General features: G+C 34.8%; 1 protein-coding gene and 1 long non-coding RNA gene across 2 annotated transcripts; one reads left to right on the top strand and one right to left on the bottom strand.

Moving 5' to 3' along the window:
* Positions 1-44,406: 44,406 nt before the first annotated feature.
* On the top strand, positions 44,407-47,635 carry LOC139886278 (uncharacterized). Its single transcript, XR_011772375.1, has 3 exons — positions 44,407-44,951; positions 45,293-45,471; positions 46,210-47,635. It is a non-coding gene; the product is annotated as an uncharacterized lncRNA (long non-coding RNA).
* Positions 47,636-49,205: 1,570 nt separating this feature from the next.
* LOC139886277 (BURP domain-containing protein BNM2A-like) lies at positions 49,206-50,386 on the bottom strand. Its single transcript, XM_071870046.1, has 2 exons — positions 50,312-50,386; positions 49,206-50,138 (listed from the first exon to the last, which is right to left on the bottom strand). The coding sequence occupies exons 1-2, from the start codon at positions 50,363-50,365 to the stop codon at positions 49,302-49,304; spliced, it is 891 nt and encodes a 296-aa protein (XP_071726147.1). The 5' UTR covers positions 50,366-50,386; the 3' UTR covers positions 49,206-49,301.
* Between the last annotated feature and the right edge of the window lie 21,703 nt (positions 50,387-72,089).

Genomic DNA, 72,089 nt, shown 5'->3' with positions numbered 1-72,089 from the left:
ACAAAATTTCTCATAGTTAATTTGTTTGTTTCTAACAAATTTTATTTTGTCCAATGTTTTCTTCATTATGCCACTTGATGGATTCTGAAAAGTCAAAATCCAAATATGAAATTGAATGAAAATGGTTATTTTGAGGTGAACAGATTCGTATATCGGTGAATGTATGTAGGATAGTAAATGATTGTTAAACCAGACTCGCAGAATGTACCGTGTAACTGATTAATGTGCAATCTAAATATTCCTCGGGTATTACCTACCCATTAAAATATTTTTACCTTTAACAGTTTGTACAAAAGAATTTTTAATTACAATCTTTATGAAAACATATATACATATATATTTTCTTCAGATGTAATCACAGATTTAATGAGTTAATATTATATTAAACTCATATGATTTTCGGTTTGAGCTTGAATAAGTAATCTCTAAGACTATTAGGAACTACATATTCTTCGCAGAATATTAATGAAGTTATGGATCAATACTTCATCAGTTATTGTTGTTGGTACTCCTTGGTATCTATGGTGCGTATGATGTTGATGTTTGTGGGACAGATTGTGAATTTAAGGTGTGAGATGCGGATGTTGCTGTTGCTGGATGGTGGTGGTACTGTTGATGTTGCTGATGGTGGTACTGTTTATGCTCCTGGTGCTGCTGATGCTGTCGGTACTACTGATGGTGACGGGGCTGATGTTGATAGTGCTTGTAGTGCTTGTGATGCTTGTAAATCACGCACCATTCTTGTCAGGGTTTCTATCCTACCCTCTATCATTTATATCCACCCACTCATCTGATTCGATAGATCTTGATTATCAATTCGAAGTTCCCTAACTTCTTCTAATATTCCCCTTCGATTGGTATTCGGAAGTAGAGGTTGAATATTTTCTGAGATTGCAGTAATGCGACCTTCGAGGCGGAATATTTTGGCAAGAAGGGTGAAAACAGTGTTGCGCATGGGTTCACCGGTGAGTACATTAGTTTCTCCGATGTTAGGTGGTAAGTTTGGTTCACGGTAGGGTTCGCCTTCTTCATTTCTCCATCGAGTGAGTAAGTCTCGGACCCACCCCCATCTCATTCAGAAGGAAAAATAGCTAAATGGTGAAGACACTTCGGGTTCATTGACTTAAGAGTCTACTTCAATACGCATCTCGAAATTGCTTCCGGAACTAATGGAATCCAAGCTAGGTGTAGGATCCATCTCTTATGATCAGTTAGAGGATTTTCGATATGAAATGATTTTCAGTTATTGGATAATATTCTAATTATATAGAATATCTAATATAGTACAGAAGATCCCGTAGATTACAGAAGAAATTAAGAAAATGTGTCAGATAAAGTCTACAGTAACAGATACGCTAAGATATGAATTTTGTCAATACACTATTCATGCAGTCAATGCAGTAAAACGTGTCTAGACTAAGAATAATGAGCAGGTAATTTCCTAAGGATGATAAGCAGATGATTTCTGACAAAAACGATAAGCAAAACTTTTGACATGCAGACACGGTCGAAGTCCAGACTCACTAATGCATCCTAACGACTATCAGTTAGACTCACTAATGCAAGACCTGGTTCGCTAAGACCACCGCTCTCATACCAACTGTGAATACAGTGGGGACAACCATACGTCTCACCCAGTGCCTACCTAGCTAACCGCCTGGTGACCATTGAGTGTACCTCAGATACTGATTTTAGGGCCTGCCACTCGGCTACTGCCAACCCTCGTAAGGGATCGCAAGGAGTAAGAGCCAATGCTTCATCACAGGTCACACTGTGAGAACCTCCTTTACGACTAACCCGCCACACATGGACGCGGTTATACCAGCTCTGATACCAACTGTGAAGACCCGTCCTAATCCATCCGGATGAAGTCCATATCGATTATAAACGATTCACAACAGTTGATTACATCGCGAGGTACATGACCTCTATATGATACATTTTACAAACATTGCATTCAATTTTAAAAGGCAATCTTACTTTACAATGAAAGTTGACGGCATACAAACCATTTCATAATATATCCAACCATAATTGACTTAATAATAATCTTGATGAACTCAACGACTCGAATGCAACGTCTTTTGAAATATGCCATGAATGACTCCAAGTAATATTTCTAAAATGAGCAAATGCACAGCGGAAGATTTCTTTCGTACCTGAGAATAAACATGCTTTCAAGTGTCAACCAAAAGGTTGGTGAGTTCATTAGTTTAACACAAATAATCATTTTATAATTTTTAATAGACCACAAAATTTCATATTTTCATTTCTCATAAACATACGTCCCATGCATAGAGACAAAAATATCATTCATATGGATTGAACACCTGGTAACCAACATTCACAATATGCATATAAGAATATCCCCATCATTCCGGGATCCTCCTTCGGACATGATATAAATTTCGAAGTACTAAAGCATCCGGTACTTTGGATGGGGCTTGTTGGGCCCGATAGATCTATCTTTAGGATTCACGTCAATTAGGGTGTCTGTTCCCTAATTCTTAGATTACTAGACTAAAAAGGGGCATATTCGGTTTAATAATTCAACCATAGAATGTAGTTTCGATTACTTATGTCTATTTCGTAAAACAGTTATAAAAGTTGCGCATGTATTCTCAGCCCAAAAATATAAAGGGTAAAAAGGCAAATGGAACTCACCTAATGTATTTTGTAGTAAAAATACATAGAACGACATTGAACAAGTATAGGGTTGGCCTCGGATTCACGAACCTATATCATTTTTATATATATCAACACACATAATTGAAATCGAATAAATTTATATATATATAAGTTTATTAGTTATGTCATCTCTATATCAATAACTTATATGTTTCGTATATTCATTTTATATATTTTAAATAATAAAATATGAATTTTGTTATGTTTATATGAAGTAATTATATTTTATTTAATTAATAATTTTTGTAATGATAATAATAATAATGCTAGTAGTAATATTAGTAATACAAATAATGAGAGTAATAATAATAATGTTAAAAATAATAATTTTAATGTTAAAATAATAATAATTATAATAATAATAATAATAATAATAATAATAATAATAATAATAATAATAAAAATAATAATAAAAATAATAAGTTGATAAATGGCTACCTTCAAAGGCTCAAAAAAAGAATAATGAGTTTGTACATGAGTTTTAATGGTGATAAGTTATGTGAGACCTAAATATGAAGTTTAGACGTGCATAGGAAGTGTGAACAAGGTATACAAGTGGAATAAGTCGTTAAGTTGTGTAAGTTGTCGAATGGGCCAGTTGAAGGCCATTGCCGCGCCGCGAATGTGACGACCCGGAAATTTTTGACCAAATTTAAACTTAACCTTTATATGATTTCGATATGATAAGCAAAGTCTGTAATATTGAAATCTCAAAAACTTTGAACTGTGTTCATGTATTCATTTATCCTTCGACTGCTCTCGACGATTCACGAACAATTGTTTGTAAATAAATATGTGTATATATAGATTAGTAAATACTATATAAAATATAATATTAATATATCAAACTTAATTACAAGTTATAATATAAGTTGTTATTATTATTGTTACTTTCATTAATATTATTAACATTAATATTAATATTAATAATAATATTAACATAGGTGTTATTAATATTATTGTTTTAATATGAAATTTGATACATGTAACTTGTTGTATCTTAATTATTACTTGTATTATTATTAGGTATTATTATTACCTTTACCATTAAAAATTATTATTTTTATTATTATGAACATTAATATCATTTTTATATAAAATAATTATTATCATTACTTTACCATGATTCTTATTCATATTAGTATCATTTTGATATTATTAATACAAAAATTATTATTATTATTGTTAATATTAACATTATCATAATATTATTATCACTATTGTTATTATTATTATTATTATTAGTCTCATTATTATTAATAAAATTAATGCTAAATACTAATGTGTATATATTTAATATTATTTTGTTTCTTTACATAATTAATATACAAAATATATATATATAATGATATATGATATATGATAATGCAGATACAAATATATACCTATATATATATGAAGAGCAAGTTTACATATATAAAAGTATTTACAGAAAATATATATACGTAAATGCCGATTATAAATAAAAATAGATACAAATACTAATTATAAACATATATTTCATCTCAACATCACCCTTTTTCTAAATTGTTTCTTATCTCCAATTCTGTGATAGGATTCGAATCCAAACAAATCGTACAAATAGTTAGACTTCACAATCACTTTATTTTTTTATTCTTCTGATTGATCTTCCTGTCTAAACTCGTACAAATCATGACATCAAGAACCTTTCTTTTTCTCTGTTTACAATTAAGCCAAATCAACTTTAACAGATTGTATTTTTCTTAATATTTCTTCTAACAGAAACAAATAAATTGTCGAGCTAATTAAACTAGTGAACAAGTAATAATTGAGATACATTAGTTATGATTATAATTAATAACCTCTATAAACACTTTGCAATGTGTAAACGATATAAAACACCATTAACCACTATGAAAACTCACTTACAATTTACTTCTCGTCCGAGAACATATCATCACTCTCTTCAACCATCAACCCATGACCATAAGAACATTCACCAAAACAGCTACCTTCACTACTTCGGTTAATCTATATCACTCAAGAAAACCAAACACCCTCATTAACTTGTTACTACTTCTATTTGTCAACAATTTGCAACACCATCTTTCGGTTATTAATCGATTCTTTTTGTTGTTGATGCTAACCGATGAAGATACCACAAAACCAAGCCAAACTCAAACATGAGTCTTTTGCTACTTGTTTTCGTTTTCTGCCTTCTTTGATCATAAGAACATCATCATCTTCATTAATCTCGCGAACACCAACTCATATATTACTTGGTGTTCTATCTATACATCAAAATCACCACGGAGAACCACCACTATCATTATCACGAGTCACCTCTTTCGAATCACCATCACCGTTTATCTCTCTTTACTAAACCTTCACCTTCTATATATAAATATTTTTTTACGGCTACCCTACTGCAACTTTCTGTTTTGGTTCACCAATTCACCAACTCGAAATAGTTTTTCTGCTGCTGCTGCTATCGTTGGTATTCAAAGAAAATTCGAACTAGATGAATAAATGGTTGATTATCCAAAGTGACGTGGGGGAATTGCTTATTTAAAAGGAGAAATGGCAATTAAATAAAATGAGCGAGTTAAGGATATTGATGATATAGGTGATTGTTATTGCTTTAAATTACTAGTGCATATTTTTATGACCGACACCTTCTAAACCTTTAGGCCACTTGATTTAATAAAGTGAATTCATGATGGCACGTTTTGCTTTCTATCTCCTTTGGTCGACAATTACAACCCATTTAAGCCCCACTTAAATTTAATAAAGGAATAGATATAAGGAACAATAATTTAAAATGAAGATCATGGTTGTGTATCATGATGTCGTTATTGATACAGTGAATGGTACATTACTGACTGAACGAAACCTTTAAAGATTCACGATTATATTTTATGTTTTGTGGGTCGAGATGTTGGGCCACTTCAAAACCACTTGGGTCCTAATTGCTTTCACTACTACTTCGATTGTTTCATTTTTTTTTTTCTGTTTCAAACGTGTTTTCAAACCACCCTTATACCATAATCTCAATCTCTCTTGATATCTTCCTCCTGTTTCTTAGTAAACCCACTTGAATCATAATCATCAACCACCATTAAAACATCACTCATCTTGTCCTTGCTCAATTACAATAACCAAAACCGGCACACCCAAAAGATTAATTATCGTTTGTCTATTCGAATTATACCATCCAGTGAAATTTATTTAAAGCAAGTAGTGGGATCACTTTAGCAAGTAGTGGGATCACTTTAGCATGTCCCTTTGTTATTTTTGTGGCCAACACACAGTAGCATACAACCACTTTTGTTATAAAATAAAATAAAATGATGATGGTAATATTAAGAGATTATGAACGATGATTATGATTATGATGCAAAGATAATCGGAATCATGAAGAGGGGATGTTATAGTCGTATTTTAAATGGAAACGATTAGGATTTGATGATGATGATTAGACGTATAGGATTGGATGATAATGACAATCAATTAATTATGATCATAGTTATATGAACGCGAGATAAGTTTAAGATGATGATCATAAATCTCGATGATGATGATGAATTTTGCAGTTTATTAATTGGGTTTTTCTTAAGAAGAAGAAGAACTAATAGACATACGGGTTATATAAATAATAAACCTGCTTGAATTGAGAAAAAATGGAAACGGACGAATGGTATAGAGAGTGTTTGAGTTATCGAGGGGTCGCGAGTTCGAATCTCTACTATGGAAAATTTTTTGAGCTTTTCCTTTTAAAGGTAGCTTTATCTTATTATTATTATTATTATTATTATTATTATTATTATTATTATTATTATTATTATTATTATTATTATTATTATTATTATTATTATTACTATTATTATTAGTTTTATCATTATTAGATTACTTACTATTATTAATAAAATTGATATCATAATTATTAGTAATATAATTAAACATTATTAGTATTATCATTACCAACATTATTATTATTAGTACTATTTTTATCATTAATATTAAAATTATCATTATTATTATTATTATTAGAATTAGAATTATCATAATTATTGTCATATTTAGTATTATTTTTATCATTATTATTATTAGTATTATTAATTATTAATATTAATATATCAAACGAAGATTTTCTATATATATATATATATATATGACATAAAAACTAATCATATTAATACTTTGGTAATAAAGGTTAATTATCTATATAAAGATAAAAATATCTAATTAAGTTATTAATAAAACACATAATATAAAATAACAAGTAAAATCACTAAAAATATATATATTTGTTCGATTATCATTACAAGTATTAATATACATGGTTGAATATAGGTTCGTGAATCCGAGGCCAACCCCACACTTGTTCAATGACGTCATATGTATTTTTACTATGAAATACAGTATTGTGAGTTCATTTTATTCCCTTTTACTCTTTACATTTTTGGGACTGAGAATACATGCGCTACTTTTACAACTGCTTTATTAAATGCTTTTAAAATACATTTTGAACTGCGAATACATGAAATGCTTTTATAAATGTTTGATGAGATAGACACAAGCAAAACATTCCTCGAATGAATTATGTGGACATGATAATTGCCACCATTGAATTATGTGGACGTGATAATTGCCACAATTGATATGAATATTTTTTCCCTGATTATTATTGCTTGGTAACCTTAGAATTAGGGAACATCACTAATTTTGAGAATTAGTGCACGCCTAATTGACGCGAATCCTAAAGGTAGCTACCGGGTTTAACACCCCCATCCAGAATGTTCACTAGACGGAAGGGCTAGTGGGCGTGGTGTTTAGTACTTCGAAGTTTATATGATTATTATACAGACGAGATGTTCTGTTTTGGGGATATTATTATGCGCATTATATGTTAAGGTCAGTTACCAAGCCAAGCTATGAAAGCAATGAAAAGTGAATGATATGTATCGATAGAATGATTTTATACACAGGTTATGTGTATGTTATTTTTGTGCATAAGATATGTGTACGGTTACTAAGATTTATGAAAGATGATTTCGTACACGAGAAAGGTGTACTGTATTTAAAAGATATCGCATGTACATTACAGTTGGGTATAGGATTCGGGCCCATTTGTACAATGCACATTTAAATCTTGTGGTCAATCAAAATTACAGAATTTTATTATTTTATGATAAACTGATGAACTCACCAACCTTTTGGTTGACACTTTAAAGCATGTTTATTCTCAAGTATGAAAGAAATCTTCCGCTGTGCATTTGCTCATATTACATGGAGTCGTTCATGGCATATAGAGGTCAGAACCTCGCAATGGGACCAACTGTTGAAGACTTCGTCCAGATGGATTAGGACGGGTCACTACAGCGGAAGCCTTTGTCGCGCCACGACATTGAACTCAAATCAGAGTCAGGAGGCATGATAAGAAGGGTCGAGTTTTCCTTTAAATGTCGCGCCGCGGAGTAGAAGGCCGCGCCGCGATAAATAACTAGAATCTAAGTCAGGAATGATTTAAGACAGCTCGTAAAATACATTAACTGTCGCGCCGTGACAATTGGTGTCGCGCCGCGACCCACTGGGTGAACTGGTTTCGGATTTTTGTTTTAAAATAAGTGGTTCAAGGGCAAATTCGTCTTTTTACATGTAGATCTGATTGGAACATTAAATCTCCACCACTTATCCACTTTCCTCATTTCCTTTTCTCTTTTCTTTCTCCAATTTCTCTCAAAACATAAAAACCCATTTGATTTCAAGAGAGATTGGTAAGTGAAGGATTGAGAGTTGATCTTTAGAGTAAGAATTAAAGATGTTCTCTTTGTTCTTAGCTACAAGTGGATATTGTTGGTAAGTTTTAACTCTATGTTTGAGTTTTAATTGGTTTATGCTAGGGTTTGGTTCATTTGGAACTTGTAAGACCCATTTGGGGGTAATATGGGTGAATTTGGGCTATGTTGATGAAAGGGAACCCTAAATAGCTATAATCTAGGGTTTAGTCTTATGATTTGAGGTTGTAAGTGTGAAATAGTATTTTTAGTCACTAATGCACTTGTAATTAAAGGAAAAATTGTAAATGGGTCATGTTTGACTAAAATTGTAAGTTTAAGTATTAAAGTGGGTCAAAAGAGTAATGTTGACCTAGTTTGGGCGAAATGGGTATGAATTACCCTAAGTTTGCTTTAGTTAAAGTTAGTAGACTTTAAATCACTAGCTTTAGTGATTTAATATATGTCTTGGCCATTTATGGGCGGTTTTTGTGTAGTTGGGTTATTTAATGCGAATTGGGTCATTAAATGCTCAAGTGTAAGTAATGTGATTAGTTCCACTAGTTGTGTATTGAAAGTGTACTTAATGTATTAGGTACATTGCTTTGAAGTTCGGAAGTGCATAATCATCACCCTTATATTAAGGTGAGTGGAATAATTATGCGTGTACATATATAATATATTTATTTGTGTAGTATGAATGTGGCATTGTCACGGTGTTTAAGACACCACATTCTAAGTAACGAGTAGTATTGTCGCGGTGTTCAAGACACTACTCATTGGTTTGATTGACATGTGGTATTGTCGCGGTGTTTAAGACACCACATTGTCATGGGAGTAGATGTCGTGGTGTTCAAGGCACCACTCATTGTTTGGATTGACGTGTGGAATCGTCGCGGTGTTCAAGATGCCACATTTGTCATGTGGGTGAGTTAGTCGCGGTGTTCAAGACATCACCCGGGGGATTAGTGATTACGCGGTGTTTAAGTAACACTAATGGATGTTATGAACTCCGACGGTCTTTTACGAGTACCGTTCCCTTGTACGATTGGTTAACCATGGTTGTGTGATTTCGTATCTAGCATATTAAATTGTGAACTATATGCCATTGTTGTTGCTAGCTTCTCGTGAATTGTGGATAGTAGTTTATGCATGATGTTTGCATGGTTATCGAATTGCTAGCTTGTATGCGGTATTGTGTAAGTGATTGCAAGTAAGTAGGTTATATATGAACATGTATAATTATTGCATTCACTAAGCAATTAGCTTACCCCTCTCGTTGTTTATCTTTTTAGATGCAGGTGCGGATAGGGGAAAAGGGGTTGTTGGGCACTAGGTGTCCTTTGATGATGTTTCGTTGGAGCTTTTGAAAGTTGGCCTAACGTTTTGGGTAGTTTAGTCCCAAACCATGCTCGAAGTGTCGTTTGGATTATAAACTATCATTTGTAGTGGGTCGAACTTGTATTAAACTTAATTAATGGCCTTCGTGCCTTGTAAACATTTAAATTGTGGTACGTTTAAAATGGAACTTGTGGAATGGTTTACATATTTAATTGGCGCGTAAATGTGTATTATTTAAAAAAAAATTATCATATGGAATACTGGTTGGGTTGTTTCACTTTTGTATTCAGAACTCGTTTAATCTACTAGTACTTCTATCCTTTATCTTTATATAATGTCTTCTATCATTATGTTCTGTGATATTGTTGCCATGATTAGCGAGTAGTTATCTTTAGTGTATCCTATGATGTAAGCAGTTATAATGCCGAAATATGTTATGGTTTGTGTATGTTGTTTAAATGCTTTCCGATTATGCTTTAACCTCAATGGCTTTTCCAACTAATAGAACATTTTTATTGGCTCTGTCATTGGGAAGTCGCGACCCCCGATTCAGAGTACACTATCTGTGTCACCTCTTGGTAAGAGAAGTATATCGGATACAACGTAAGATCGACTGAGGCACACCGGTTGTAGTAAGTCTATCAAGCTTTGGATTCTGACTGAGGATTCTTTCGTAGTGAAACATCTGACTAGACCCTTAGTACATTGTCGGTCCCAGACCATGCTAGTGTAGTCACCAAGCATATAAACTTCGTACGTGCATGCTGAAGCACATCGGTTGTTGTAAGCTATACCTCTGCTAATTAAGGCTATGGAACCCGGTCAGTATTGATTAGTACACTGCACCATAATGCGGTCTCAAGCATTGCACCCTGCTTGAGGGATTCTTAGTTAATTAAGGAACTGTTTGTTTAGACACATAAAGGATTGGACCGTTAGGATAACCAAACGTGTTCATGGAAGTCAACATGACTTGGCCATGGTGTTCTTTATGGTTGAACTCTTTATAAAGGGCCTAACTATCTTTTAAAACCAATCATTAACGAAAGCATTGAAACACATCACGTCTCTCGGATATGGTAAACCATGTATTCTATTATGCTTAAGAAAGTTTAGACCTTAGTGGAATGTTAATACGTCACCCAACCGAGTCGCTCAATTGAATGAGCCGTCTGAACGTGTATGCCTGTAGTCAGACTGCACGGGCGTCGGGGGTAAGGGACGTTGCTGTCTATTCAGAATCTTCAAGCCTATCGCATTACCCAGTGACATGTCCTACGATAGGGGCGTTTAGGACCAGTGTAGTGAATACAAGGCCTCTGCCTATTCATGAGCCAACATTCCATAATCTCGACAAAATAACTGATGAAATCATAGTATGCACTTACTTTAATCTTATCTGAATTACGAATTTTATCGCATTTACTTTATCTGTCTTATAAATTAGAAAATCCCAAAATTAGGTAACCACTACTTCTTCATAACTATCTTAAGTTTTAATATAGGTTCGATTCTACTGATATCTCAAAAATACGACTATAGCTCATACATCCCTTACTCATACTAAGGAGTAGTACGATTTAGGCCTCGCTAAATATAAATTTAAAACAGTACCCCCCCTCTTGGTGGTTGGTTCTGACGTGTTGCGACCTAACGACACCGCACAAATAAAACCGTCCATTTCGGCCATATCAAGAGGGAAGCTAGTTTTTGACGTCGCTGCCGGGGAACTGGTATCAGACAATACTGCTCTCTATCAAACTTATTCATAAGCATTTAGTGGTGTCTAAGAAAGACTATTATACATGGACTTGGTTGTTGGATTTTCCGAACAATCTCCAATTATATTAGGACCAAATGGATCCTCCCTCTCCGTAGTCGGCCTGGCCACTTGGTTTGTTGAATAGTTTTTACGGAGCTCTGTTATCGAAATACCAGGGAATCAGTAGCCAGAACCAAAAACATATTCAATCTTAGGATAGTTAGTTAAATTAGAATTACTTTAAATTAGACTACCTTAGATTAATATTGCCTTAGATTACGTTAGAATTACCTTAGATTACCTTAGATTACTTTAGAAATTTAGTTTATTTGCTTAAAATTAAAAACAAAAAGGCATACCCGGTGTATGACCCAAACCCGATCTAGACCAGGGCCGTTGTTATTCGTACCTGATCCAGACGCAATAATCTCTAAAGCACGCAAGGAAGCACGAATCAGAAATCAAATGGCGTTACGCGTTACTTTAGCAGAAAATACCAAACCCTTGATTGAAGGTCGAGGAGGACCAATTAGATTTCCAGAGATTCAAGGACACTCGTTCGAGTTAAAGCATCACATCATCCAGCTAATCCAAAATAGCTGTCAGTTTCATGGATTACCGAATGATGATCCTAATTCTCACCTTGATAAATTCATATCTCTTTCAAACTCCTAAAAACAGCCAGGGATAGGACAAATTATAGTCCGGCTATACTTGTTTCCCTATTCTCTCACTCATCATACTCAAACATGGTTCGAAGGACTGGAAAAAGATTCCATCACGTCATGGACGGATATGGCTACTAAATTCCTAACCAAATATTTCCCTCCTTCTAAACAAACCAAACTAAAGAATGACAACATTAACTTCAAACAAAGTTATGATGAATCTCTTTACACTACATGGGAGCGATTCAAAACCCTGCTGAAGAAGTGCCTTAATCACCAGCTAGAACGGTCAGCTCAAATCTGTACCTTCTACAATGGTCTTATGGTAAATCATAGGACGACGATCGATGCAGCAACTCAAGGAAATCTGATGAACCAAACCGCAGACGAAGCTTGGGAATTGCTCGAGAACATGAGAATGCATCATCATGACTGGAACAGTGGTGAAACAACTTCATCATCTGCCCCAATCTCTGCACTTAACAATCAAACGGAGGCCATCAAATCCCTCACAGATAAGATGGAATCTCTCGCTAAACAACTCAGAGAATTGAAGATGCAGCCGCAGCAGGTCAACCAAGCTCAGGCTTGTGTTAATTGTACCAACCCGCAACTTACTGAAGAATACCAAGTTGAGTACGAAAACCCTGTTCAGTCTGTTACGTTCAATACCCAGCTCGTCCACCAAATCCCGGATTCAATCAACAACCTAGGGTTAATCAATTTCAATGAAGCAACTAGCCTTTTCGCTATCGTTACCCACCTTATCCAGCCCAACAATCTCAATTGTCCTACGATCAACCACTTCCACTGAATGGTCTACCAGTCGAGGAAAATTCCCCTATCACCCAGATTACAAAAGCAACTAACCCCACTCTCGGAGCTGATGATCAGTTGACTCAGTTCATTCAAGGACAACAACAGCTAAATCAGAGAATTCCAGCCAGACAAGATCGGAAGGAGATACTAATGAGAAATCAATTGGCTCTGCTCAAAAGTCTGGAAACGCAGCTCGGACAGTTATCACAATGCCTTGAAACCCGACCAGAGGGAAGGTTACCGAGTAATACTATCCAAAATCCCTACATAGAGGAAGCTAAGCAAATGGATTCTGTAATCCCAGAGGAAGAACCACAGAGAAGGTCAACTAGGCTCAAGAACAAATCGACATATACTTAGAAGCTGACCCCTGCAACTCCAGTTCGTGTACCCTATCTTGGAAGACTACAGGAGGAACCATCCAAGCTTGATTCCATCAAACTGGATGGAAGATTTCTGGACACTTTGTCCAAAGTCCCCAACCAGAAGAGATACATCTGAAGGCTTCTGTCTACAAAGGAGAGGATACCAGACTCTAACAAAATTCCCCTGAGTGAAGAATGCTCTGCATTACTCAGAAACTCTCTACCACCAAATCTAGGAGATACGGGCCGATTCGTTTTCTCGTGTTCAATCTACCAATCTGGAACCATTCATGCACTAGCAGATTTAGGAGCAAGTATCAACCTAATCCCCTACTCTCTCTACAAGAGATTAGAGTTAGGAGACTTGTCACCAACTAAAATGACAATCCAACTTGCCGATCACACAATTCGATATCCTAAGGGCATAGTTGAGAACGTCTTGGTGAAAGTCGACAAATTCTTGTATCCTATGGATTTCGTTGTAATGGATATTAAGGAAGACCTACACATACCAGTGGTGTTAGGAAGACCTTTCATGAATACGGCTAGGACTGTCATTGATGTGTACAATCAAACCTTGATTTTACGATCACATGAGGAGAGCGTTACCTTCAAAATTGATCGACCAACCGACCTTACTGGACAGGCAGAGATGTTTGCTATTTCCACCAGATGGATCACTTCCGATGATGAGTCTTAACCACCAACCGATGATGTCGAGATGGGTGTCGAATCACAGTCTGTAGACGACCCAGAAATGGAAGAAGAGGATCCCAATGAAGAAATAGAGGAAAAGGAGGAATTTGAAGAGGAAGAGGAAATAGAAGACGTAAAAGGAACTGCGACAATACCCGCTCCAAGCACTGAGCGTCATGAAGAAATAATGAGGCTTGAGATGGCAGATCACAGTTTAATCATTCGCTTCAAGAAGAAGACCGATAAGGCTGAGGTTATGGATATAGAAATTGATCCTACAAGTATCAAAGTGGAGAATCAGAATACTGAAAAAACCCGTTCATCAGACGCATCCTCCGAGGAACAAGATACCGATGATGACGAGGAAGAGCAACATGAAGACATTCTGAATAACTCGCACTCTCCAACCGAAACAGGTCAAGGGGAGCCGGACTCTTCCTCAGATCGAATTCCGGTTATATCCACACATGCAGACATGATCACCTTCATCAATGATACCGATGAATTTGAAGACATTCTCGAAGCCATCCGAAAATCAACCATTGATTTTTCGCTACGCTTAACCGAACGAATTATGGCTATCAGAGAAGAACACCACCTCTATCTCCGAAGAGAAGACAATGATGTTGAAATCCTAGAAGAGCGCATTCAAGACGTTATCAATTCTCTTCACGATCATATCTATCACGAAGAAAGGCAACGAGAGCACAATTCAGTGGTTCACACTATCCTTGAGAAAAGATTCTATCAAGATCAGAAGATCATTTACTCTAGGGTTTATAACGCCTTAGCCGGATCTGCACTTCCGTTCTCACGAAACCAACGAGCACTACTGACTCTCATCCGGAAGCATATGGATCTTTTCACCGGACGCCCGACTTACCACTCTGATTTGCAAATGATCGAGGATATTCACAGCTTTGTCGCTCTTTTGGATAGAGATGATTTTGAAAGCACACCAGACAGACTAGTGATTTACGTAACAATTGATCACTACGCAGATCTGATTATCAAAGAGTTACGAGACAATGTTATGAAGGAAGCAAGGCGAAATAATCCGTTCTCTCATCTTGAACCAGATTGAGTCAACATTGTGTCATAACCCGTCCTTAACCATAAGAACGCGTTAGATAACGTATGATTTCATTGCGAGGTATTGACCTCTATATGAGACATTTTTGAAAGAAAACTGCATATATTATACATTACAAACCATAACCATTATTTTTGTTACAAACTTAAGACAATAAAAAGAAGATTAACGTTTAGCGATAATCTTCGACTTACAAACTTTACAAATGATGACAACAACACGGTTTCTAGCATATTTTACAGTACAACATCTTGGATATGCAGTTTTATTTTTGACACAAACATGCGTACGCAAGATCCTGGTTAGATCCAACATGATGCAGCGGAAGCTTTAGAAATCACCTGAGAATAGACATGTTTAAAAAGGTCAACATAAAGTTGGTGAGATATAGGTTTAATGCCGGCTGCAATATATATATAGACCACAAGATTTCGTATATAATCAGTTTAATAAAAGTATTCTAAGTGGTTGAGCACTCGGTAACCATACTTAACATTTTCACGTCGCATATTCCCTTTAATATGAAATCTTACTACACCGTACCAAGTGTAGTCACAAAAACGAAGTACTGTGCAACCGTTGAATACTGGTCGTCCAGTCCGGTTGGGGTTGTCAGGCCCGATAGATCTATCAACAGGATTCGCGTTTACAATACCGCTGTAAATATTAGTTACCAAGCTACAGGGAAGTATGCCAGTGGTACAACTCAACGTAGAATATATTTTTCAGTTACTTGTGTCCATATCGTAAAACATAAAATACATGTATTCTCATCCCGAAATATTTAGAGTTTAAAAGTGGGACTATATACTCACACTTGTCTTGATGATATATATAATTTGACTCGGTCTTCCGGTTGATATCACGGACCTATCCATATATAATATATCAATATGTTTTCATTTTAAACAAACGTTACATATATATATATACTTGTTATACTTTTAATACTTTGAATATTTCCTTAGTCCGAAGTTAGCATTCCGATGTTAGTAATTCAATTTTTAATGGTTCATTTTTAGATGTTTAATATACCCGCAATAAATAAAACCCCCAACGAAATAAATAAAACCCCAACGTATATGTATTGGTCGAGATTAATCTTGACCCATGGTACCGGTGTTGTCAAATGACGTGTTGCGTACAATCATGGGATCTTATGATTAATCTTCTCGTGTTGTTTACGGGTGATCCTGAACCATATAAAATTGAATTATAAGTACATATATATAAAATATCATGTTATCTTAGAAGTATGTGATTTTATGTAAATTTTTCCAATGAATCCCGAAGTCATTTAAGCCTTGGATAACCAATTTTGTTTCGGTCATAGTTTCTTCGTTACAAGTCCGTTTTCGTTGATTCAACTTGCCATCTCCTTGGATCGAGTCCCTCTTTAAGACTATGAACTGTAAATACCTTAGTTTGTATTCAAAATCACACGGCATAGGTCAAACTTTAGTGAAACTTATGAAGTTAATCATTTTCGTTACAACAAAATCATTTAATGACCATTTTTCTAAAAATACTTATACTTTGAAAAACCAAGTTTTACCTTGTTAAATTAGCATATACATAAGTTATATTACAGGTCTTGAAGTATTTTAAAAGTTAAGTTAGAAGGATCTATTTAGTTTGCAAACAAGTTTGAAAACATTCAAACTATGTTCTTGTTGTTAAACTTGTATACCACAAAATATGATAGCTATATATATATGAATCGAATAAGGTTATGAACATATATTCTACCTCAAGTTTCTTGGATGAAGTTGCTGTAAAAGAGAAGTAAGAAGCTAGAATCAAAAGGGTGAAAGATTGGAAGTAAGTTGGTGTTCTTGGAGGGTTTTCTTGAAGTGTTTTTGTATGGTTTTCTTATGGTGTTTTAGTATGGTTTTTGAAGCTAGATCTTTATGGAATTTTGCTGGGTTGTTATGGAGTTTAGAGAGTAAGAAAGAGTGTGTGTTTTAGCTAGGAAATTGAAGTAGTAAATGAAGCAAAATGATCATGTATATATACACCATAAAAACGTGAATGATGATGATGATGGACAAGTTCACATGTTGTATTTTTGTGTAATAATTCATGCATGCATCCAAAATCCAATTACCTTGCTCTAAGGGCAGTAACAAGGGTGGGTTAGGTGGTGATTTGATGTGTATTTACTATTAGTAAATACGTATAGAAGCTTGGTATGATACGAGTACAAATACTCTAGGTATACGTATAGAAATTTTGTGAAAAATGGAATGAGGATTCAAATATAGCTATCTTTTGTGAATACACTTATATGATTTTACGTATTTAAGTCTTTAAAAGTGATTAAATACATTACTTATACAATATATGTATAAACATTATAAGTCTTAAGTATTTATGTCAATTAACGTTACGTATTGTTATCATTTTGAAAACTTAAGTTAGTAGTTTCAAAATATACTTATAACTTGTTGTTATTAATACAAAATGAGATATTAAAATATTTATTAATCATGTTAAATATGTATATATACATATATATACACAAACGTATAATTATTATATATTGTATAGTTCGTGATATCATTGGTCAAACTAGACGGTCAAACGTTGCGTAAAACTCTTTTCGGAAATATAAATCTCGACAATTTGGATTGCTTATCATGTTGGCAAGGTTTAATTTATGTAAATATTAATCTTATAAGTATAGTATGATCGAAAAAATGCGGGTCGTTACATTACCTCCCCGTTAAATAAATTTCGTCCCGAAATTTTAAAATTGTACCTATTTTGCGTCATCAAGAAACAAGTGTGGATACTTTTGCTTCATCTGATCCTCTCGTTCCCAAGTAAACTCGGGACCTCTTCTAGCATTCCAACGAACCTTAACAATCGGTATATTGCTCTGTTTGAGCTGTTTAACTTCACAGTCCATGATTTCGATTGGTTCTTCGACGAATTGTAGTTTCTCGTCGACATGGATTTCTTCGAGAGGAATGGTAAGGTCTTCCTTTGCAAGACACTTCTTAAGGTTTGAGACGTGAAAGGTATTATGTACTCCAGCGAGTTGTTGCGGTAACTCGAGTCGATAAGCTACCGGTCCAATGCGTTCGATGATCTTAAACGGGCCTACGTACCTTGGGTTCAGTTTACCCCTTTTGCCGAAACGTATTACACCTTTCCAAGGTGACACCTTTAGCATAACCATGTCCCCGACCTGAAACTCTAATGGTTTCCTTCGGACATCGGCGTAGCTCTTTTGGCGACTACGGGCTGTTTTCAATCTCTCCTTGATTTGTACTATCTTCTCGGTCGTTTCGTGTATGATCTCGGGACCAGTTAAATGCCGATCTCCTACTTCAGTCCAACAGATAGGAGATCTACACTTCCTTCCATACAATGCTTCGAATGGTGCAGCTCCAATGCTCGCATGATAACTATTATTATACGAGAATTCTGCTAACGGTAGATACTTATCCCATCCGTTTCCAAAATCGATCACACATGCCCTGAGCATATCTTCAAGAGTCTGAATTGTTCTTTCACTCTGCCCGTCGGTCTGCGGATGATATGCGGTACTCATATCCAAACGAGTTCCTAGTGCCTCCTGTAGTGATTGCCAAAACTTTGAGGTAAATCTACTATCACGATCGGATATAATGGAAATAGGTATTCCATGCCTTGAAACAACTTCCTTTATATACAATCGTAATAGTTTCTCCATTCTATCCGTTTCCTTTATAGGCAATAAATGTGCAGACTTGGTGAGACGATCAACAATCACCCAAATGGTGTCGTATCCCCAGGCAGTCTTTGGTAACTTCGTGATGAAATCCATGGTAATACCATCCCATTTCCATTCTGGGATTTCTGGTTGTTGAAGTAACCCTGACGGCTTTTGGTGTTCTGCTTTAACCTTGGAACAAGTTAAACACTCCCCAACATATGTTGCAACGTCTGTTTTTAAATTAGGCCACCAATAACGTGTCTTAAGATCTTGATACATTTTTCCAACTCCAGGATGTATCGAGTATCTTGTCTTATGTGCCTCGTTCAATATCAACTTCCTTAATCCACCCAACTTCGGTACCCAAATACGATTTGCAAAATATCGAATTCCATCTTCCCGCATAATGAGTTGCTTCTCATACTTCTTCATTATTTCATTTCCTACATTTTCTTTAGTAAGTGCTTCTCGTTGAACTTCTTTGATTTGTGAGTTGAGATTCATACGAATTTTTATGTTCATTGCTCGAACTCGAATTGGTTCTCGTTCTTTTCTGCTTAAAGCATCAGCCACCACGTTTGCCTTCCCGGGATGATAACGAATTTCACAATCATAGTCGTTTATTAACTCGACCCACCTACGTTGCCTCATGTTCAATTGTTTCTGATCAAAAATATGTTGAAGGCTTTTATGATCAGTAAACACAGTGAATTTAACCCCATACAAGTAGTGTCTCCACATCTTCAATGCAAACACGACTGCTCCCAATTCTAGATCATGCGTCGTATAATTTCGCTCGTGAATCTTCAATTGTCGGGATGCAAATGCAATAACTTTCTTCCGTTGCATAAGAACACAACCAAAACCTTGTCGCGAAGCGTCACAATATATTTCAAAATCATTGTTCCCTTCTGGTAACGATAAAATAGGCGCCGTAGTTAACTTCTTCTTCAGTAATTGAAATGCGTTCTCCTGCTCCGAGGTCCATTCGTATTTCTTCCCTTTTTGTGTTAATGCTGTCAACGGCTTAGCTATTCGGGAAAAATCTTGAATAAACCTTCTATAATAACCGGCTAAACCCAAAAATTGGCGTATCTGTGTTGGTGTCTTAGGAGTCTCCCATTTTTCAATAGCTTCAGTTTTTGCTGGATCGACCTGAATTCCTTTGCTATTAACAACGTGACCAAGAAATTGCACTTCTTTCAACCAGAAAGCACACTTAGAAAATTTAGCGTATAGCTGTTCTTTTCTCAACAACTCTAATATCAACCTTAAATGCTGCTCATGCTCTTGCTCACTCTTGGAATAGATAAGAATATCATCAATGAAAACGATAACAAACTTATCTAAATACGGACTACAAACTCGATTCATGAGGTCCATGAATACAGCTGGCGCATTTGTCAACCCAAACGGCATGACCAAAAATTCGTAATGACCATAACGTGTTCGAAAAGCAGTTTTCGGAATGTCCTCTTCTTTGACACGTAGTTGATGATAGCCCGATCTTAGGTCGATTTTCGAATAAACACATGATCCCTGGAGTTGATCAAATAAGTCGTCAATTCTCGGTAGTGGATACCGATTTTTGATAGTTAACTTATTTAATTCACGATAATCTATGCACATCCTAAAAGATCCATCTTTCTTCTTAACAAACAAAATTGGAGCTCCCCACGGTGATGTACTTGGTCGTATGAATCCACGGTCCAATAATTCTTTTAACTGACTTTGAAGTTCTTTTAATTCGGACGGTGCAAGTCTATATGGCGCACGAGCCACTGGTGCAGCTCCTGGTACTAAATCTATTTGAAATTCTACCGATCTAAATGGAGGTAATCCCGGCAATTCTTCCGGAAAAACTTCAGGAAAATCTCTTGCCACAGGCACGTCGTTGATGCACTTTTCTTTCTTTTCGACTTTATTAACATGTGCTAAAATAGCGTAACATCCCTTTTCTAAACACTTCTTGGCTTTTAAACAGCTAATGAGTTTTAGCTTTGAATTACCCTTCTCTCCATAAATCATCACCGGTATTTTATCCTTACCAGGAATACGAATTGCCTTCTTGGCACAAACAACTTCCGCTCCTATTTTGGACATCCAGTCCATGCCGACTATTACATCAAAACCTCCTAATTCTACGGGTATTAAGTCGATTTTAAACGTTTCTCCGGCTAGATTTATTTCACAATCACGACAAATTTTATCGGCTTTAATTAGCTTACCATTAGCTAACTCAATCAAGTACTTAGCATCTAGAGGTAATGATGAACAATTCAATTTAGTGTAAAAATTTATACACACGTAACTTCTATCGGCGCCAGTATCAAATAAAATAGATGCTGATAAGTTATTAATGGTAAACGTACCCGTAACAAGTTCCGGGTCTTCTCGTGCCTCTCTAGCATTAATAACAAACGCTCTTCCACGTGCAGGTCCGCCATTCTTTTCTGGATTCGGGCACTGACTCTTATAGTGACCTTGTTTTACACACCCAAAACAAGTAATGTTAGCCAAAGCAGTTCTATTTGCGTTGGTGGCAGGAGTCTTGTTACCATTTGCATTTGTAACGAGAGCCTTACAATCTTCAGCAAGATGTCCCTGTCTATTGCATTTGGTGCACAACACACTGCAGTAACCAAAATGATGTTTGTGACAACGGTTGCATAAAGGACTTTGTCCTTTGTAACCAAAGCCTGAACCGCTACCCGCACCTTTCGTGGTTTCTTGTTTCTTATAAGGTTGTTGTTGGTTACCTCGATCATAACCTCCATTCCACTTTTTCTTGTTCCCCAATACCTTCACCTCAGTATTGAATGCTTTCTTGTCCAAAATGACCTGATCCATTAGCTCGTTCGCCATGGTTATAGCTTCATGAATTGTCTTAGGTTTCGACGCCGTAACGTTTGCCTTGACCTTTTTGGGCAAACCACCTTTGTACATTTCAATCTTCCGTGCTTCGGTTGGGACCAATTCAGGACATAGTAAAACTAATTCCATGAATCGCTGGTTGTAGTTGGTGATTTCAGTACCAACCACCTTCAAACTTCGTAACTCATCTTCTAACTTAATAACCTCATTCCTTGGACAATACTCGGTGATTATCATTGCTTTGAATTCTTCCCATGGAGTATCATAAGCTACATCTCCTCCTACCGCCTTCACATAATTCTTCCACCATGTGAGTGCACTATCTTGTAAAGTGCACGATGCATACTTGGTCATGTCTTTTTCATCACAACCGCTGATTTTGAACACCGTCTCCATCTTTTCTATCCATCGGGTTAAACCGATAGGTCCTTCCGTTCCACTGAATGATGAAGGTTTGCAAGCTTGAAACGTCTTGTAGGAGCATCCTACACGAGGATTTGGATTAACTGCAGTAGCTCTTGCAGCTTCGACCCATAGCATTCTATCGTTGACTCGCTGGTTGATGAAGTTCTCGACTTCTTGTTCCGTCATTCGGTTCAATCGCGCCATTTCCTAATGAAAGAAAATAATTATTCACATGGATTATTATAGATGTAGTATGTATTTATAGTACATTTATAGCTTGTTAATAATATGAACCAGGTATTATTATAAAAGCCTTTTCTTCTTATTAGCGTTTTATAATTATATCTTGGGTAGTACCTACCCGTTAATGTTCATACTTAATAGCTTAGTACAGAATCAATTACTACAATCTAAATAATACTTAACCATGGAAAATTATTGCATTTCATACTTCGCTATTTTACATATGCTTATCTTACATCAAACTTTAAGCAAACCACACTAATAATATTATACAAAACATTATATGATTCCATGGCTTAATACGGCAGTGCATCGTTCGGTCTATTTTCTAGGGCGTTTAGTTCCAATGAATGGCCTAACGCTTATCCTAGCTGTCTGCCTACGTTTTGGCTGAGGAGCCGAAGAACTAGATGCGGGGATAGCACTAATAGGAATAGCGGGAATAGGGGTGGTAGTGTTGAGTGGAATTGGTGCTACGTCATTCTCACTAAGTTCGGGATTTGAATTTTCTAATTCATTCGCTTTTCGTTTCTTTCCTTGATCGAATTTTTCTTTCGTAATTTCTAGTATTTCTTCCTCGGGTTCACTTTCTTCTTCGGGTTCACTTTCCTCTTCGGGTTCACTTTCCTCCTCGGGTTCACTTTCCAATATTTCTATAGTTGGTTCATCTGGAAATTGTGAGTCTTCCCCAAAAATACCATTTTCGTCATCGGATATGTTAATGACTGAAACACAATCTGAAGATTCTGATTCGGAGTCGCTGAATGTGATAATAAGTTTCGAGCCCGACATCTATCACACAACAACTAACCCATTAGTACTTACATAATATTTACATATGAATTTTTAACCAACAGTGATAAGCAATGGTTTTTTTTTTTTAAAATCAAACCCGGTCAAAGTCCAGACTTACTAATGTATCCTAACGACTTATCGGTTTAGACACACTAATGCAAACCTGGTTCGCTAAGACCACCGCTCTGATACCACATGTCATAACCCGTCCTTAACCATAAGAACGCGTTAGATAACGTATGATTTCATTGCGAGGTATTGACCTCTATATGAGACATTTTTGAAAGAAAACTGCATATATTATACATTACAAACCATAACCATTATTTTTGTTACAAACTTAAGACAATAAAAAGAAGATTAACGTTTAGCGATAATCTTCGACTTACAAACTTTACAAATGATGACAACAACACGGTTTCTAGCATATTTTACAGTACAACATCTTGGATATGCAGTTTTATTTTTGACACAAACATGCGTACGCAAGATCCTGGTTAGATCCAACATGATGCAGCGGAAGCTTTAGAAATCACCTGAGAATAGACATGTTTAAAAAGGTCAACATAAAGTTGGTGAGATATAGGTTTAATGCCGGCTGCAATATATATATAGACCACAAGATTTCGTATATAATCAGTTTAATAAAAGTATTCTAAGTGGTTGAGCACTCGGTAACCATACTTAACATTTTCACGTCGCATATTCCCTTTAATATGAAATCTTACTACACCGTACCAAGTGTAGTCACAAAAACGAAGTACTGTGCAACCGTTGAATACTGGTCGTCCAGTCCGGTTGGGGTTGTCAGGCCCGATAGATCTATCAACAGGATTCGCGTTTACAATACCGCTGTAAATATTAGTTACCAAGCTACAGGGAAGTATGCCAGTGGTACAACTCAACGTAGAATATATTTTTCAGTTACTTGTGTCCATATCGTAAAACATAAAATACATGTATTCTCATCCCGAAATATTTAGAGTTTAAAAGTGGGACTATATACTCACACTTGTCTTGATGATATATATAATTTGACTCGGTCTTCCGGTTGATATCACGGACCTATCCATATATAATATATCAATATGTTTTCATTTTAAACAAACGTTACATATATATATATACTTGTTATACTTTTAATACTTTGAATATTTCCTTAGTCCGAAGTTAGCATTCCGATGTTAGTAATTCAATTTTTAATGGTTCATTTTTAGATGTTTAATATACCCGCAATAAATAAAACCCCCAACGAAATAAATAAAACCCCAACGTATATGTATTGGTCGAGATTAATCTTGACCCATGGTACCGGTGTTGTCAAATGACGTGTTGCGTACAATCATGGGATCTTATGATTAATCTTCTCGTGTTGTTTACGGGTGATCCTGAACCATATAAAATTGAATTATAAGTACATATATATAAAATATCATGTTATCTTAGAAGTATGTGATTTTATGTAAATTTTTCCAATGAATCCCGAAGTCATTTAAGCCTTGGATAACCAATTTTGTTTCGGTCATAGTTTCTTCGTTACAAGTCCGTTTTCGTTGATTCAACTTGCCATCTCCTTGGATCGAGTCCCTCTTTAAGACTATGAACTGTAAATACCTTAGTTTGTATTCAAAATCACACGGCATAGGTCAAACTTTAGTGAAACTTATGAAGTTAATCATTTTCGTTACAACAAAATCATTTAATGACCATTTTTCTAAAAATACTTATACTTTGAAAAACCAAGTTTTACCTTGTTAAATTAGCATATACATAAGTTATATTACAGGTCTTGAAGTATTTTAAAAGTTAAGTTAGAAGGATCTATTTAGTTTGCAAACAAGTTTGAAAACATTCAAACTATGTTCTTGTTGTTAAACTTGTATACCACAAAATATGATAGCTATATATATATGAATCGAATAAGGTTATGAACATATATTCTACCTCAAGTTTCTTGGATGAAGTTGCTGTAAAAGAGAAGTAAGAAGCTAGAATCAAAAGGGTGAAAGATTGGAAGTAAGTTGGTGTTCTTGGAGGGTTTTCTTGAAGTGTTTTTGTATGGTTTTCTTATGGTGTTTTAGTATGGTTTTTGAAGCTAGATCTTTATGGAATTTTGCTGGGTTGTTATGGAGTTTAGAGAGTAAGAAAGAGTGTGTGTTTTAGCTAGGAAATTGAAGTAGTAAATGAAGCAAAATGATCATGTATATATACACCATAAAAACGTGAATGATGATGATGATGGACAAGTTCACATGTTGTATTTTTGTGTAATAATTCATGCATGCATCCAAAATCCAATTACCTTGCTCTAAGGGCAGTAACAAGGGTGGGTTAGGTGGTGATTTGATGTGTATTTACTATTAGTAAATACGTATAGAAGCTTGGTATGATACGAGTACAAATACTCTAGGTATACGTATAGAAATTTTGTGAAAAATGGAATGAGGATTCAAATATAGCTATCTTTTGTGAATACACTTATATGATTTTACGTATTTAAGTCTTTAAAAGTGATTAAATACATTACTTATACAATATATGTATAAACATTATAAGTCTTAAGTATTTATGTCAATTAACGTTACGTATTGTTATCATTTTGAAAACTTAAGTTAGTAGTTTCAAAATATACTTATAACTTGTTGTTATTAATACAAAATGAGATATTAAAACATTTATTAATCATGTTAAATATGTATATATACATATATATACACAAACGTATAATTATTATATATTGTATAGTTCGTGATATCATTGGTCAAACTAGACGGTCAAACGTTGCGTAAAACTCTTTTCGGAAATATAAATCTCGACAATTTGGATTGCTTATCATGTTGGCAAGGTTTAATTTATGTAAATATTAATCTTATAAGTATAGTATGATCGAAAAAATGCGGGTCGTTACACATTGCCACCTATGTTACAAAGCAGCTATCACGTATCATCCACGAATCCACAGATCCTAGTTTCACATTTAAAGCTGGATGTCGGGAGATATACTCAAAGACGGTGAAATTAATACTCGGATCAGGATTGCTGTTCACTTCTTTCCAGCTTCGTCTCTTAACTAATCTGTGCAAAGCAACAGACTCTTACTATGGAGATCACCGTTCCGAAGACTTCAAAATTCTAAATATACAGTTTCTGACATTGTTTGGAGACCTCCGAAATGAGCATCCCATCAGAGAAATCATCAACACCAGCACTGCTTCTATGATTGACATTCATGGGTCAACCAGCAGAGCTGTGGATCATATCCTCATCGGACTTCAAGACTTATCAAGAGTCGAAACTGCGCACTACTTATCTTTCAGAAGAACTTCAAGAGAAGTATCAGATCTGTTACCACTATTGGTTCGACACTTTCTCAGGATTTATCCACCAAGACTCACATTCCCTCGGAAAGACCAAGATCACAACCATCAGCGAGGAATGTTTGCTTTTTGAAGCATCACTACGGTTGAGCCAACGACCTTAAACAAAAGCGCTTCTCGGGAGGCAACCCGTGTAATAAAGTAGAGTAGAAGAATAAAGGACGATAAATGAGCCAATAAAGACGCAAGGATTGGAAACCAGCTGCATCTGCTAGGGGTATTTCTTTCTTCTCGCTACTAGCTCAAGATTCAAACTATGCCACATCCTAGCTTATCACTAAGTGTGGGATAACACCCAATAAAAGCACTAGACAAATACTCCCAAATCTCCAAGTGTGGTATACATTAGGAATATTGAGGACAATGTTCTTCTAAGTGTAGGATGTTGGTATCTTTTTAAGCTGTATTATAATAACCCATTACGAAGATTCCAAGTCCTTAAGCCAAATTTTAAAATTTTTGCAAAAGAAACCCTTTTCGAAAGAGTATTTTTGAAAACCTGAAACGTTTGTCAATAAAAATAAGGCATAAGTAAGGTGGAAATCTTGTTAGATTGAAATCTCTAATAGAGCATTGCATGACTAAGGCATTATCGACCTAAATTGATTATGGTGAGGCACCCTAAATAAGACCAGCATTCATCTTTAATGCTTCACTATTTTCCGTTGAGAGTGCCGATGTCTGTGCTCAGAATCAGAACTTGCTTTAGATCTACATCTCCAAGTAGCGAAACGTGATTCGTTTGTAATCAAAATAGCTAGCCATTTGTCAAATATAAACCTTTCGCACCTCCACTACTTCTACTCCACCACCACATCCACATCACCATAACTATTTCTCAAAAAATCCAGAAAATGAGATTCCTTCCGAAAACCCGATGTTATAAACCTCTCAAGTATCATGGCAAAGGTCTTGAAAAAGTTTACCGGCAAAAAGTTTCTCGAGAGGAAGTCTAAAAAAAATGATTTTCAAGTTCTGAGAAAAGGAACAGAACTATATAAAGAGAAACGTCGAAGAGAACTCGACCAAAAATGATTATCAATTGAAGAAAAGTTCCAAAGTGCTTCTCAAAATACTTAAGCACTCCTATCTATCTGAATAAAAGTCTGTATAAAGACTACATCACCCTTTATTTCACTTCACCACCACTCCAAAATTCCTTTCCCATCATTGACAAATGACCTATAAAAGCTGAGATTACTACCGCTCTCGCATTAGCCGCAAGGATTTGAGTCTTTATTAAGCCTATGACGATGGGTGCAGCATGACTGGCTATGAGTGTATTCATTTCTTAGATCTATAGGGAACCCTAAACACTTGAGTGATTTGAATGACCCGTAAAATCTAGCCTATGTCATGTAACCTCCTCGCATGCTTGCAGAGATAACTTCAATCCTAACATAGATGACTCACCTTATCTTTTTGCTCTTACAATAAAAGCAAACCGCTTAGGCTATTAGAAAAGAAACACTGAAAAGATTCTTAAAGAATGAGAGTTTGCTTGAGGGCAAGCAAAGTCTAAGTGTGGGATATTTGATATCGGCTAAAAAGTCACGTTTTCACCCCGGTATTAAGGCCCAAAAACAAGAAAGATTCGAACTTTGTCAGCAAAATACCCACTTCGTCGGTTAGAATTAAAGAACAAGTAATTACGAAGGCGGTGCAAAAAGAATCAAGAGAATCGGAGCTAAAACGAAGATTCTAGAGTGAAAACGGTGAAAGACAAGAAATCAAGTTACGATCCAGGGAATCAAGGCTGACCAGCATTAGATACGGCCTGCCACACGGCCTGCCAGTATGGAGTACGGCCTACCAAATAGCCCAGCAAACGCCCCCAAGAAATGGGCTGCCAGTCAAACGGGCTGCCAAATACAGGCCACCATACGGCCTGCCATACGGCATGCCAGTCATATTTTGGCAAAATCCTAGTCTATTTAAAGGGTCTTTGTCATTCATTCCAACATACACTTCAATTCACTTCTTTCTCTCTCTTGTACAATATTAGTCATACTCTCAAGGCCTTCGACTCCGTGCGGGAAACCTAGTACCCGGAGAAGAACGCTGAAGATTGTATTAGGAGTGGTCTGGAGTCTTGAAGTTGTCACTTTTGTATTCGAAACTCGTTTAATCTACCGGTACTTCTATCCTTTATATTATATAATGTTTTATGATATTGTTGCCATGATTAGCGAGTAGTTATCTTTAGTGTATGCTATGATGTAAGCAGTTATAATGCCGAAATAATATTATGGTCTGTGTATGCTGTTGAAATGCTTTCCGATTATGCTTTAAACTCAATCACTTTTCTAACTAATAGAATGTAGTTACAGGCTCTGTTATTGGGAAGTCGCGAACCCCGATTCAGAGTACACTATCTGTGTCACCCCTTGGTAAGAGAAGTCTATCGGATACAATGTAAGATTGACCGAGGCACACCGGTTGTAGTAAGTCTATCGAGCTTTGGATTCCGATTAAGGACTCTTTCGTAGTGAAACATCTGACTAGACCCTTATTACATTTTCGGTCCTAGACCATGCTAGTGTAGTCACCAAGCATATAAACTTCGTACGTGCACGCTGAAGCACAGTGGTTGTTGTAAGCTATACCTCTGCTAAGTAAGGCCATGGAACCCGGTTAGTGTTGACCAGTACACTGCACCATAACGCGGTCTCAAGCATTGCACCCCGCTTGAGGGATTCTTAGTTAATTAAGGAACTGTTTATTTAGACACATAAAGGATTGGACCGTTAGGATAACTGAACGTGTTCATGGAAGTCAGCTTGACTTGGCCATGGTGTTCTTTATGGATGAACTCTTTTTAAGAGCCTAACTATCTTTTAACAATCATTAACGAAAGAATTGAAACGCATCACGTCTCTCGGATATGGTAAACCATGTATTATATTATGCTTAAGAAAGTTTAGACCATTTTGGAATGTTAATACGTCACCCAACCGAGTCGCTCAATTGGATGAGTTGTCTGAATGTGTATGCCTGTAGTCAGACTGCACGGGCGTCGGGGGTAAGGGACGTTGCTGTCTATTCAGAATCTTCAAGCCTAGCGTAGTACCCAGTGACATGTCTTATGACAGGGGCATTTAGGACCAGTGTAATGAATACAGGGCCTCTGCCTATTCATGAGCCAGCATTCCATAATCTCGGCAGAATAACTGATGAAGTCATAGTATGCACTCACTTTAACCTTATCTGGATTACGAATTTTATCGCATTTACTTTATCTGTCTTATTAAAGTAGAAAATCCCAAACATAAATATGCACTACTCTGTAACTATCTTAGGCTTAAATATAGGTTCGATTCTACTGATATCTCAAAAATACGACTCTAGGTCATACTTCCCTTACTTATAAGGAGTAGTAAGATTTAGGCCCCGCTAAATATAAATTTAAAACAGTACTTTCCTCCCACGAGTGGCTGATCCTGGCGAGCTGCGGCCTGAAGACACCGCGTGAATAAAAACCATCCGTTTTGGCCATATCAGAGCCGATAAATAAAGGACGAGACTTCCAAGCCAGCCAACTCTTCACAAGCAACCACGTCTGCTGGGGGTACCCTTTCTTCCAGCTACTAACTCAAATTTTTAAATTATGCCGCATCCTAAGCTTATCACTAAGTGTGGGATTCCAACCCAAATAAACACTAAACGAATAATCCCAAATCTTCAACAAAAACTCCTAAGTGTGGGATACACTAGGAACATTGAGGACAATATTTGTCTAAGTGTGGGATGTTGGTATAATCTTTTTATGCTGTATTAAAATAACCCATTACAAAGATTCCAAGTTCTTAAGCCAAATTTCAAAATTTTTAACAAGAGAAAGCCGTTTCGAAAAAATATTTTTGAAGACCTAAAACGTTTGTAAATAAAAATAAGGCTTAAGTAAGGTAGAAATCTTTTTAGGTTGAACCAAGTCTCTAATAGAGCATTGCATGACTAAGGCATTATCGACCTAAATTGATTATGGTGAGGCACCCCAAATAAGACCAGCATTCATCTTTAATTCTTCACTGTTTTCCGTTAAGAGTGCCGATGTCTGTGCTCAGAATCAGAACTTGCTTTAGATCTACATTTCCAAAGCAGCGAAATGTGATTCGGTTATAATCAGAAGAGCTATACATTTGTCAAAAATAAGCCTTCCGCACCTCCACTACTTCTACTTCACCACCACATTCACATCATCTTTTACTATTACTCAAAAAATCCAGAAAATGAGTTTCCTTCCGAAAACCTGATGTTATAAACCTCTCAAGTATCATGACAAAGGTTTTGAAAACGTTTACCGGAAAAATTTTCAAAGTTTTGAAAAAGGGAGCAAAACTTATAAAGAGAGAAACGCCGAAGAAGAACTTGACCGAAAATGATTATCAAATGAAGAAAAGCTCAAAAGTGCTTCTCAAACATTTCAGCACTCCTATCTATCCGAATAAAAGTCTGCATAAAGACTACATTACCCTTTTTCTCACTCGTCAAAAACAACTTCACTACCACTCAAAAATTCCTTTCCACAAATGACCTAGAAGCTAAGATTACTACCGTTCTCACATTAGTAGCAAGGATTTGAGTCTTTATCAAGCCTACGATGATGGGTGCAACATGACTGGCTATGAGTGAATTTATTTCTTAGATCTATAGGGAACCCTAAACACTTGTCTGATTTGAGTGACCCATGAAAGCTAGCCTATGTCATGTAACCTCCTCGCATGCTTGCAGAGATAGTTTCAATCATAACGTAGATGACTCACCTTATATTTCACTCTTATAATAAAAATCAAACTGCTTAGGCTATTAGAAAAGAAACTCCGAAAAGATTTCTTAAGGTAAAATGAGAGTTTGCTTGAGGACAAGCAAAGTCTAAGTGTGGGATATTTGATATCGGCTAAAAAGTCACGTTTTAACCCCGGTATTAAAGCCCAAAAACAAGAAAGATTCGAAATTTGTCGGAAAAATATCCACTTCGTCGGTTAGAATTGAAGAACAAGTAATTATGAAGACGGTGCAAAAAGAATCAAGAGAATCGGAGCTAAAACGAAGATTCTATAGCGAAAACGGTGAAAGACAAGCATTCAAGTTACGATCCAGGGAATCAGCAAGCCAAACGGCCTGCCTGGCTCACAAATGGCCTGCCACACGCCCTCAGCAAACGGCCCCTGCAAACAGGCTGGTCTGGCAAATGGCCCCTGCAAACGGCCTGCCAAATGGCTTGCCAAACGGCCTGCCAGCCGTTTGCAGGCAAAAATCAAGTTTATTTAAAGGGTCTTTGTCATTCATTTCAAACACACACTTCAATTCACTTCTTTCTCTCTCTTGTACAATATTAGTCATACTTTCAAGGTATTCGACTCCGTGCGGGAAACCTAGTACCCGGAGAAGAACGTCGAAGATTGTATTAGGAGCGGTCTGGAGTTTGAAGTTGTCACTTTTGTATTCAGAACTCGTTTAATCTACTGGTACTTCTATCCTTTATCTTTATATAATGTCTTCTATCATTATATTCTGTGATATTGTTGCCATGATTAATGAGTAGTTATCTTTATTGTATGCTATGATGTAAGCAGTTATAATGCCGAAATATGTTATGGTTTGTGTATGTTGTTGAAATGCTTTTCGGTTATGCTTTAAACTCAATCGCTTTTCCAACTAATAGAACATAGTTATTGGCACTGTCATTGGGAAGTCGCAACCCCCGATTCAGAGTACACTATCTGTGCCACCCCTTGGTAAGAGAAGTCTATCGGATACAACGTAAGATCGACTGAGGCACACCAGTTGTAGTAAGTCTATCAAGTTTTGGATTCCGACCGAGGACTCTTTCGTAGTGAAACATCTGACTAGATGTGATGATCGCTCCAAATCCATATGGATGAACACGTCATTCATCGATTTCATTGCGAGGTATTTGACCTCTATATGATACGTTTTGTAAACATTGCATTCTTTTGAAAAGGCACACCATAAATGAATATTTAAATCAAAGGTTTTCGACAGCTGATAATTTCTACATATAGACAATCACCGTAAATAATAGTTTACAATAGTACTTCCGTTAACAATGCAGTCAAAATAAGATACATGGTGATGATTTGGTGAATACAACGTTTCCTTGAAAAATATGCCATGTAAGACTCCATGCACATAGCTTGTCATACATATAAGCAAACAGCGAAAGACTTCTAGGGAACCTGAGAATAAACATGCTAACAAGTGTCAACACAAAGGTTGGTAAGTTCATAGTTTTAATGTTTTGCATAATCTGTACATAAAGATGGATCACAAGATTCCAGTTGTTTCATCCAGAAACGTTTATTAAAATATTCTACAAGATTGAGCACCCTGGTAACTAAACTTTAACGTTATAATAAGTACCCATGTTTTAATATACATGCAACCAACATGTACAATACACGCAAAACAACGTGTACTAAACTCAAATAGCATACGTCTGTTTTATAGTTCAGGCTAGGGTTTCTATACCTGGAACAGACGGGGATGTCAAGCCCTATGGATCCATATATAACTACTCGCGCCCACCAGTTCTTATAACTGGCAGTTACTAGTTACCAAAGCTAAATGATTTTCAGTTCAAACTCGGTGTAGAATTTAGTATGTACTTGTATCCATTGCGTTTAAAATAAAGTGCATGTATTCTCAGCCCAAAAATATAGATTGCAAAAGCAATTAAAAAGGGAGCAAATGAAACTCACGCATATAAATATTGTAAAACAGTTAATAAAGCATTTGCATGTATTCTCAGCCCAAACACGTAAAGAGTAAAATGGAGCAAATGAAACTCACCTTAGCAGCATATAAAGTCGTTCACCAAAATGTGACCGAAACTCGGATTACCAAATAACCGTAGATCTCAACCTAGAGAACATATGTTGGTCAATAAATGTCTATCAAGCTAAGTCAGGTCATAGTGTATCACAATCCTAATGCTCGAGATCGACATACAAAAGTTATCCAAAGTCGTTTCAAAAAGTCAATTTTGCCAATAGTTCAACAAAACGAGACGTACCTTATATAAGGATTCATTTACTCGGTTGGTAATATTCAAAAATCCAATTTATCAATCTTACAAACAAGTTGTTTAAATATTAATTGCAGATTCAAAAGCAATTCTAATTAACGTCAATCATAATTCAGTTGATCATATCTTTTGATTCGTTCATCGAAATTACGCGATTTCTAAATGAAAAGTTATTGATTTTTCGCCAGCTTTCCAAAAACATGTATATCATATACCTTTTACTAGTAATATATGTATTTAATTCGTGATTCATTATAAACTGTTTAACGACGAAATTTAGCATACAAGCATGCATAAATATATATACTCGAGCACTAGACATGGATACACAATTAATATATAAAAGATAAAATATGAATGCTCACGTATCAATATCGTGATTCAATATTGCAGGGAAGTACGTAGACGCAACAGAGATGATAAACACTCGGTTTAACTTGCCAATAATACCCACGTACATTACCCATAACCTCCATAGCTATAACCCATAATTTCCTTAGCTCTATCCCGCTTGAAAACCCATTTTGAAAGTGACACGCTCATGACTTCGTCGTAGTATTTTATGTATAATAATACTACTAATAATAATAATACTAATAATAATAATAATAATAATAATAATAATAATAATAATAATAATAATAATAATAATAATAATAATAATAATAATAATAATAATAATAATAATAATAATAATAATAATAATAATAATTAAATAAATAAATACAGAGTAAGATGGATGATATATGTGTAATCGAGCAAAAAAACGAATTCAATTTATAGACCTTTCCTGAAATCTGACCTCATGCGATCGCATGGGTTTTCAGTGCTTTTGCCATGCGATCGCATGGCTAGGCTGGACAACTCATTTCTGCTTTGTTTTCTAGTTCGTCGACATCAAATAGTGTTTTATTGTAGCAAATAATGTTACTGTAGCAAATAGTGTTTACTGTAGCAAATAGTGTTTTACTGTAGCAAAGTCGTTTTCACTGTAGCATTATAGCAAAGTCGTTTTCACTGTAGCAAATAGTGTTTTACTGTAGCAAAGTCGGTTTCACTGTAGCAAATAGTATTTTACTGTAGTAAAGTCGTTTTTACTTGTAAATCTTATAATATATATACATACATATAATTGTTCATGAATCGTCAAGAGTAGTCGATGGGTAATTGAATAGTTCAAAAATTTTGAGATTCAGTTTTACAGACTTTGCTTATCGTGTCGGAAACATTAAATCATATCGAGAATTTGGTTCAAAATAAGTCGAAATTTTCTGGCTCATCACACTAGACCCTTCGTACATTGTCGGTTCTAGACCATGCTAGTGTAGTCACCAAGCATATAAACTTCATACGTGCATGCTGAAGCACAACGGTTGTTGTAAGCTGTACCTCTGCTAAGTAAGGCCATGGAACCCGGTCAGTGTTGATTAATACAATGTACCATAACGCGGTCTCAAGCATTGCACCCCGCTTGAGGGATTCTTAGTTAATTAAGGAACTGTTTGTTTAGACACATAAAGGATTAGACCGTTAGGATAACCGAACGTGTTCATGGAAGTCAACATGACTTGGCCATGGTGTTGTTTATGGTTGAACTCTTTTTAAAGGGCCTAACTATCTTTTAAAACCAATCATTAACGAAAGCATTGAAACACATCACGTCTCTCAGATATGGTAAACCATGTATTCTATTATGCTTAAGAAAGTTTAGACCTTTGTGGAATGTTAATACGTCACCCAACCGAGTTGCTCAATTGGATGAGCCGTCTGAACGTGCATGCCTGTAGTCAGACTGCACGGGCGGTGAGGGTAAGGGACATTGCTGTATATTCAGAATCTTCAAACCTATCACAGTACCCAGTGACATGTCCAACGACAGGGGCGTTTAGGACCAGTGTAGTGAATACAAGGCCTCTGCCTATTCATGAGCCATCATTCTATAATCTCGGCAAAATAACTGATGAAATCATAGTATGCACTTACTTTAACCTTATCTGAATTACGAATTTTATCGCATTTACTTTATCTGTCTTATAAATTAGAAAATCCCAAAATTAGGTAATCACTACTCCTTCATAATTATCTTAAGTTTTAATATAGGTCGATTCTACTGATATCTCAAAAATACGACTCCAGGTCATATTTTCCTTACTCATACTAAGGAGTAGTATGATTTAGGCCCCACTAAATATAAATTTAAAACAGTCCCCCCTCTTGGTGGTTGATTCTGACGTGTTGCGACCTAACGACACCGCACAAATAAAACCGTTCGTTTCGGCCATATCAAGCGGCGCCAAAGTTGATGTATGATTAAAACACTATCTTTAAATTTAAACAAGAAAATACTATTAAACAATTATCACACAAATAGGCAAATAGTCCTAATCGTATAGTAAAGCTAATAGTAAGTCCAAGTTCATTCCATAGAGAGCGATTTAATTGAGATTCTGAAAACTAATAATTATCCTAAGTAAAGGGGGTTTTGAAAGTGTTTGGAATTAAACTACATATTGAACTAAAAGACATAAGAAAATAAGAGAAAAACGTGTTCACTTGATTGTTCAACCTTTGCCATGGATTATCCCATTCATTTGTCACATAACGATATTTTTATAAAAAACATAAAGTTTCATTTAAATCTCACAATCTTCATAAAACTTTCAATCAATCAAAGCTCATTGATATCGGCTAAAAAGTCACGTTTTTACCCCCGATATTGAGTTTCAAAAGCATAAAGTTCAAAACTTTGTCGGCAAAATAATCGCTTTTTCGGTTAAATTTGTAGATAAAATAATTATGAAGACGATGCAAAAAGAATCAAGAGAATCGGAGCTAAAACGAAGATTCTAGAGCGAAAACGGTGAAAGACAAGAAATCTACGATCCAGGGAACAGGCAGGCCAAACGGCTTTCCAATCGGCCTACCATTATGTAAAACGACTTGCCATCCGGCCTTGGCAAACGGGCATACAAACCGGCTTGCCCTTACAAACGGGCCTGGCAAACGGCCTGCCAAACGGCCTACCAGCCGTTTACCAGCCATTTTCCAACAAAAAATCTTACCTGCCAAACCCCCTGCCAAACCACCTGCCAAACCCCCTGCCAGGGGTTTTTCAGCAATTTAATTACAATTTTACCACCATGCATTTTCTATAAATGGGGACTTCATCCCACCATTTCAACACACACCTTTCTCACTTCTCTCTTTAAAACATCTCTCTATAGTCGCTCTCTAGTGATCTATAGGAGATTAGTTCTCTCTCTACTTTCTCTCTCTACTTTCTCTCTCTAGATTCTAGAGAGAGAAAAGTACAGAGATTAGAAAAATAATTATCTCTCTATTGTCGCTCTCTAGTGATCAATAGGAGAATAGTATGTAGTTAGTAGTAGAAGCTATCAAGCATTGTAACGCTATGGATATTATGAAGAAATACAAGTGTTATTCTGCTGACATTATTCGGTAATATCTATCCTTTTCTTTTGTTAATTTATTATAATACTCTTGTTGGATGTTTGTGATTTATTAATATTAGAAATGCTTGTTGCCATGATGTGTGAGTAATTGCTTGATTATTTGCCATAATTTAATAATGTTAGTTAGAGTTGATTATCGTTTCGTACTCGCTTTCTGTCTATGATATTAAACCTCGTTATTATCGTCCTTCCACCAATAAACGTGATTAAAACCTTTTATAAAGTCGACAATTATAAGGTAATTAATTATAAGTGTTTATACACTGGTCAAGGTATGAACCCATCAGAAATACTATAAAGTACATGGGGAATTACTGTAGGACCAGATTAAGACATTGGTCAAGAGTATAAGACTCGAGGAAATACTGTTACAAAAGTAGAGTACAGTGTTGATGTACTATAGGACCACTCAGGTATGGTCAAGGTTAGAAGCTATGGAACCACTTTAAGCCTAGTACATGGTGGATAACTAAGGGATTTATTGGGTAGATTTAAGTAAGGGCTGGTTTAAATCATAAATGGGTGTTTAATGTACTACAATACAAACTAAGCTTATAAATCTTTGAGGATGACTGAGAACTATCAGATGTTCTAATTTGTCTATAAACCCTTAGAGTTTACCAAACCATTGACAGAAAGGAATTCGAAACACAATCATAGCCACTCACTTGGGTGATATACTAAGGTGTTAAGAAAGGTTGGATATTATCTATATAAGGCTATGCAACTTTATTCGTGCGCCCAAGGTATGCATTGCATCCAAGATGGGCCGCTTATATCCTTAAACCGAATAAAGCGTCGGGAGTCGAGCATAGTCCATCCGATCAGAATCTTCAAAGCCTCATGACATGCTAATCGAGAAATCAATTAGTAGGGAATCTAGTGTTTACACCAAGGTATATCTATCCAATGAGTGTCTCGCAATTATCCCAACATTACGTTATCTTAAATCATGGTGAACCACGTCTTCTCTGTCCTTAGCTGTTGCATGCTAGCTACCTTATTTTAATTATATTGTTTTAATATCTTAAATACAAATATAAATCAAATCAACCCAACTATTATCTTTACATAATTTAATATTCCTGATAAAAATGGTGTCTAGAATAAACCGGTTGGACTTGGTTGTTGGATTTTCCGAACAGTCGCCAATTTATTGGGACCAAAAGGATCCTGCCTCTCCACACAAGGTGTACCTGACCACTAGTCTTGGATACTAAATTGTGTATAAACCCAATCTTAATTACTAAATTATCTTAATAAGCTTCATTTCAAATTCGACCGCTCAAGGAACGACCCTAGATCATATTTGCCCTTGCTAACCCATAGGAAGGAATAATAGATTTAGGCCCAGCATATATAAATTAAACAATCAACTTCTTCTGTTGATATCCTAAATTGACGTTTTGCGACCTAAAGATACTGCATAAATAAACCATCCGATTTGGGCATATCACTCATTCACGTAGACTCGCTTTAAAAGATTAACAATATGTTTTGAGTGAAATCATTGAGACTCGATCTTGAATTGAAATCACTTAAAATTCATAATCACAACAATCACTTGAAATGATTAACACCACAATGTTGACTAAAAACCCTTTTGAAACCAATCCAAATCAAAGACATAATCACTTGAAATCCCTTCACTTGAAATCCCTAATTTAGTTGTCTTGATCACCAAAGGTGTTGAAACACAAATTGAATAATATATCAAATCACTAAGATAGTTTAACAATCTATGGAGATCTAGCATCTAGCTTCACTAATCTTCAACTTGGATCATAAATTGAGCTTTGATCTTCATAGAATTATAAAGGGGACCATTTTAGGGATCCATTTTGGACCCCAATCACAGCTCCTTTGGGTCCTCTTATCCCCTTCCTTTTATACTGGGTCAAAATAAAAAAAAAATGTGGATTCAGCGTCGGTGCCCTGCACCAAAAAGTGGTGCTCAACACCAAAAAGTGGTGCTCCGAACCATAAAACTGATTTTCACTTGGTGCGCCGCACCTTCCTTACGGTGAGCCGCACTAAAAAGGTGGTGCTCCGCACCATTTCACTGATTCAACTTCTGATGTCAAATTTTCACTTTTTAGAGTAATGGTGCGCCGCTTTCAACCCCAGGTAAGCTGCACCTTAACTTGGAACATTATTTTCACTTCAAAACTTCACTTGGTTCATTTCTTACGATCAAGTTTTGATTCCTTTGCACAAATTTAGAATTTTGGACTATTTTTATATTGAACCATCTTCTAATCAACAAATAATCACTTTCGATCTCAAATCTCTTCAAAACTAAGCGAATTGAGAAGGATATTACGAGGATAAATATGTTTAATTCGAGCAATGTCAATAATACATCATCGGTTATCGTCTCACTTCGTTAACAATCACCACCATTTACAACAACCACACACATCTTGTCACAACTGGTTACTATAATAATTTTTGGTTGAAATTACACTATCATTCATAAGTGTATTCACTCTATTGTAATTTCGAAACAATATGAAATTTTGATCATTGTAACATTGTCTTTGTAATTGTATCATCTCAAGTTCACGATGTATTAGTTTCACAAAAACATCATGAGGGGAAAAAATATGATATAGTTGATACTTACTCATATGAAGATTCTACAAAGATGATAAAGACAAGACAAAGTTGCTTCACCAAAATGAAGATCAAAGCTTCCGCATCATCAAACTCTGATATATCATCAAAGAACAAGCTTCCGCATCACCAAACTCTGATACAAGCTCAAGAGTTTATCTTCAATCAAGCCTACCAATCAATCTTCCGCAACAACATTCTGATGTACTAGTCAAAACAACTTATTGTCCAATCAAGAGGGAGCAAGAGATAATGCATCAATTTAGGGGGAGCAAGAGAAGATTACACATCTCAAGCTTGGTCATTAAAGCTCTTTCTCATCAACAAATGAAATCAACTCAAATAAATTAATACATTTCTAGAAAACCAAGAAATATACAAAGACAAAGAGAATATTCAAAAGAAAAAGATTCTCAACAACACATCAACATGATACAAATCAACCTAACCATGATATCAACAAAGACAAGAACTTCCAAAAGGAGAAGTTTTCAACAAAGTTCAACAGCACATCAACAACACAATTTCTCATCACCAAAGCTTTAAAGATTATGAAATTCTCCAAAAGAAGAAATCTCAACATTTCAAGCTTTCAACTCAACAATTTTAAACAAGTCTTCTCCAAAATTCAAAGTAAAGAGATGATCAATATCAAATCATATCTAAGGAGGAGATTGTTAGGACTTTAAAGTAGATGTAATTTGATCTACAAGTGATGGAGTATAAATAACCACACTTAGGTTAGGTATTAGCCTAAGTCTCATAATCACACACCATCACACCTTGAAACACACACAAACACTCTCATCATGTAAACACCTTACCTCTATATTCTAACAAGTAACATAGCGAATCAATCAGATGCACATTCACATTCATCTTATATCATAGCAACAGTTTCATGTATACATACACGCATGCATTTATCATCATAGTAATTGTAAATCACGAATTAAGCAGAGATTTGTACCTTTCAAGTGGACCCAGTCAACCCGCAAACACTTTTAGTGTTTGTATTCTACAACAACAACAAAATGTATTGTTAAAGCAATTTATGATGTTTTGAGGATTCGATACTCATACACTTCAGATAACTTACAACACGTTTGACTTGTTTGATCAATCGTTTAACATAGCTCATTTAACCATTTAGAGATAAAACATAACTAAAATCAGGTAATTTGTAGATAATGGGACGAAAGTCCCAATTCTAAACACATCATAACCATTGAATCGTTAAATATGTACCTGTGTATGCTAGATTAGATACTTGATGTTGCTAGCCATAATGTGTGCTTTCTAGGTTGAGGATCCTCATCTTTCATAATGCCCACATTTGAGAAATTTTTTAACAATATGTGGTCAAAAAATCGTAACTGCAAAAATGCCCTCTGACCATGCACCACACACCATGCTTGCAAGTCGTGCGTGATGCGTGTTACCGATATTATCATCGAGAAAACCTAATTTTTTTGTGCAACACGCACCACGCACCAATAAACACGCTCTGTTTGTGGTGCTTGATGTGTGGTGGTTGTTGTTTGTTGTGCCAGAACTTTGAATGGCTGTATCTTTTGATTAGTAGCTATGATTTAGTCACCGTTTTTTTTAAATCAGCCTCAATGACCTTTAATTTTAACATATTTTGACCACTTATAACTTGTTATAGAATATTCTAGTTTGTGATTCGTCAAATATATCACCAATCTTGACTAAAAGTACATGAAACCCCTCAATCAATTTGAATTAACGTCACATTTCGTAAATCGAACGTTTTCTACGTTAATTCATAAATTGCAATATCAAGATCTTCAAAATTATTTTTGTCACTTCAAAAGCATTCCAACGGATATATCTCGAAACAATACACGATTTAAAAAACGGTGACTAAATCGAAGCTACGAGTCAAAAGATACGAGTATTCAAAGTTATGGCGCACCAGCACTGTGTGTGGTGCGCCAAAAAATAGGTTGTCTTGATGAAAATCTCAATAACACGTATCACGCACCAAACATCAAACACCAAGCATGATGAGTGGTGTGTGATCAGAGAATATTTTTACAATTACGATTTTTTGAAGATTATTAAACACTTTTATTAATGAGAGCATTTTGACCAATTTTTCTATTAACAATGGATTAGATGCAAAAAAATAAAAAATGGGCCCTACTGTTTTCGGCCCAAGTAAATGCTCGTCCGTTACTACTCCGTATCTCTGTTCAAATAAAAAACTACACTTTTTGTTAAGCATAATCACATAGATAAATCGGAGGGACTTGTAAGTAAGGATGGAAAAATGGATATTAAATTAAACCCTCGATATACTAAAAGTCATGCCTGATCACCCTCGATATAATCCTCCACCCGTGTTTTCCTGCTCCAAAACGACATTCTTCACCTCCCCTTATAAGCTTAAGATTTTCCACAACAATCAAATACGTAAACCTCACTGCCCTCTTCCTCTTTTCTAAACCTTTTTATCTTCTTCCAGAGACTTCCTATGACCCTATCATCTTCCCCATTAACCTAACCCTTCAACTGATGATTCTCAGCGGCAGCAACTTCCTGCAATTGAAGACCTAAACTATGCCGCCATCAACTTCCACATAAATCTATCTCTTCAACTGGCGATCCTAGACACGAAATAAAGTAGCTTCGCGCCTAAAATTGCTTCCAATTCAAGATCTAAACTCCATATTTAACGAAACCCCATCTGGTAATTCGTCTATTCACAATTCAAGTTGAAGCCAATAATCAAGGCTATTGTCCTTATCATCATTCCTTTAACACTTTTTGTTATGTTTCTGTAAAAAAAGAAACGAAATTAGTCGAATTTTACCATGTTTTTATGCGATTTTTTAAAAGTACCGAAACATAGATTTCAAATAGAATGATTTATGGGCATAACATCTATGAAACTTAGGTCCTGCTTCATTTATGATTTTACATTATGTATTTTTATTGATTAATTTAATTATTATTTTTAGAATAGTATGTAAGTATAACTGTATAAGTATGATTTGGTTTTGGTATTATGTCAAACTGCCGAAACAGAAAGAGATGTACACTTTTATAAAAGTGATTTATTAAATTAATTGTTGTTCTTAAAAAGTAGGTATATGTGTTTATTGATATTGTTTCAGGTAGTGTGCAAAGTTATATTTGAAGTTCAAGTTTTTGCTTTGTGTTTTCTCTTCTTTACGGTAGCCTACATTGTTGTTAATATTGTTTTGGTTTATTCATCTACAATTATCATTGCTCTTTTTGATTTATATCCCTTTTGTGCTTTTGTGTGTTGGATATGTTTTTGCACATATGTTTGTTGTATTTATAATAATAGAAAATTTTATTTCTTGGAAATTAGTCAACAAACAAGAAAATTCGAGCGTCTATACCCCTCTTCTGTAGCGTACAAGTTGCTGCCTTTGCCGCTGTAATTTTCAAGTCAAAAACAGCTGAATTGGGTCTCCAATTTGTTTGATTCTTATGTATTGTTAGGTTGTGTAAGCAGAATGATAGTAGTGACCTGCCTAAGTGCCTATAATTGCACTCAAAAAAAGTAATTCTATGTTTAATAATGCAGGTTTTTTGCTAAAAGCATGGCTTATTCCTCAAATACTTTTCGAGTTACAGTATTTTTATCTTCAGCTACTTCCTTTTGTTTCGTTTGTTTTGTCTTCATTGTTCTGATTTCGTTACTGTTTGCAGGTTTTTGTCTGGAAATACGGGTCGAACCTGCAGATGAAACACATGTTATGAGTGTTGCTTTTTTACGGTAATGTTCGTTTTTTTACCTTTGATGTTTGTTTTTCTTCTCTCTATTTGATTTGTCACTTTCAGCTTAGCTTATAGGTTTACTGATTGTGGTGTGCGATGGCATGTGTGTTCATTGAAGTCTTTATAGTAAACATTTAGGGAAAACTATCCTTTATGTGATCATAAGTTAGAGTTTAGTTGAAATTTACATTAGCTTTGAAGCTGAAAGTACTTAGGAATGGAAACATATATTCACATTTTATATTATTAGGTGAATAGGCCCCATTTACAATAGTCAGGCATTTATATATTCAGTCAATTTGTATGCTTCAACTTCATTGCTAGGTGGAAAACCAATAGTTCAATGACACAATATGACCTGTAGATACATTAGAGTACCCTGAACAGATAACTTATAATCATTGGAGACTTGATTTACAATCTAAAGTTCTTAATTTTTTAGGGGTTTAAGTAGTTGATTTGAAAGCCATTGTTGTCATTGTCACAGTAATTGAACATGTTAAAGGTGTAGTTAAAAATCACTTTAAACCCGTTGTCGTACCCGCTTATGTTCAAATTGTGTTAAACCGACTATCCCCGCCGCAACGCGGGGGCCGGACCGGACCTCGTTAATACTATTTTGACCGTTCAAGAAAAAAAATATTACTCCAAAATAGTTTATCTTATAGCAAACACACACTTTAGTTTTGCAAAGAGAGATTCGAACTCACAACTTTAAGGTAGATGATTTCCCTTAATATCGCTAGTAAATAATCCCTTAAGCCCTTTGATACTCTGAAATAGTTTTACTTTAAAGAAAAAACAAAGATCTAATCAATTACCTTTATATACTAATAGTCACTCAAATTTTTGTCGTGCTCTTCCTAAAAACCCACCAGACGACATCCTCTCCACTTACATAAAACCGCTCTCTCCTTAACTACATCTTATTTTGTTCCTTACCTACATCTTATTTTCTTCCCACACCGTTCTCTCCATCTACTTTTTATGCACCCTAGGGTTTTAACTCCTGATTCATTTGCTTCACAATTCAACCTGAATCAGACATAATGATCATTATTATGTGTAAATGTTTCTACATCTGATCGGCGGTCGTCAGATGCTAACACAGGCGGCGATGAGCGGCGGTGGTAGACGACAGCCTTCTGAGGTGGAGCAGATGGTCGGCAAGATGTTTTGATGGGAACAAAATTAGGGTTCCCCTGATTTATTTGAATCTACGGAACATTTGTGAGCAAATTAGGGTTTCGGTCGATTAATTAAGATTTGACGCAATTCGACTCCATTCGTTACAAAAAAATTGTGGTGCTTTTCTACGACATCCTTCTGCTGTTTTGTTATTTAGAATCGGATTGTCATCTCAAATGGTATTGTTATTTGCTTGATTTCGGGTTATTGAAACTCTAGAGAGAATTAAGAGGACAATGGGGGTAAAAGGTCTCTCTTTATCATTTGAAGTCGCATCTTCAGGTATGTAGTTTTCACAATTTTCATCTAATTTTTACTTAAATTAAAAGTTGTTAGTAAAACTAGAGTTTGTTTAAATATTGATTTGGTTTGGGTAACAAGGCGACAAAACTTACAAGATGATGATGTGCTAAAGAATTTATATAATTGGAAGTTTGATATTTGGGTAACAATTTCTGAATTCCAGTTGCTGAATTAGATATGAATTATTAAACTTTTGCATTGCTATTTATTGCATTTTGGTTGCGATTATATTTTATGAAGAGATCCTTTTTTACTATATGCTTACTACCTTTGTTATTTTCTCAAAAAAAGTGTTTAATTGCGCAATTTTTTTTTTCCAGTGATTTTTCAGTTTTTGCACATCTATCTCCTCCAAGTTTGATAAAATATCACACAAGTTTACAGCGGGTTTACGGAGAATCAAGACGAGATGGTCCCAGAGGACGTCATCATGAATTAACAGAGCAGAAAAACCAAGACATGAAAGAAGCTTTTTAGCTATTTGATACTGATGACAATGGTATAAACACATTAAAATTATGTTTTGTGATAAGCAAACAAATTTGAGACTGCTAAATGGTTAATTACAACCATCAGACACCTTATAATTTGATTTACACAAATTTCCTATATTTCTGTCATTTTTGGGAAAGTGCACGACTTTACCTTTTTGACTAATCTTAAAGATTAGTTTTGTATACTCATCTTTATGATCTCAGCTGTTGTAGGATGTGTTTTTGTTTTAATGAGTGGTTAATTAACCTTTAGTCTTCTATATTACTCCGTAACCTTTTAACATGTTGTGTATTAGCCAAAGTTTATGTTAAGTTCCAATGAAGATGAATATTTCACATGGAGGAGTGCATCTTTTATTCACCACTTGAGGTCAGCTGTTGTAAAATATGTATGTGTTAATGGGTGGTTGATTGATCTAAATGCTATAATATTAATGGGTCCATTTTTCTACATTTGTGTATCGGATAAAGGTTGTTCATTTCATTGTGTTGTATTTAACGTTGCTATCTTTAGAGTTTGGTTTAAACTTTGTCACATGTTCCTATTAGGCCAAAATGTTATAAAGTTAATTAATATGAACAAATTTGATCTGTAATTTATGTAAATTAAATTTGCAACTGTCTATTTTAATGGTTACTTCATCTTTGTAATACTAAAGGTTTTTGTTTTTGTAATCAATGTGTAGTTTTATTTTCCTCCAATATGCTGCATAAGCTTTGATTGTTGATGATGTGTTTTGTAGGTCGACGTTGGATTTTTTGCTTGCTTCTGTGGTATTTTCCCTTTAGCGGTGATTTCATATTTTATCTTTTGGTTCCCATTAATTTATTGCATACCTATTTTTGTTCTCTGTTTTGATTTATAGCATATCTGAATATGGTCTTTGGTATTTCATATTTGTTTGTAGACTGTTGTTATGAGGGTTTTTCATCTTAAGAATTTTGGAAATACAATATTTGTTTTTGGAGGTTTTTCTTTTATTTTTTTCTTCTAGAATAGCAATATTAACTTTGTCCGGCCGGAAGGAGCAGGGAGTGCTTTTCTCACTAGAGTTTGCAGAACGAAGTGTAGCTATCGATTTGTCGAAAAAGAATAATGTTTCTTGGTTATTAACTATATAAAGATAGAGAATGGCTAAAGGCTGGTGTATTGTTTAGGTTGAAAAAAGTATTTGAAGGTGTTGTTTTGTACTTTAGATGTCTGGTATTATTGCTTTTCCTCTACAATATATGCACGTAGTTGTTTATTCCAAGGCTGATGATGAAGGTCTATTACTATAGTTCTATAATGAGAAACAAAATCATCTCTAATGGTGCACATGCTGCCGGACAGCAATATTAACGCCGCCGCTGTTGTTATATGTACTTTTAGCAAAACTTTTTGGTGTCCTCTGCTTGCATATAGTCGTTATAATACACCTCGGTAACCATTTACTTATGTATTCATTTACAGGTTACGCTATGCTTTTGTAGACGTGTTTTTCACCATCGGTTTCTCTAGCAGTAATACATATCGCTTATTTCTCTGTCGTATGGCTTTAGGTTTTTGTTTCCCTATTTTGATTTCATTGTCGATTTATGTTTTGGATCTTAAAAGTTAGGGTTTTTCATTGGTTCATTGGTTGTTATTGATTTACGCAATTGATTTTTCAGCCCCATCATTTTTTGTCAAAGGGAGTCAAAACAATCTTACATATGGTCTTTTTGTCAAAGGTTGTAAAAAGACATAATTTGCTTCGTTATCCATTATTTTTGTGTTTTTTTGTATGCTTCACTGATGATGCTTTGTTCATACAATATTGAATATGTGCCTGTTTGATTGTGTTGTTATTATGGTCTCTTGATGTGCTATTGTTATCACTGTTTTAACTGTTGTTTATTAATACATTGCTAATATAATAGTCAGCTACTAACACCCTCAGCAACATGTGATGACAGCAGCTACACGTAATGACAGCAGATCCAATATCATCAAAGAGGAAAAACCAATCATGTCATCAAGGTCTTTCGGCTATGCTTTTCATCAATAATTTGTTAGTAATGGTTTGTCCATTTTTGGTTATACGCTTTTACGTATAAACTGCATCTTATTGTAATATGTAATGTTAAATCAAATTCACTCTATTTTAGCTCGGCGGCTGAATGCATTTGTGTAGCTTTATATAGTATGAATGAATTGCTATCTGATATCTCTTTTCGATTTGTTACTTGCTAATAAATTACTTTTGATTTTCTTTTTAGGTCAACTATATCTATAGGATTGAAATCATTCGTCAAATAGACGATGGATACTGGTGATCGGAGGGCTCAGCCATTGGCTGGTTCGCGTTAACAATCGTGAACAAGGTGTACGTATATTAATATCATATGAGCTGGGTCTAAAGCACCGATTGACCTGCAGTCATATTACGCTATCTGTAAGTGTTTGTTGCGTTTTTTTCGTTTATATTTGGTTTCATGATCGTAACCAAGTTTGATTTTTGCCATTTTCACTGATTACAAGGTTTTCATAACCAAGTTTGATTTTTTGCCATTCTCACTTAATACAATATTTTACGGTTTCGGTTATTAGTCTTTGTCACTGGGTAAAATGGGTTTCATAATGATTAAATATTATTGTTCATGTAAACTGGGTTAACGATACTTGACTTTTCCGATTTGAATATTGACCAACACAATCTAATACATGGCCAAACATCTATTACGCAGTTTCCGAATTAAGTATATTGATTTAACTATTTTTATTGCTACATACATAATATAAATGGATTTTCAGAACAATCAAAGGTGCTATATGATAAAATCAAAATTACTAACTCTGTTTTTATATATTTCATATGTATTTTTTATGATTTGGTTACATAACTAAGGCTTAGATTCCTACTATTGATGCTATCCTTAAAGATAGTGACATAATTAGTTATCTTGATACGGATTACTGATATTTCAGGTTTCCATCTTATATCTATATCGCTTGCAGTATGGTAATCAAAGTTTCGTCCTTGATGAGCAATATTACTCTACTAAGGTTCCTGTGAAAAAATGACTTTTACCCTTTGTAGTGCACTTCCTTTGGTGGTGCTTCAAGTATTGGTAAGCTGGTGGACTAACATCTCTATCTCTAGATGACATTGGGTCAGTTTTATTGTATGCAACTTTCAAGTTTATGCCCTTATCACACTTATATAAGTAAAAATTACCGAATCTCATATGCATTTTGGTGCATCAACATTTAGTATAACATCTACATATAGTTATTAATTTACATTTCATACCTAATACCTATGTGGTTGAAATTGTAAAAAGGGTGTAAATGTTACGGCTACTACCACTAAACTAAACAGAATATGTGTATCTTTGTTTATGTGACCCATCTTGATATACTGAAGGAAATAGTATCCAAGTGTTTAAGTTACAATAATTTTTAGGCTGCAGTATTGATGCATTTTAGCTTTAGGCTGTTTGTAATCGTTTCATTTTTCCCTTGAATGTTACATGTGGACAAATTTAAGGTGAAAAGTATACTGGGAACATGTTGGCTCTAAAAATTTAGTTATGTTTATTGGCAACATATTGGGAACATTTCTAAGAAATTTTGTTATCTATATTTGGAAAAGTGTATTGGGAACATTTAAAAAAAAAAACTGTAGTATTTTTGGAAAAGGACACTATTCCTTCATGACGAACACAGAAGAACACCAAAAGTAAACGGAATGGAACCGCAGCAACGCTTGGTCCATTTCATTGCTAGTTATCAACTATTCTTAACAAACCACAATTATAAAACAACGGCTAGGCATAATTAAACAAGGGAAATCATTCTTCGGTTCCACATTTACATTGTTGCAGAAGAAGGTATGAAGACGAAATGGTCACTAGGAAAGAAGTGGCAAACCGAGGTGGTTCCTGGCTCCACTCCAAGCACCCCAAACGAAACATGATTAGGATTCCATTGAGACGTATCCATGTGACAAACACTCAAAGCCTCAACCAAATCACCATCTTCACCTTCTAATGAAACCATAAGGACTTTATTTTCGCTTTCTTGACTATGACAATAATACACTGCATATGGATATGGCATGGTGTGACAAGCCACTAATTTTGGCGATGGTATGTTTTGTGAAATTTCTTCAACTTTATAGTTTTGTAGAAGTCCACTTGGTGGATTTTTGAGGTGAGTTGTGGTCAGAGTGTTGACTTGAGTGTTTGAACCAAATATGTCATTTACAAATTCATGAACTGATTCTAATGAAGTTGCACAAAACTTGGTCTCACCCTTGATGGGCTTGACTTCACATTCTTTGAGTGTGCTTTCCATGGCTATAGCTTGTGGGGAGCCTTGTGAGAATGAGAATAACCGAAGAAGGTTTGGTAATTCAGCGACCGAAAAAGGGATGTTATCAGCTTTTTGTTTGGACAACATTTGCGACGGTGAAAGGTGTCTGTTTGGGAAGTGAATTGGTCTAACTTGACCTATTTTTAGATCTTGTAACATGTAGAAGACCATGAGTTGAGGGTCTTTTTGATTTGCGGATGATGATGATTGATGACCATGATGGCCATGTTGATGCATAGGATCATGATGATGGGGTGCATCATGACCTTTATTATCTATAGTATTAAGTCTTATAACATTATCTTGTGTAGCTCCAACTCCTCCCACATGCATCTACAAAGCAAATATATAAGATTGTATGAGTTTGCATAATTTGTGATTAAAACATGCTCACCATATTATTCATATCTTGAAACACTCTAACAAGTAGATATAATAAATTTTAAAATGCAAATATGATTAAGCATATAGTATGGTTTACGGACTTAAATAACTATTGCGATTACCCAAGAAAGAAGAAGAAAAAGAAAAAGAATCCAAGATGCAAACACGGAAACCATGGCTTGTTCTATGAACCTTAATGTGTTCACAAGCTAGATAGCTCTTATACGGATGGAACCTTTTCTATATGGCATACACTATAAAGGATGTTGGAGACTTGGAAGATTTGTGATTTGCTAAATCTAAAGTTATTAACAAAAACGTTCAATAAATGATTAAAAATAAACTATAGATTAAAGATAGAAGTTAAAATAAATAATAAAAAATCAAAATGGATTGCCCGAAAACAGAAATGAAAACCTCATGTTAAACGACCATTCTTATTTTAATCTAATAATAATAATAATAATAATAATAATAATAATAATAATAATAATAATAATAATAATAATAATAATAATAATAATAATAATAATAATAATAATAATAATAATAATAATAATAATATACACACTTACATATATATTATCGTAGTAGATTATTAATTTCAGACAGTTAAAAAAATTAGTTTGATAATCCTGATTTGTACCAATTATCATCTGATGTTTATTCTGCATAGAATATATATATGTACACTTTTTAACGAATTTTCATCATATAAAGATGCAATGCACACTAGAAAGGTTTTTAAAAAGAAAATTATCATCTGATTGGCAAAAACTTAATTTAAAATGTTTTTAACGAACTTATTAATTCTAGCTCTTATGATACAAAAGATGCGATTATGGAGCGTTTGTGTTAGACGATAACTTATTGTTTTATATTGTATTGAATCATAACTTGTCAATTAAATTTTTGGGCTTGATACATTTTGATATTATTTTATGACACCACTTATTCGAAATTCTGGCTTCGCATTTTTATATGGTATACAATCGAAGATCTTAACAATCTTTTAACTGTAAAATTTGAATTTGATTTAATTGCGTAACACAATCTTTACTCTTTTTATTAAAGTTAAAAACCTTCAAATAGTATCTTAACACCACTTAGACTACTTGTTACCATCACCATGATGTGGAGACATTTTGTGTAGTGACCCGTCCTAATTCATCTGGACGAAGTCATCAACATTTGATCCCAGAACGATGATCGACTCCAAGTAATGTCCTTAAAATGAACAAATGCACAGCGGAAGATTTCTTTCATACCTGAGAATAAACATGCTTTCAAGTGTCAACCAAAAGGTTGGTGAGTTCATAGGTTTATCTTAAAACAATAAAATTCATCATTTTGATAGACCACAAAATTTAAATCCTGCATGGTACAAATGGGCCCGAATCCTATACTCACCTGTAATGTACATGCTATATCTTTTAAATACAGTACATCTTTCTCGTGTACGAAACCATTTTCATAAATCATAGTAACCGTACACATATCTTGTGCACAAAAATAACATACACATAACATGTGTATAAAATCATTCTCTCGATATATAACATTCACATCAACTGGTGGCAATTATCATGTCCACATAATTCAATGGTGGCAATTTTCATGTCCACATAATTCAATGGTGGCAATTATCATGTCCACATAATTCAATAGTGGCAATTATCATGTCCACATAATTCAATAATAATCCGCAGAACTTCTGTCTGCATAATAATTCATTCGAGGAATGTTTTGCTTGTGTCTATGTCGTCAAACATTTATAAAAGCATTTCATGTATTCGCAGTTCAAAATGTATTTCAAAAGCATTTAATAAAGCAGTTGTAAAATTAGCGCATGTATTCTCAGTCCCAAAAATGTAAAGAGTAAAAGGGAATCAAATGAACTCACGCATATAAATATTGTAAAACAGTTATTAAAACAGTGCATGTATTCTCAGCCCAAAAATGTAATGAGTAAAAGGGAGCAAATGAACTCACCTAATGTATTTTGTAGTAAAAATACATATGACTATATTGAACAATGCAGGGTTGGCCTCGAATTCACGAACCTTCAAAAACAGTTTTTAAAAAAAATTGCCAATGCACGGGCTCGAACCTTCGACCTCTAGTTCACCCGCAAACACCCAAGACCAACACGCCATTTCTATTTTATCTGATTTATATTACACCCGAATATTTATAACCCAAACTCTTGTGTCATCTTCCTCACAAACAGCTAATCGACCAAGGATAATAGCATATCAATTACAAAACGATTTTGGGTTCATCAAACAATTAGAAAAACATCAATGTTTAGTGATTGTAATATTTAGAAAACGAAAAAAAAAATAATGAAAACACCTGCTGTTAGTCGTGGTTTTTAAAAAAAATTGATTATGAATTTGGAAACGTTTTAGCTCAAGACTCCTAAACGAAAAAGGTTCTAAATCACTCATATAATCTTTCTACATCATCAATTGAACCTGAATCATCAACAGGACATCGAATTTTACAATGAACAAATCTGTTGACTTTTGAAATCATAACTTTGACTTTAAAATTAGAATTCGTTAAGAGGATTTAAAAGATGAAACTTGACAGATAGTTTAAACGAAAGGTTTACAACAAAACTACATTAAAGGATTCTTAAATTAAGCTCAAAATCGGTGTATTGGAAAAATGGACCAAGAACAGGGTCGACGGTGTTCATGGATTTTTTTAAATGATTTTGATTAAAAAAAAACTTTAACTGATATCTGTATTTGGTAGGTGATAATGTGAGTCCACTGGCTCCCTTCAACAACTGGCATTGATTTGATTTAATAAGAATTGAGAGTCGACAGCAGGATTCCTCAGGTACAGAAAAATAAAAATAAAAAATATAAAAGTGAAAGGGATTGGCAACAGATTTTGGATATTACTGCTATTAGAATCGTTTAGTACAGATTTTTAGAGACAAAACAATTTGCATAAAGCAGTGATAACGATGGGAAACTGATTATGAACTTTCTCTGTATCTATATATGTATATAACATGTATATATATGTATTTATACAGTATTTATTTATTTGTATAACCGTATATACGTATTTATCTATTATATATTTGTAACTGTAATTTGTATATGTATTTACATATATCTTTACTTGTATAACTATATGTATATTTGTATATTAAATATAGAAAGAAACACAATAATAGTAATATTAATCATACAATTATTAATATTAACTATTGGTTTTAATGAAATTTTAAAATGACAAAATTCATAATTCATCACTATGTATAATAATTTTGTTAATAATGTTAACACTAATGTCAGTAATAATTATTACAATTTTTAATGTATCAAATTTCATATTTCATATATATATAAAAAGATTAATAATATTATTAATACTGATATTGATATTAATCTTATTATTTATGCTTATGATAATAAGAAAAGTAATAATAAGAATTTTAATATATTAATTATATTTTAACTTATAATTACATATATTTATTTTATATATACTATTAATTTTATAATATTAAATGGTTACATAATATATAGTATATATTTTAATTTTGTACATTTTAACATTGTACATATAGTAATAATTATGTATAGAATTTATATACACATATATATATATATGTATATATTCACATCACTATATATTTGATTAGGTTTTTAAACATCAAGTTGTATTGCTTAGATCAATATTAATTATTAAAATAAGTAAATTCAAAGTATAACACCGTACATTTAATACTTCGTTAACGTTGACCAATTATATTCGAAATCCTTTATGTTCAATTTACCTTATCTATTAAAATAACAAGTTTTAGTTATTTTAAGTTATCTTTCATAATAACTGAATCATATAACAGGTCATTAATATATTTAGTTTATAATATATAATTGTTTATATATATAATTATTCATTTATACATTTCTGTTTACAATTATAAGGTTCGTGAATCGTCGAGAATGGTCGATAGTCAAATGGATATACGAAACAGTTCAAAATTTCTGAGACTCAATATTACAGATTTTGCTTATCGTGTCGAAATCATATAAAGATCAAGTTTAAATTTGGTCGGAAATTCCCGGGTCATCACAGTACCTACCCGTTAAAGAAATTTCGTTCCGAAATTTGAGTGAGGTGGTCATGGTTAACAATAAATATGATTTCATGACGCATATGAGTTGATCAATTGAGTTTTATCAGTATTGAGTAATATGGATAAAACCATTCGATTATTCGAGGAGTACGAATGAAGCTGTCACAACAGATTGAGATAGAGATTTAACTTTTGACGTAGTCACGGTGGAATTTAGAAAATAAGGTGCGTTTTAGCTTTTGACGTTGTCTTGGTTGAATTCCAGAATTCAAGGGATTTAAAGAAAATTTTCGAAATCTAAAAGATTTGATTCTTTGGCGAGTAAGGAAATTAAGATCTCTATGATTAAATATGGTGATCTGCCTCGATTTCTCTGTCTGATATTTCCATTATAAATTAAACTCTTCCGTTCTATTACTCACACCATTCCTATACTTTCTTTCTTAGTTTCGTATATCCAAAAGATTGTGAAAATGCTTAATCCAGTTCTAATCCTTGATATTTTCCTAATTATCATTTCTGTCATCCTTCTTTTCAATCTTCCACCAAAAAAACAAAAATTGTTTAATTTTACTATTACCTTGGGGTGATACTATTCTTAATTTTACTGTGTTTTTATGTTGCGATAAACATTGATATCCACGGTTTGTAATTTATGTGTTGTTATTGGGCTTTATATTCTCCTTTATATTTCGGAGCTCCATGCTTATGTTTTCTCTTCTCGACTTTAAGTCAAGCGAATAATGATCCAGAATTTGTAGGTATGAAGTTTCGAATGAACATGACTAATGTTCTAAGAGAGAAATTGTAGTAGCACGATCTTGTTTGGTTAAATTACCAGAATTCAAAGGAAAAGATAGAACTATCAAGAAATTCCGTTCTTGATATGTTTAAAGATTAAGTAGAATGTAAGAGTCGTGTAACATGGCACATGATGACGTTATGATCTGCGAATCATCATGTCCCATTAGAAACTCAGCATGACTTACTGTAATATAATCACGTTGATCAAGTGTCATTATATTATACTAACTCATGCATCAGTTCCCAACATTACTTCAATAACATTCATATTTTAAGCTCGAAAGTTTACAGAATATAGAAACTAACAGTTTCTATATGATGTAACACTGATAGCACTAATAGATTAATGATTCAGATAAGAATAGTTATGAAAATATCTTCAGAAATATGGAGGATATTTATAATGAAAGATACGATGATATCTTGGAATTTTTGAATCAAGTTGTGATGAAGAAATTCATTCATAATTCAAACTCGAATTTCAAAGAAATTTAGAAACTAAAGTATATTTCTTTATGATGTAATATAGATAGCGTGAAGAGATAAATAATTTCGGACCAGAATATTTATGAAAATATCCTTAGAAATATCGAAGATATTTATGATGATATTTTGAAATTTCTAAGTTCGATGGTTGATGAAGAAAGATTTTCCGCAAGATTTTAACGTGACTTCGGAGCAAGATATTCTCTAAAGATTTCATAGGATCCAGAATTACCTGGTTTCTTTGAATATATGGTATGGTCCTTGTATTTGACCTTGGTCTTCTTCATGGTTTGCTCAATCTATTTTTCAGTACCAAATTTTCTATCGAGCGTTCCTAACACTCCCTACTTTATCATCAAACTTTTGGCCATTTAGACCATCTACGATTTTTCTGTTTCCTCTGCATTTAAGGCTACCATACCTGAATCATCGGTTATCAATCCGAGGTGGTTTCAAGAGAATTGTGTTTTTAGATGATTAAACGCTGATGGTAATATGGTGGAATATAAAAGGTTCCCTGGTAACAATAAAAGAGTATACATATAAATCACGGTGATAATAAGGTTGTTTCTAACGAAAAGTCGAAGTTGACTTACTGGAGCTGTGACAAAATTGGCTAATTTGGAAAGGTATTGTAAAATTATTTTAGATAATAACAACGTCAAGCGGAGCGAGCACATATACGTGTTAAACATTTACTCAGATTTTGAGTGTTTTCATGTGCATAACTATATGCATAAGTTCTTCCTTTCGTAGATGAAGTGCGGTTGGTTCATCTTCTAAATTATGAAAGGTTTGAACGCAGATTGTAATCGTCGAGATACAAATAAGGTTTAAGATAAAATCAAGTGGCAAACTTGAAGAATTGTTTAGTTTCATATGTTATAATCAATATTTTAATTCATTTTAATTGTCCAATGTCGGTAGTCCTCAATTGATAGTCCACAGTTAGCAATATATAATATTCGAATTAATTAATACGTGTCGTGACCCGTATACGTCTCAGACTCGATCACAACTCAAACTATATATATTATTGTAGAATCAACCTCAACCCTGTATAGCTAACTCCCGCATTACTGCATATAGAGTGTCTATGGTTATTCCAAATAATATATATAGATGCGTCGATATGATATGTCAAAACCTTGTATACGTGTCCCGATATTTAAAGTGCGTAAAATAAATAACAGAAATTAAATGATGATAAATAAAGTGCGTAAAGTAAATAACGGAAATTAAATGACGATAAATAAAATTGCGATAATTAAATTGCGATAAATAAAATGCGATAAATAAATTGCGATAAATAAATTGCGATAAATAAAATGTAATCAGTTAGCTAGGAACAGTTAGCTAGGATTTTGTTAGCGTGGATTCTTAGCAAAATTTCTCATAGTTAATTAGTCTGTTTCTAACAAATTTTATTTTATCAAATGTTTTCTTCATTATGCCACTTGTTGGATTCTGATAGGTCAAAATCCAAATTTAAAATTGAATGAAAATGGTTATTCTGCGGTGAACGGATACGGATACCGGTGGATGTAAGTAGGATAGTGAATAACTGTTGAATCAGATTCGAAGAATATACAGTGTAACTTATTAATGTGAAATTTAAATATTCCTCGGGTATTACCTACCCGTTAAAATATTTTCACCATTAACAGTTTGTACAAAAGAATTTTTAATTACAATCTTTATGGAAATATATATACATATATATTTTCTTCAGATGTAATCATGGATTTAATGAGTCAATATGATATTAAACTCATTTGATTTACCGTTTAGAACAAGAATATATAATCTCTAAAACATTAGAGATTACATAATCGCCGTGTTGGACGAAGATAAATGATGTAGTACGATTCGCAGATGGATGATTATGCTCGAGGTACATAATGAGATATTGAGGTATGGATTGTTGATGGTACTGGTGCTGTTACTGATGGTACTGTTGGTGCCGATGATGTTGCTGAAGCTGGTAAATTTTGCACCATATTCTCCAAATTAATTACACGAGCGCGAAGTTCGTTGACTTCTTCTATTATTCCAGTTGGATTGTCGGTCGGAACGAGCGAATGAATAAGATCTAGAATTTGAGATAGTATATAATCATGACAAGATACTCTGGAAATGAGAGAGAAAATGGTATTTCGAACAGGTTTGTCGGTAAGTGCTTCAGGTTCTTTGCCAAGAGGGCAATGAGGTGGGTGGAAGGGATCGCCTTCTTCTTGTCTCCAATGATTTAGTAGACTACGAACCCATCAGATGAATTGAGGATGGTTGATTGGTTGATTCATTCTGGTGACACTGCTTTCGGAGCTTAAGTGAAACTACATATCAGAATAGCCGTCGGAATAACTATCGAAATCTGAGGGACTCGAACTGGTTGAGGGATTCATCTCGTACAATCAAATGAAGGATTTTCGATAAGAAATAGAATAGGATGTAGATTAGTACCCTGCAATACATAATTTACATATGCATATATAATACTAAAATCCCATAAGTTACGGAGGAATCTACGAAAGCTGTCAGGCAAAGGTAACAATAACAGATACGCTAAGATATGAATTAGCAGATATGCTAAGATATGAATTTTGTCTATACACTAATCATGCAATCAATGCAATAAGATGTGTCTAGACTAAGGATGATAAGCAAATGATTCTCTAAGAATGATAAGCAGGTAATTTTCGACACGAAATGATAAGCAAAAATTTTGACATGCAGACACGGTCGAAGTCCAGACTCACTAATGCATCTAAACAGCTATAAGTTAGACACGCTAATGCAAGACCTGGTTCGCTAAGACCACCGCTCTGATACCACCTGTAGTGACCCGTCCTAATCCATCTGAACGAAGTCATCAACATTTGATCCCAGAGCGATGATCGACTCCAAGTAATGTCCTTAAAATGAGCAAATGCACAGCGGAAGATTTCTTTCATACCTGAGAATAAACATGCTTTCAAGTGTCAACCAAAAGGTTGGTGAGTTCATAGGTTTATCTTAAAACAATAAAATTCATCATTTTGATAGACCACAAAATTTAAATCCTGCATGGTACAAATGGGCCCGAATCCTATACCCACATGTAATGTACATGCTATATCTTTTAAATACAGTACATCTTTCTCGTGTACGAAACCATTTTCATAAATCATAGTAACCGTACACATATCTTGTGCACAAAAATAACATACACATAACCTGTGTATAAAATCATTCTCTCGATAATTTATACCACTGGAAAGATAATTTAAAAACACTCAAGTTAGACTAGGATATCATGTCGCTTGTGTAGCGACCCGACCAAATCATGTTTGACGGCGCCGACTACTTAGGTCCCGTTGCGTGGTCATAAGTCTTTAACATGACGTTTGACCAAAATATGTCGCATTCATTTCATAAGTAAAAGGATGTTTCAAGTTTACAAATGTAGTTCAAAAGACTAGTTACATTACAATGTTTAACGTACAAATGAAACCTATGCGACACAATTTAAAGTAGTCAAAAGACGCTCCAACTATGCATGTATACTCGACATCCAAGCAAGTATCAAAAAGAGTGCGGAAGCATGTATCAAGTAGCGTTCAAGGACCTGAGAAAACATATAGAAAACTGTCAACGAAAACGTTGGTGAAATCATAGGTGTTTTAGTAAACGTTGCATTTGAACCACAAGATTTAATATAATATGATTATCTAAATCATTTGCATTCCAAAGTTGTTATTTGTTTCACGGGCACCCAATTATCAAACTTAACTGTTTTGCACCCTTTTGCGTAGTGTTAGAACATACACTAGACCCGAAAATATATTTCATCCTCTAACGGTAGCGAACCGTCCGAATGAGGCTCGTCAAGCTCATGTGATCACATAATATAAGTTCACGTTTACACCCTGCAAGTGTAACTAATGATAATTGAATTGAGGATTTTCGTTCAAACCCTACGTGGAATGTTCGTTTTCGTACTTGTGTTCAAAGTGTAAAAGTATGATACGTATGTTTCTCATCCCATAGTTTAAAGCATAAAAGTTGTTCGAAAGATGGGACTATGATCTCACCTTGAGTGCACGTATGAAAAGTACTTCACAAAGTAACGTGTGCGAAGGATAATGCTAGTATTGACCTAAACAAATAGGTCGTATCAATAACGGTAAACACGATAGGTCAAAGATGTTCAATTAGTCCTATGGCTCGTTACGACTCGATTATGTAGCATGTGAATCAAATTGTCAAGTTTCATGCAAGATACAAGTATAGAAACAAGTTAGGAAGGTTTCATAATCATTTGGTTAAGTTTGACAAAAAGTCAAACTTTGGTCGGTCAAAGTCAATGAAAAAGTCAACACGTTCGGGTCGGGTCCTGAACTATTTTTCCGAGGTTTTTATTCATATATAAACATGTTAGAACAAGTCTCATGTGAATCGGAGGTCCATAGGGTGCCAAACATTTTTCATATAATTGACATGTAGGTCAGAACCTGAACACGGCTTAGGCCGCGCTGCGACCCAGGATTGCCGCGCCGCGACAATACACGGGAGCTGGTACCTGGTCAGTCTCAAATGTCCAAGTCTCAATTCAAAACACTTTCAAGCATAACTCGCAAACCGCTAATACTTAGAACTCGTATTTTATATCGTTAGAAAGGTAATTTGACAAAGAGCACAACTAAATACATTTCTCCAAACCAAAAACATTATTTGTAACAATCGGCTTCCCAAAGTAAATGATCAATTAATGCACACATTTAATACTCAAATTTGATAAGTGCACATTTAAGATTCGGGCATTTAATGCATACATACAACATGCCGTTTTGTAGGTAATCGAGCATACAATACAACTAACTACTTACTAACAATAATTCATGGCATTCAATGCATCAAATATTCATTTCAAGCTTATCAAACCCTAACCCAAATTCACCAAAATCACTAATCAAGTTTATGGAGTTTTCTCAAGCAACCTACACATGAAATTGAAGCTAGTGATGTTAGGAACACATTTAATACATGCATTTATGGCATTTAACATCATTCAATCAACCAAATCACCAAATCAAACACACCAAAGTTTATGTTCATGCTAGTTACTTCAAATAACAAAATCGAACATATGAATCATATATTCATGTTAGACTTGAGCCATAGACACTAATTAACAACTTTATAAGTTAAAAACATCAAGAACACCAAATCTAGTGATTTTAAAAAGTTACCCAAATGTAATGAAGTCGGTATGGAATCGAAGAGGAAGTTGCAAGGATTCCAAATATGTAATTTGTTTTGCAAGACACCCGCTAGCTTGGATTTAGATGATGATTCTTTGTTTGAAGATTTGAGAGAAAAATGGAAAGTATAGAAAGAAAAGGAAAATGAAATGGAAAAGAAAGAGGTGGGTTGACTAGTCAAATGCTAGTCACCTCTTTGGCACTTTGGCGAAACTAGTCCCTCGATTTCGGTTGCGGGTGCGTGAATTACCTAAACGAGATATTTTTAAAACGCGTATTAACGAGGGATGTCATAATCATATAACGGAATTTAAATAGTTAAACGGAAAAGTAAACGAAAAAAGGCGGGATGTTACAGTTTGCTTATGTATAGCCTGAGATATGCTAGAATTAGTGTAAATGAAGTTTTATACAACACTTGCATGAAAATAACCTTGTATGATAAAATGTGTTAACTTCTGTGATTGAAGCTTTACATATTTGAAAATTAGACAAAAAGTACTTCATCTTTCATGTAGATATCATAGGCCAATTGTATCTAGATCTTTGGATAATCGTATGCGAATGTGACTAATGAAATGGAAATCGAATCTGTAAATTGAACACGGTTTTGTACTTTGTGAATTTTGTATATTGATTGAGAATGTATGCTTCTAGAAAATGAAACTTAACAGATATTTGACTTATTGTTAGTTTATGTCAATCTCTGAAACCTTGTGCATTGGGCACAATAGAGCCATACTTTATGTGAATTCGGATTTGAACTGAAAACTGAATGATCAACTTGCACGAATAAACTGTACAAATTGGCTAAACAAAAGTGGCTAGATTTTTGGTATGTGTTACTTTGATTTGTCCTTGAACTATGGCCACTGGTCTTGTATCAATTGCATGTTTCTAACTCCGGTTATAGCCGAAATGAAATCAGTGCGCGGTCTGAAACTGACCTGGCAAACCCCAAATGTATTCCTTCTGATTCCTGACTTTTAGTTGTCGTATGAGTCCCTGTCCGGACTTTTTGGAATCGATTTTGAGTCTAGTTATGATCTGGAGTTTTTCATATATACTTGAATTTTGTACTATGAGATATTGTGCTAAGTGTGCTACGTGTTCGTAAATTTGGTGCATGACGATAAACTGAAATTGTGAAAATGATTATTCGTGACCTAAAACGTATTGTATGACTTAGTTTTGACATGTTGACCAATATTTGACATGAACCTACTGTTGTTGACTTTAGTTGACTACATTGACCAAGTTTGACTTTTGGTTTGACTTCGGTTGACTTTGTTTGACTTGCATGGTATAGTTGACTTTTACTTTAAATCGCGTCGAGTCGAGCAATAAGACAACGTACACTATGAAACCACACTTATATAAGATACATATATTGATCAACCTACATACGTATACTTAGGTTACACTACTTGGGTCTAAACCGTACAAGTCATTTGTCTTTCATTCCGAGCTTATTCAAAGGTGAGTCTACAGTCCCGCTTTTTTTACATGTTTTCAGGGATGAGAATACACGCTGTTATATTTACATTTTCAAATGCTTTATATTGACATGAGTACTACACATATGCATAATGAGTTTGTTCAAAAAGCCTCTAGCTTAAATACTTTTAATACCATTGGTAAGCACAATTTAGATGGACGGATCCGTTAGGTTGACAACCTCAGCCACTATAAAAGCAGTGGTGCATTTACTTTGAACATTTAATACATCTGAACAATGTATAACATTTTACGAGGTAAGGTGGGTATAGTGGATATACTCAGGTCTTTGCTAGTATTCAGGTGCTCGGTTTATGCAAGCGATAGAATCTCGTGGTCAATGAAACTAAACTATTTTTCTGATAACTGTTTTTCAGATACTATACAACGATATTTAAACTGTGGTTTATGAGCAAAAGAGATAAAACTTGACAGGGTGTTATCTACAAATGATTGAAATTTGACATGGTAGTGTCAACAAACTTTTGAAACGAGAAACAGTGTTGTCTAAAAACTTTAACATTAAACTTTGGTGGTCTTTCACTAGTAAACGTTTTCGAAATGTTATTTCTTAAACATACTGTATTGTTTACCTAAAACCTGTAGATTCACTCAACATTATCGTTGACCCATTTTGCGTGTTTTATTCTCAGGTATTAATTGCTTCCGCTGTAGAATATTGCTGTTACGTAGAAGTCAAGCCAAGCACTGGGACCAGAGTTAACATTCCGTTAAAGGGATTTGACGGGGTGTTACATTTGGTATCAGAGCTGATTTAACTGCATCCAAAGCATGACCGGTTAACGTTCCAAGGATTCGGTTTCGGTTAACGGCAACGATTTTGGGTGGGTTAATCGTAGAGGGGGTTCTCACAGTGTAACCTGTGATGAAGCATTGGCTCTTACCCCTTACGATCCCTTGCAGTTAAGGGTTGGCCGGCTTGGCAGAGATGCGGGCTGTAAAATCAGTGTCTGAGGTACGCTCAGTGGTCATCCTGTTCGCAGGAAAGGCACTGGGTGGGTTTCTACCCCAAATGTAATGTTATTACATTTGGTATCAGAGCTTTGGCTATAGGGAACTAGGATACACTAGTGTGTCTAACCGTAGGGCGCATTAGTGAAGTCTAGTCTATAGCTGTGTGTCTTGGATGACTTTTATACACCATACCTGCACTATTTCCTTCACAATGTTACATGTAGGGCTACACATTACACCACATACATATATGTCTTATACCATACAACATGGACTTGGACTAAATGTACTATATCACGAAACACATACGTACACAGGGAACCAGATTTAACTAAATTAAGTTGACTACGTTATCTTGAACTTATGGAGTGATGTCGAATGGATATGTGAGATAGCGTAATGTAATGACCGGGATTACATTACGGTGACTCATATAGAAGTTCTGACATCGCCAAATAAGGAATTGGGAGCGAGTCAAGTAGGTTACTTGGAGAAACACCGTTGTAAACACAAACTGTATAACCTTAAATATGAGTAGAGACTTGCACTGTGCAAACTAATTGTTATTATAACTTATAAGTAACTTGTAAGCATGACACCACTCCTCACCGCTCGACACTTCCTGCCACCACCGATCACCACCCGTTACTACAAAGACACTACTTAAACATACTCGTCATCTCATACCACTACTCAGTACTGTTTATTGCTGCTAACTACTACTCCACGCTGCCTCTGACTGCTAGTTACGACTGAACACTACTTCTCACTGCTTGTCGATACTAAATACTACTTAACTGCTACTCTTTGCTACTTACTACTACTCAATACTACTCATTACTGCTTACCACTACTAAGTAATACTCGACACTAGCAACACCTCCGCGTTTTACTACTCGCTAATGTGCATCACAACTCATTTTTTATACGTCTTTAGAAGAGGAATTCCTGATAACCACCCACACGATACGTAGTAGATATTGTCCACTCGATTACCAACTTACCTGTCATTCAGCCATCCGCCGTCCATGATTTTTTTTTCCAACACGAGCCTACCGACTGAAGACCATTATGCCTTATTGGGTGCATTAGAGTACATGTGCATATACTTATGATGTGAGCCTGCTATATAACAACTTATACGTCACTACTATCATCACTGCTTATCACAACCCATCGCTACTTATAGCTAACGCCACCACTCATTGCTACTAGTAATACTACCCGTTACCATATCCCTCATCATTTTTTTCCAAAATACTATTCTAAAGCGACAATCATTTTCATTATACCCACAAACATTACCAACCAACTTTGAACACATCGACACGAACTACACTTCATCTGTTCCTGCGAGGCACACCCGTCTGGGAGTTTATACCAACCCTTTTCGATTAAATATCAGATTTTGTTTGAGTTACCATTACACCTTGTTCATTTTCGTTTTCCATGAAAATCACCACGTTCTTGCTCATCAACCATAATGTTTATGTATGCTGTCAACACTGGTGCTGAGAAAAGCTTTAACGCTAGAGAAACTGATCACGACGTTTATAAACCTGTACCTTCCTTAGACAACGTGTACTCTATAAAACTATTAAACTGGGAAGTTTTAACTTAGTGGTTGAAACAAACTGGTTATCTGACGATACAACCGAGGCAGCTACAGCCAGAAGACTATTCGAATTTCTTTCACTGACAATAATAGTGTACGAGGAAGAGATCAGTACATCGTCATGTTACATTAATTACTCGAAGGTCCAGAAGTACAGGAGATGAGAATGTCTCGCAATTCTGGCACATGTGAGTAAAGATGAGCCGACATTTAAGAGACCCGAATATTTCCCAATAATTAGAGATTGTCCTTAGGTTACACGTCCACCCCACTGTGAAGTCGAATTTTGGATTGATTTGGTGCCAACAGCTGCACCCGTTACGCGTACAATATACACATTTGCACCTTTAGAACTACAAGAGCTTCCCATAGTGAAGAACATGAGGGTTGTAATGCCCTAAATTATGACATGTACTAGAAGGTGTGTTACATAACCACGAATTCCCAAGTTGGAGCTCCAGTATTGTTTGTTAAGAAGAAGGATGGGTCGATGAGATTGTGTATCGACTACAGAGAATTGAACAAGTTAACAATCAAGAATCGGTATCTGCTACTGAGGATTGATGACTTACTTGATCAGCTACAAGATCTAGTTGTTATTCAAAGATTGATTTGAGATTCGGGTATCACCAATTGAGAGTCAAAGAAGCTGACGTCCCGAAGACAGCGTTTAGAACACGTTATGGGCATTATGAGTTTACAGTGATGTCGTTTGGTTTGACGAACGCACCAGCAGTGTTCATGGACCTCATGAACCGTGTGTGTAAGCCATACCTAGATAAATTCATCATTGTATTCATTGATGATATATTGGTGTACTCCAAGAACAGAGAAGAGCACGAGCAGCGTCTACGTTCGATACTGACTATGCTTAGAGAAGAGAAGTGGTATACAAAGTTCTCCAAGTGTGACTTTTGGTTACCAGAAGTACAATTTCTTGGCCATGTTGTGGGGGCCAATGGAATACAGGTCGATCCAGCAAAGATTGAGTCGGTTAAGAATTGGGAAACTCCAAAGACGCCAACGCAGATTAGGCAACTTTTGGGTCTAGCTGGTTACTACTGGAGATTCATTGAAGGATTCTCTAAGATTGTCCGACCATTAACCGCGTTGACTCATAAGGGCAAGAAGTTTGAGAGGTCAGAACCACAAGAGACTGCATTTCAGTTGTTGAAGGAGAAGTTAACAACTGCACCAGTATTGTCTCTACCCAAGGGAAGTGAAGATTTTGTTGTTTATTGTGATGCCTCACCTCAAGGAATGGGTTGCGTGCTTATGCAACAAAATAAGGTTATTGCTTATGGATCGCGTCAGTTAAAGATTCACGAGCAGAACTACACTACACATGACCTTGAGTTAGGAGCAGTTGTCTTTGCACTTAAAATGTGGAGACACTACATGTTTGGAACCAAGTTCACTATGTTTACTGACCATAAGAGTTTACAGCGCATATTCGATTAGAAGCATCTCAACATGAGACAGTGACGTTGGATGGAACTACTTAACGATTATAACTGCGAACTTCAATATCATCTGGGCAAGGCGAATCTTGTGGCAGATGCCTTGAGCAGAAAGGAGCGAGAGAAACCTCTTAGGGTTAAAGCGCTTAACATAGTTGTTCGTACGAATCTCACATCACAAATTCGCGAAGCACAACAAGAAGCCATGAAACAGGAGAATGTTGATGTTGAATTTCTCAAAGGGATGGATAAGAAGTTTGACATCAAGGAGGACGGAACACGGTACTTTGCTAACCGAATTTGGGTACCAAAGTTTGGTGGATTGAGAGAACTAGTGTTGGAGGAAGCACACAAGTCGAGATACTCAATACATCCGGGATCAGATAAGATGTACCAAGATTTGAAGGCATTTTATTGGTGGTCGAATTTGAAAGCTGGCATTGCTACTTATGTCGGGAAGTACTTGACTTGCGCTAAAGTCAAGGCTGAGCATCATAAGCCATCAGGATTATTAATTCAACCAGAGATTCCCCAGTGGAAGTGGGAAGGAATTTCCATGGACTTCATTACGAAACTGTCGAGAATGGCAGGAGGTCACGATACTATTTGGGTTATCGTGGATCGTCTCACTAAGTCCGCGTACTTCTTACCGATAAGGGAAACTGATAAAATGGAGAAGTTGGCTCAGATCTACATTAAGGAAGTCGTCTCTAGGCATGGAGTTCCTATATCCATTATATCCGACCGCGACAGCAGATTTACTTCCAGGTTTTGACAATCATTGCAGAAAGCAATGGGGACTTGTTTAGATATGAGTACAGCATATCACCCCAGACGGATGGCCAGAGCGAACGAACTATTCAGACTTTTGAGGACATGTTGAGAGCGTGTGTCATTGATTTCGGAAACGGATGGGATAATTATTTACCACTAGCTGAGTTCTCATACAATAACAGCTACCATGCGAGTATTAAAGCTGCACCTTTCGAGGCATTATACGGAAGGAAGTGTAGATCTCCCGTTTGTTGGAGCGAGTTGGGAGATAGTCAGTTGACGGGTCCTGAGATTATTCAGGAGACAACTGAGAAGGTTCTACAGATTCAGGAACGACTGAGAAAGGCTCGAAGTCGTCAAAAGAGTTACGTCGATGTTAGACGGAAGGACATAGAGTTCCAAGTTGGAGACAAAGTTATGCTTAAAGTATCACCTTGGAAGGGTGTTGTACGATTTGGGAAACGAAGTAAACTGAGTCCTAGATATGTTGGACCATTTGAGATAAGTGAAAGAGTTGGACCAGTAGCTTACAGATTGGAACTACCACAAGTACTCAGCGGTATTCATGACGTTTTCCATGTATCCAATCTAAAGAAGTGCCTAGCCGATGATAATTTATTTATTCCTTTAGAGGAACTATGTATCAATGACAAACTTCATTTTATTGAGGAACCTGTTGAAATCTTGGGTCGTGAGGTCAAGCAATTGAAGCAAAGCAGAATTCCTATCGTTAAAGTTCAGTGGAACGCGAGGAGAGGACCAGAGTTCACGTGGGAGCGTGAAGATTAGATGAGACTGAAGTATCCACAACTGTTTTCCGAGGAAACTACTTCAGCGGACGTTCACTAAAATTTCGGGACGAAGTTTTCAATAACAGGTGGGTAATGTAACCACCCTGATTTTTTCGTTACTTTCGTTAACCTTCCGTTAGTTTATTTAACGGCGATTATTTAACTTTTATGTGTTTACATGTATTAAATGCGTACTTGACCTTTGGAGGGTTTCAATAATTGATATGGGTTGATATTAATTCAAATAAATATTTCGGGTAATGAAATACGATAAAAACGATACGATTTTGATAAAAGCTTTTTGAGCAACGAAACACTCGGGTTTATTTTAATAATTAATTTTATTAATTATTAACTTTTAAAAATATTTAATTTATTGGGTTTTTAATAAATTAAGCGATTGGTTGCGTTTAACGATCGGATTAGCGTTCCGGGCCTTCGGTACGACAAAACGACACTTAAAACGGACCATGAATACACTGGATTACAAAACGAGAGCCCGGGAACCCATGGTGGCCCCATTCGGCTGACCCCTCCCCCTCACCCCCTTATATTTTAATTTTTGATAAGTTTAGGGGCTTATGTGCAATTTAGGAGAACTAGGGTTAGTATAAATTAGAATGTTAACAAAAATTAGGGATAAACTCTCATACAAAAACTGAACCAGTCGATCCCCTCTCCCTCCCCATTCACGTCGACCATCATCATCACCACCATACCTTCATCTTTCAAAATTAGCAAAAGTGTTATACACGAATCGCGTTCAGCTCCTCGTTCTCTATCCATTGGTATAAACAATTTGGTGATCAAAGGTATAATTGCATGAACCCTAATTCTTAAAAATCTGATTTTTATAAAGTTTCATAGTTATGTTGTCAATTGCTCAAGTTTATACGCGTACGTGTTAATTGTAATCGTTATTTTGATTGTTTGATGCGCTAGGGTTTAAAAATGAATTTGTTATTGCATGATCAGTGATTTTAAGTTTTTCAAATGTTAATTATTATGTTATAATCAGATTCCTTGCGAAAAACTATTGAGTTTAGGCTTTGGATTCGCTTGATTTTGTTTCCGTATGATTAAGTTATGTCGATTTGAATTATCGTTGTGTTATTGTTGCTTGATCAGAAATCTGGTATTGATAGACAACGAATTGGCATGTGGGACTTATACCACTGGAAAGATAATTTAAAAACACTCAAGTTAGACTAGGATATCATGTCGTTTGCTTATGTATAGCCCGAGATATGCTAGAATTAGTGTAAATGAAGTTTTATACAGCACTTGCATGAAAATAACCTTGTATGATAAAATGTGTTAACTTTTGTGATTGAAGCTTTGCATATTTGAAAAATAGACAAAACGTACTTCATCTTTCATGTAGATATTATAGGCCAATTGTATCTAGATCTTCGGATAATCGTATGCGAATGTGACTAATGAAATGGGAATCGAATCTGTAAATTGAAAACGGTTTTGTACTTTGTGAATTTTGTATATTGATTGAGAATGTATGCTTCTGGAAAATGAAACTTAATATGATATGTGACTTATTGTTAGTTTATGTCAATCTCTGATACCTTGTGCATTGGGCACAATAGAGCCATACTTTATGTGAATTCTGATTTGAACTGAAAACTGAATGATCAACTTGCACGAATAAACTGTACAAATTGGCTAAACAAAAGTGGCTAGATTTTTGATATTTGTTACTTTGATTTGTCCTTGAACTATGACCACTGGTCTTGTATCAATTTCATGTTTCTAACTCCGGTTATAGCCGAAATGAAATCAGTGCGCGGTCAGAAACTGACCTGGCAAACCCCAAATGTATTCCTTCTGATTTCTGACTTTTAATTGTCGCATGAGTCCCTGGCTGGACTTTTTGGAATCTATTTTGAGTCTAGTTATGATCTGGAGTTTTTCATATTTACTTGAATTTTGTACTATGAGATATTGTGCTAAGTGTGCTACGTGTTCGTAAATTTGGTGCATGACGATAAACTGAAATTGTGAAAATGATTATTCGTGACCTAAAATGTATTGTATGACTTAGTTTTGACATGTTGACCAATATTTGACATGAACCTACTGTTGTTGACTTTAGTTGACTACATTGACCAAGTTTGACTTTCGGTTTGACTTTCGGTTGACTTTGTTTGACTTGCATGATATAGTTGACTTTTACTTTAAATCGCGTCGAGTCGAGCAATAAGACAATGTACACTATGAAACCACACTTATATAAGATACATATATTGACCAACCTACATACGTATACTTAGGTTACACTACTCGGGTCTAAACCGTACAAGTCATTTGTCTTTCATTCCGAGCTTATTCAAAGGTGAGTCTACAGTCCCGATTTTTTTACATGTTTTCAGGGATGAGAATACACGCTGTTATATTTACATTTTCAAATGCTTTATATTGACATGAGTACTACACATATGCATAATGAGTTTGTTCAAAAAGCCTCTAGCTTGAATACTTTTAATACCATTGGTAAGCACAATTTAGATGGACGGATCCGTTAGGTTGACAACCTCAGCCACTATAAAAGCAGTGGTGCATTTACTTTGAACATTTAATACATTTGAACAATGTATAACATTTTACGAGGTAAGGTGGGTATAGTGGATATACTCGGGTCTTTGCTAGTATTCAGGTGCTCGGTTTATGCAAGCGATAGAATCTCGTGGTCAATGAAACTAAACTATTTTTCTGATAACTGTTTTTTAGATACTATACAACGATATTTAAACTGTGGTTTATGAGCAAAAGAGATAAAACTTGACAGGGTGTTATCTACAAATGATTGAAATTTGACATGGTAGTGTCAACAAACTTTTGAAACGAGAAATAGTGTTGTCTAAAAACTTTAACATTAAACTTTGGTCGTCTTTTACTAGTAAACGTTTTCGAAATGTTATTTCTTAAACATACTGTATTGTTTACCTAAAACCTGTAGATTCACTCAACATTATCGTTGACCCGTTTTGCGTGTTTTATTCTCAGGTATTAATTGCTTCCGCTGTAGAATATTGCTGTTATGTAGAAGTCAAGCCAAGCACTTGGACCAGAGTTAACATTCCGTTAAAGGGATTTGACTGGGTGTTACACCTCAGGTACAGAAAAATAAGAAAAAAAAATATATAAGTGAAAGGGATTGGCAACAGATTTTGGATATTACTGCTATTAGAATCGTTTAGTACAGATTTTTAGAGACAAAACAATTTGCATAAAGCAGTGATAACGATGGAAAACTGATTATGAACTTTCTCTGTATCTATATATGTATATAACATGTATATTTATGTATTTATACAGTATTTATTTATTTGTATGACCGTATATACGTATTTATCTATGATATATTTGTAACTGTAATTTGTATATGTATATGTATTTACATATATCTTTACTTGTATAACTATATGTATATTTGTATATTAAATATAGAAAGAAACACAATAATAGTAATATTAATTATACAATTATTAATATTAACTATTGGTTTTAATGAAATTGTAAAATGACAAAATTCATAATTCATCACTATGTATAATAATTTTGTTAATAATGTTAACACTAATGTCAGTAATAATTATTACAATTTTTAATGTATCAAATTTCATATTTCATATATATATAAAAAGATTAATAATATTATTAATACTGATATTGATATTAATCTTATAATTTATGCTTATGATAATAAGAAAAGTAATAATAAGAATTTTAATATATTAATTATATTTTAACTTATAATTACATATATTTATTTTATATATACTATTAATTTTATAATATTAAATGGTTACATAATATATAGTATATATTTTAATTTTGTACATTTTAACATTGTACATATAGTAATAATTATGTATAGAATTTATATACACACACATATATATATATATATATATATATATATATATATATATATATATATATATATATATATATATATATATATATATATATATATATATATATATGTATATATTCACATCACTATATATTTGATTAGGTTTTTAAACATCAAGTTGTATTGCTTAGATCAATATTAATTATTAAAATAAGTAAATTCAAAGTATAACACCGTACATTTAATACTTTGTTAACGTTGACCAATTATATTCGAAAT

This window comes from Rutidosis leptorrhynchoides, chromosome 1, assembly GCF_046630445.1.
Source record: "Rutidosis leptorrhynchoides isolate AG116_Rl617_1_P2 chromosome 1, CSIRO_AGI_Rlap_v1, whole genome shotgun sequence".
Lineage (NCBI taxonomy): Eukaryota > Viridiplantae > Streptophyta > Magnoliopsida > Asterales > Asteraceae > Rutidosis > Rutidosis leptorrhynchoides.
This window is presented reverse-complemented; position numbering and strand designations above follow the sequence as displayed.

Bases quoted from the DNA above. Each gene is read 5' to 3' on its own strand.
- LOC139886277 (XM_071870046.1), bottom strand. From the start codon at position 50,365: ATGGTTTCCGTGTTTGCATCTTGGATTCTTTTTCTTTTTCTTCTTCTT. The intron at 50,139-50,311 runs GTAATCGCAATA...TTTGCTTTGTAG, and splicing joins TTTTTCTTCTTCTTTCTTGG to ATGCATGTGGGAGGAGTTGG.